This window comes from Sparus aurata, chromosome 13 (assembly GCF_900880675.1).
Source record: "Sparus aurata chromosome 13, fSpaAur1.1, whole genome shotgun sequence".
Taxonomy (NCBI): domain Eukaryota; kingdom Metazoa; phylum Chordata; class Actinopteri; order Spariformes; family Sparidae; genus Sparus; species Sparus aurata.
The window spans coordinates 33,161,136-33,233,022 of NC_044199.1; the positions used below are offsets into that span (position 1 = coordinate 33,161,136).

The 71,887-nt window shown below is 41.5% G+C and overlaps 8 protein-coding genes across 8 annotated transcripts; 7 read left to right on the forward strand and 1 right to left on the reverse strand.

Moving 5' to 3' along the window:
- The first annotated feature begins 17,174 nt into the window (after positions 1 to 17,174).
- LOC115593844 (olfactory receptor 146-like) lies at positions 17,175 to 18,110 on the forward strand. Its single transcript, XM_030437522.1, has one exon. It carries the CDS (start codon positions 17,178 to 17,180, stop codon positions 18,108 to 18,110), a length of 933 nt encoding a protein of 310 aa, XP_030293382.1. The 5' UTR covers positions 17,175 to 17,177.
- Positions 18,111 to 20,877: 2,767 nt separating this feature from the next.
- LOC115594474 (olfactory receptor 146-like) lies at positions 20,878 to 22,194 on the forward strand. Its single transcript, XM_030438563.1, has one exon. The coding sequence runs from the start codon at positions 20,902 to 20,904 to the stop codon at positions 21,829 to 21,831; it is 930 nt and encodes a 309-aa protein (XP_030294423.1). The 5' UTR covers positions 20,878 to 20,901; the 3' UTR covers positions 21,832 to 22,194.
- A 5,750-nt stretch (positions 22,195 to 27,944) lies between these two features.
- On the forward strand, positions 27,945 to 28,898 carry LOC115593845 (olfactory receptor 146-like). Its single transcript, XM_030437523.1, has one exon. It carries the CDS (start codon positions 27,948 to 27,950, stop codon positions 28,896 to 28,898), a length of 951 nt encoding a protein of 316 aa, XP_030293383.1. The 5' UTR covers positions 27,945 to 27,947.
- Positions 28,899 to 34,578: 5,680 nt separating this feature from the next.
- LOC115593846 (olfactory receptor 146-like) lies at positions 34,579 to 35,532 on the forward strand. Its single transcript, XM_030437524.1, has one exon. It carries the CDS (start codon positions 34,603 to 34,605, stop codon positions 35,530 to 35,532), a length of 930 nt encoding a protein of 309 aa, XP_030293384.1. The 5' UTR covers positions 34,579 to 34,602.
- Positions 35,533 to 37,680: 2,148 nt separating this feature from the next.
- On the forward strand, positions 37,681 to 38,610 carry LOC115594482 (putative olfactory receptor 52P1). The gene has a single exon (XM_030438583.1). It carries the CDS (start codon positions 37,681 to 37,683, stop codon positions 38,608 to 38,610), a length of 930 nt encoding a protein of 309 aa, XP_030294443.1.
- A 14,715-nt stretch (positions 38,611 to 53,325) lies between these two features.
- LOC115593847 (putative olfactory receptor 52L2) lies at positions 53,326 to 61,743 on the forward strand. Its single transcript, XM_030437525.1, has 2 exons — positions 53,326 to 53,398; positions 60,790 to 61,743. Exons 1-2 carry the CDS (start codon positions 53,378 to 53,380, stop codon positions 61,741 to 61,743), a joined length of 975 nt encoding a protein of 324 aa, XP_030293385.1. The 5' UTR covers positions 53,326 to 53,377.
- On the forward strand, positions 53,787 to 57,784 carry LOC115594074 (olfactory receptor 146-like). Its single transcript, XM_030437850.1, has 3 exons — positions 53,787 to 53,860; positions 54,044 to 55,007; positions 57,713 to 57,784. Exons 1-3 carry the CDS (start codon positions 53,832 to 53,834, stop codon positions 57,782 to 57,784), a joined length of 1,065 nt encoding a protein of 354 aa, XP_030293710.1. The 5' UTR covers positions 53,787 to 53,831.
- Positions 61,744 to 66,189: 4,446 nt separating the features above from the next.
- Positions 66,190 to 67,852, reverse strand: LOC115593848 (olfactory receptor 52D1-like). The gene is made up of 2 exons (XM_030437526.1): positions 67,798 to 67,852; positions 66,190 to 67,153 (listed from the first exon to the last, which is right to left on the reverse strand). Exon 2 carries the CDS (start codon positions 67,129 to 67,131, stop codon positions 66,190 to 66,192), a length of 942 nt encoding a protein of 313 aa, XP_030293386.1. The 5' UTR covers positions 67,132 to 67,153; positions 67,798 to 67,852.
- Positions 67,853 to 71,887: the final 4,035 nt, after the last annotated feature.

Sequence of the window (71,887 nt, forward strand, 5' to 3'; positions counted from 1 at the left end):
TCAGGTTCCAGTGCACATGTTTCCAACACCAGTGCAAACAGGCCTGACAGTGAAGGCCAGTCATGGTAGGCCTCCTGGCAGCCCTATGAGACTGGAGATTGGCTACGTGCAGTCTGTTCCGGATTGTCTGTGCAAGGAGCCCTCGGCCACATTGTCCTGCAAACCTTGACTGCAAATCTGTAGAAGACTACCTATGGTTCCTAAGCTGACAGGGTGAGGAAAGGGTCTTCTTGGAGGTACCATCTTCCTGGGATGCCCACTTCAGCTTCAGGGAAGTTTTGGCAAACTTTTCATTGGCGCAACCTACATACTCAGCTCTGCTGCTCATCCAACAAATGCATGTTCCTTACAGATGTGGCACCATTTAAAATGGAAATAAGCAGACTAAAGTACTTCAGTACATGTATGTAGTAGAGATGTGTTGCTATCACATTTAGCAAATTTCCAACTGTGCATGTATGGCTGATTATGTGACAGTAGCACTTTATTTGATGTGTGGTGTCCCCTCGTGTTTGTAAATGAACCCTGAAATGGTGGCATCAAAACTGACTACAGAGTTGAGTCGACAGCCAGTCTGAAACAGCAAACTTTCTTACTTCTGCAGTGGTGTTCACTCTGTTTAACATTATGTGGCAAGTGGAGGGTAATAAGGTGTCACCGACAACGCCACCTGGGGAGTTTCGCCCCAGGAAATAGTTAATTGTGGAAAAGAAATAATTGATTACCTTTATTACAGGTCGCACAGTCCGAAATTACCACAGGCGAGAGACGTTTTTAGAAAAATCTAAACAGTTTTATTTAACAGTTAATTAATAAGACAGACATCATTGGCTGACTCACTTGCTGCTAGGCTGTGGCCAAATGAAGGGGTGAACAGGGCTGAGGTTACCTTGGTGCCCGAAATCAAATCAAGGGAGGGAGAATTAACAAAAGCACCCGTGACACTGCACACACACACATTCGTGAAGAAAAGGGTCCACCACCAGGGATTAGGTCACCGTCAGGGGCCCACAGCACCTGTCCACAAACAAAAAGAATATAACCAAGCCTCACAGTCCTAGCACAGCCACTTTAACACACACACACACACACACAATACATTAATTGAATAACAATACATTAATTGAATAACAGGGAAATAAACAAAGACCCAAATCAAGAAAAAGGTTATTAAACCATGTTAACTAAATAAATAGAGAGGAGTCTCATTCCCAAAACACAATACAAATCTTAATTATATTAATTAATGAAGTTCCCAGGGGCAGCAATCTAAGCCCCAGTGCCAGCTCCGCTACAAGCCTCTGAGGTCAATTGACCTCCGACGCAGCTCCGAAGAGCCGAGGAGACACAAAACACAGTTGCAGTATAACCAAAACAGCAGTAGGTCCAGGAGGTGATGGCTTCCGTGTCTTTAGACCTCACCGGCACAGCGTCGTGGAGAGTCAGAATAAATATTCTAAGGCAACACACAAAATAGCAATCAGCTGGAGGCGGAACAACAGAATGGAAAGCGAGGAGCGGACAACGCCGACTTACCACGTGGAGAACACAACGACACCCAGATGGGCTTCCAGAAGGACGACCCAGCCCCACGGCACCAGCAGTCTGCCACACTGCAGCGGAGACAACTGTGTCACATTTACACAATCGACAAGTGAGTGGGGAGAAGAGGCAGCGGTGCGCTTTACCGCGCCTTACCTGTGCGCTGCAGAGATAACGTGCGTCTGCAGAGATAACGTGCATCTGCAGAGATAACGTGCATCTGTGGTAAAGATGCCAAGGACGCTCCAACGCCAGCAGAGCCACACCACCTGAGCTCCACCACGCTGACATCCACTCCGCCACCACTGAGGACGAGCAGAACGGCAAAAGGAGAGGGCGCGCCAGGTAAAACCACCTGCTATATAGAGGAGTGACCGCCCATCAATCAGTGCACCAGAGAGACACAGCGCCCCGCTGTGAGGAGGGGTGAGGGTGCTCAGGCTACAATTACATTAACCTTAAGGGACAGCTTCAAGATGTCCCAAAACAAGGCCAAGTCCAAACGAAGCTGGTAGGGTGGTGGGGGTTCTGGGAGAGGGTTAAGATCCAAATGAGCAGCAAAGGGGGAAGTCCCTTGGAGGCCGACGGAAGCGGCGTAGGCTGGAAACCCCTGGAAGCCGGCCCTCCGCCTGGGGAACACTCCTGGATGCCGGTAGGTCCACCAACAGAGGATCACCAGGGGCCGGCGGCCTGGGAGCCGATGGAGGATCACCAGGAGGCGGTGGCCTGGTAGCTGATGGAGGACAACTGGAAGGTGTCAGCCTGGGAGCTGACGGAGGGTCACTGGAATGTGTCAGCCTGGGAGCCAACAGAGGACCACTGGAAGGTGCCTGGGAGCCGTTGGTGCTTCACTGGGAGGTGTTGGCCTAGGAGCCAAAGGAGGGACACTGGCATCTGTAAGCCTGGAAGCTGATGTGGGACCACTGGAGGTGGTCGGCCTGAGAACCAACGGAGGATCACCGGAAGCAGTTGGACATGTACGGGGTTGCCACCTCCTTGGTGTACACAGCTACCAGGAGGCTAGCTGACTGGCTATTCCCAACTGAAGGTCTGGCGAGACGCTGATGGACAGGTGGTTGACAGCAATAAGGTAGTCCATGCCATGCACTTCATCCACCCATTCCTTCAGTTGGGTGGATGAATTATTACGACGTTTGGGTCTTCCCTCAGTGTGGGCCAATCAACCATTTTTTTCTCGCGTTCCAGAAGGAACTGAAGCCATACCTACAGATACATCTTGCCCTACTCAAAAGCAAGCCCTACGTCCAAAATGCTCCATAAAAAGTCTGCTGGGTCTATATTGAGGTCAGTTTGTTGTGCAACAACAAGGGGAAAGCTAAAGTGGGCTCAAATGCAGACTCATGAGAGGCAGGATAATGGGGAACAAAAGGCAAACTTTGTTTAAACCAAAGCTGAGAAATACAAAAAAAAACAGGAGAACAAACGAGAGAACCGACCTAGACGAGGACTAAACAAAGTAGCAACTAAGGCTAAGGCAAAGTATAACCAAAAGGAAAGTTTAATCAAAATCGGAAACATACCAAAACGGGAGACTGGAGACACAAGAGGAAACACAGGGAACTCGAGGGGAACATCACACAAACACCAACAACGAACTGACCAGTAGTGCATGGAGAACAAAGGCTTAAATACACAAAACACACTGATTAGGGACAAAACAAGACACAGAACCATGGCAACTATTTTCTTTACTCGACTCAAAATACTTTTTTAGACGCAGTAACTCAACGTATAATTTACTTTCTTCCTTAACTACGTTTTTGGTTTATAAGCAAGAATGGTGTCCCTTAAATTGGAATAAATCTTGACACCCATTGAAAATCAATCTGAATTTATCCACTCATGGCGTGTAGTGATTTTGCAATTCCTCAGCAACTTAACCCTTTAGGCGCCAGAGTCGCAAATTTGCGACACACCGCGGTACTGAACAAAACAGCTGTTTTCTCCCAATAGAGTGTTACATGTCGTTCATACTCCCCACCACTAGTTGGCAGACATCCTATACTTAGACCTTAGCTCATAAAAACGTCTTGCTTCAATGCAAAATGTTCGAGGAAGTCCCATGCAAACTGTGGGGTGAGAGAGCGGAGACAGTGCGCCAGGAAGCCATTTTGCTGAAGGAGTATTGCTGGATTCAGAAGTTATTGAGACGAAATAAACGACAATGGCATGCAAAAAGTTGACACTTAGGGAAGTGATTGAGCTCCTATTCGGTGATTCTGATTCTGAAGTGGAAAATCTATCTTTGGGAGATGACGGTCGGTTGATTAGTGAGCTTGCTAGTCGCGGTGCGTCTTTGCATAGCAGTGGCGCCGCCGCGCAGAGCGAGGAAAACGCACAAGCACTAACACACGATCCTTTGCCCAATAAGTGGGAATGGAAATGATACACGAACTCGTAGTATCAGTAGGGAAGCGAATGGATGTGGTAGAAGTAGCGGGGGTGATGAGAATACCGCTGGGTGTCAGCGTTAGTGTTCACTCTTTCCACCGCGACGGTCACGTAGCCTCCATCCGCGGCAGCGGTGCAGCTATGCGCCGCAGCAGTGTTCACGAAGCACAAAGCACACCCGAGTCCAGCTCTTCTCACAACACTAGAGGAGATAGCAGGGGGAGACGTGGGCAAAGTGTTCGTAGAAAGGCTGATGGGTGTCGTAGGGGCAACAGGGGAAGGCAGAACAGGGCTGGAAATGATGATGATGATAATGGTAATGGTGGCTGGGCTTACTTGAGAGATGAAGTATATGGATAAAGCCCTTTGATGAGCAAATTGGATATCGTGGTGACAGAAAGCTAAGCAATGATTCAAGGTCTATAGTTTTTTTGTCCCTCTTTCTGACTGATGATTTCTGGTATCTTATAACAATGGAGACAAATGCCCATCAGTATTTAGGCTGACATGAACTAATTCCAAGTTCACGGTTTCATGAATGGTATGATGTAAATGTAAATGTAAATAAATATATATATATATATATATATATATATATATATATATATATATATATATATATATATATATATGTATAGTTCTTATTGTCTCTATGCATATAGTTCTTATTGTCTCTATGCCTTGCAATGAGAGGCTCCACACTCTACAAATATTACAAACTTTTATCTGGATAGATGGGCACAGATAAGGCCTCTGCAGCTAAAAGACGCCTACTGTTATTATTATCATATAATAATAATAATAATAATAATAATAATAATAATAATAAAGAAGAAGAGAAGAGAAAACAAGAAAAAGGGAAGAAAAAAAAGTGTCTTCCAATGGGGGGGATGGTGGGTAAAAAAAACGCATACTGTTTACATGAGTTTTGTGGTGTACTAATAGTTCTAGTTTACGACTGTTGGCTTACAATTTACTTTTTCCCTGTTCATTTGATGTGTGGACAACATAACAAATGGATGGAGGGGATGAATCTGATGAAATAAGTTCAACTCTCTTTCAAAATACCAGGTATTTCATGGAAATTACATAATCCAATATGGCCGCCACCATATGACGTCATAATATGCAAATTAGATGGGAAAAATTACTCCCTTCATAAACTTTAGGTCATTCTCAATATTTGTCTCATTTACACTTTGTCTCTATCTCAAACTACATTCAAGCCAGAGCCTTCTGAAATTTAGATGTCAAAATCTAGTATTTTTTAAAATAAAACCCGGCGCCTAAAGGGTTAAGGTTGGAAAAGTTTTGAGATAAGTTGTGGTGGAAGGGAGTGAGCAGGGGGACACAAACACAACATGGAGTCTATATAACGCTGCAACAGAGGGGATCTTCATTGGAGGTGGTGGATGTTTCAGAGATGGTCAAAGTAGCTGTTACTGTTACTGTTTCTTCGCTAATTTTCTAAAACGATGTGAAATGTTAACCTCTAACACCTTCATTGTTCTATTTTATGATTTGTGAAATCTGCTGCGTTGAGGCGGGGTGCTTAGTTAAAGATATGTAGACAGAGTTTGTACAGTCATCACATTGTCAAGAACTGATCTCTGATGCATGGATTTACTTAGAGTTTTCATACCTCATACCTAATGTTTATAAGAGCTTGTCAAAGTCTGAATATACATATACAACATTAACTTCTTTAGCTCTCATTGTTACTACTTCCATGATGAACTTCCTGAACTCAAACTTGAACTTACTTATTTATTGTTTCTGGGTACACAGTGATATCTATAACTGGAAGAGCTGCATGTTTGTGTCGTGACTTAATGTGATTTTAGGTACACAGATTGCCATTCATTGTGACATTCACAGCGGAGAGGAGGATCTCAGAGGATTTTACATACCCTTTGTTTCTTTTTCTCTTGTTCTCCTACTTGTTCATAATTGTTGCAAATTTAAGCATTGCTGTTCTGGTTTTCATTGACGAAAACCTCCATCAGCCGATGTATGTCCTGTTTTGCAACCTCTCAGTTAATGACATACTAGGAAACTCTTTTCTGCCCCGTTTGCTTGTAAACATGTTGCTGCCTCCATTTGAGCACCTCATCAGTTATTAGAATAGAATAGAATAGAATTACTTTAATGATCCCAGACTGGGAAATTTTTTGTTACAGCAGTAGTGGGTCAGCAAATAAAACACTTAAAACACATAAATAGAATCCAACATATACATAGTGTGTATATACAGTGCACAGTGTGCTATAAACAATAAACAATAATAATATATACAACAAAACAAAATATGCAAAATATACTATAACAATAATAATATATACAACAAAACAGTAGAGAGACCAGAGTTCTCAGTCAGGCAGAGGTGAGAGAGTGATTATATAAAGTGATGGATTGTGGCAGGAAAGATTTCCTGTATCTGTTGCTTCGACAGCGAAGCTGAAGCAGCCTTCCGGAGAAGGTGCTCCGCTGTCTGACCAGTGTGAGTTGGAGAGGGTGGAGAGGATTATCCATGATGGATAACAATTTTTTCAGTGTCCTCCTCTCCACCACAGCCTCCAGAGTGTCCTGTTTGCAGCCAATCACAGAGCCAGCCCTCCTGATCAGTTTGTTGAGTCTGTTGGTGTCGCTGGCTCCGATGCTGCTCCCCCAACAAACCACAGCAAAGAAAAGTACGCTGGCCACCACAGACTGATAAAAGATCTCCAACATCTTGCTGCACACGTTGAAGGATCTCAGCTTCCTCAGGAAGTAAAGTCTGCTCATCCCCTTCTTGTAAACAGCTTCAGTGTTAGATCTCCAATCCAGTCTGTGGTTGATGGTAACACCCAGGTACTTGTAATCCTCCACCGCCTCCACATCCTTTCCCAGAATGCACAGAGGTTGGAAAGCCGTCTTCCTATTCTTCCTGAAATCTATCACCATCTCTCTGGTCTTGCTGATGTTCAGCCGCAGGTGATTCTGTCCAGTCCACTCCACAAAGTTGTCTACCAGTGCCCTGTACTCCTCCTCCTGTCCCTCACTTATACACCCAACAACAGCCAAGTCGTCAGAATACTTTTGCAGGTGACACGACCCGGTGTTGTACTGAAAGTCAGTGGTGTATAAGGTGAACAGGAAAGGAGACAGTACAGTCCCCTGTGGAGCTCCTGTATCACTAACCACCGCATCAGACAGAACACTGCCCATACGGACAAACTGTGGCCTGTCTGTCAGGTAGTCAGTAATCCAGGAGATCATTGTGTCGTCTACACCCATCACCCGCAGCTTCTCCCCCAGTAGCAGTGGCTGAATGGTGTTAAAAGCACTAGAGAAATCAAAGAATGTGATTCTCACAGTACCTCCTCCACCATCCAGGTGCGAATGGGCTCGTTGCAGCAGGTAGATGACAGCGTCATCAATTCCCAAGTGGGGCTGGTAAGCAAATTGCAGAGGGTCTAGCAGGGCTCTCACCTGCGGCCTCAGGTTGGCCAAAACCAGTCTCTCCAGCACCTTCATGACGTAAGATGTGAGGGCCACTGGTCGATAGTCATTGAGGTCTGATGGTGTCGACTTCTTTGGAACAGGAACCAGGCAGGAAGTCTTCCAAAGCACCGGTATTCTCTCCTGACCCAGGCTCAGGTTGTAGAGGTGTTGTAGGACAGGAGACAGCTGGCTGGCACATGTCTTCAGGATCCTGGGGCTGATACCGTCAGGGCCTGCAGCCTTCTGCTGGTGGAGTCTCTCCAGCTGTCTCCTAACCTGGCCTGCAGTCACAGTCATGCGGGGGAGGCTGCTGGTGTCGTCAGTGGAGGACGAGGAGGTGGAGGAGGAGGTGAAGGTGGAGGAGAAGGAGGTAGAGAAGGAGGAGGTGGAGGAGGAAGAGGTGGAGGAGGAGGAGAGGTGCTGCACAGGAGAGCTCAATGCAGGGGAGTGAGGGAGGAGGGGAGGAAGCATTTGGGGCAGTGAGGGTGTGTTGGGGTCTGGAGGTGTCATGGAGACGACAGAAGGCTGTGAGCTGAACCTATTGAAGAATCTGTTCAGCTCGTTTGCCCTCTCCAGGCTGCCCGATGACTGTCTGCCGATCACCTTACACCCAGTGATCTGCTTCATACCAGTCCACACATCCCTCACATTGTTCTGCTGGAGTTTGGCCTCCAGCTTCCTCCTGTAGGCGTCTTTACAGGCCCTCAGCATATCCCTGAGTTCATGCTGCACTCTCCTCAGTTCTTCCCTGTCTCCAGACCTGAACGCCCTCTTCTTCTTGTTAAGAAGGGCTTTCAGGTCATTGGTGATCCACGGCTTATTATTAGGGAAGCAGCGTACAGTCCGGGTTGGCATGGTGGTGTGTTCACAGAACCTGATGTATTCTGTGATGCAGTCGGTCATGCTGTCCAGATCCTCTCCATGTGGCTCAACAAGTGCATCCCAGTCTGTCGACTCAAAGCAGTCCTGTAGTGCGTCAGCAGCCTCCTGAGTCCACCTCCTCATGCTCCTAGTGTGGACAGGCTGCCGCTGAACAAGGGGAATATACTTAGGGGTCAGCAGAACCAGGTTGTGGTCAGATCTTCCAAGAGGGGGGAGGGCTGTGGGACTGTATGCATCCTTAGCATTTGCATACAACAGATCCAGTGTGTTACAGTCTCTGGTGGGGCAGTCAACATACTGGTGAAATGTTGGAAGGGTTTTATCCAGTGAGACATGATTAAAATCCCCAGTGATGACAATAAATGCGTTAGGATGCTGCGTCTGTATCTGGGCAACAGCGGAGTGGATGACGTCACAGGCCAGCGCTGCATCAGCTGAAGGAGGAACGTACACACCGATAATGATGGCGGATGTGAACTCCCGGGGCAAATAATAAGGCCTCATCCCCACAGTCAACAGTTCAATGTCCGGGGTACAGAGATGTTTCTTCACGTGAACATGTCCGGGATTACACCACCTCTCACTCACGTACAGTGCAATCCCTCCTCCTTTCTTCTTTCTGCTGCTTGTCACGTCCCTGTCTGCCCGAACAGTGCTGAAGCCAGGAATCGCCACGCTGTGGTCCGGGATGTTTGAGTGAAGCCATGTCTCCGTGAAACACAACACACTGCATTCACGATATTCCCTCTGAGCCTTTATCAGCGCGGCGAGCTCGTCCGTCTTGTCTGAACATCAGACAGAAAACAGTTGCCACCTGTTCTCATACTGCATCGGGGTAGAAGGCGCCCTAGCATTCAGTATGGTATGCTGGACGGTGTCTGAACACTCTGTCAGCAGCGGGTCGGGCCCTGCAGTGGCCAAACCCAGAGCCGCAGGCGATGAGGGTCGGGATGCCAGACCTGGCCCCCTAGCTGAGACAGGAGATCCATCCTGTCGGGGAGACGCCACGGTGAGCCATGTCCTCCCTGGCCAGAAGGGGGCTACCAATAGCAGCCTGTGTCCCTGCTGGAGGACCCTCTGCAGTATTTGAGGAATCAGAGGCATCGGTGGAAAGGCATAGAGAAGACTCTCTGGCCACTCGTGGGCGAGAGCATCCTGGCCCAGAGGGGTGGCCTCCTCTGTCAAGGAGAACCAGAGGGGACAATGGGTCGACTCTTCTGTGGCAAAGAGATCCACCTCTGCCCTGCCGAAGACGTCCCAGATATTGAGCACCACCTCTGGGTGAAGCCGCCATTCCCCCGGTGGAGGCTTGCAAAAAGATAGGAAGTCTGCGGCCTGGTTCTGTTCCCGAGGCAAATACATCGCCCTTATGCTGGCTAGGCGGGGGGCCTCCCACAACAGGAGGTCCCGGGACACCTGCAACAGCCGTGCAGACCTGGTTCCCCCTTGGTGGTTTATGTGAGATACGGTTGAGACGTTGTCCGACCATACTAGCACATGCCTCCCTATCAGGAACGGGAGAAAAAGCTGCAGTGCCATGTGCACTACCCGTAGCTCCAGCACATTGATATGGTCTGAGCGGTCCTGTGCAGGCCACAGGCCTTGAGCTGTCCAGTTCTGCCGTACAGCACCCCACCCTGAGAGGGATGCATCTGTTGGTCTCCTGACGGGATGCAATGGAGCCCATGGGCATGCCATGAGCAAGGAGGCAATGCCGTGACACCTTGAGTTTCCTGTGCCGGTGCCGCCTGGCATCCAAGTGGAAGCTGTTCAGCCAGCTCTGAGGGGGCCGTAGTGATAGCAACCCTAAGGGAACCACAGTGGCAGCAGCCGTCAGCTTGCCTAAGAGGCGCATATACTGGACATAGCGCAAGCAGCGGCCCTCCTGAAAGAGGAGAAGGAGGCGGAGGATGTCGTCCACGCACCGAGGTGATGGACAGGCCTTCATGGCAACAGTATCCAGAGTCACCCCCAGAAAGAGTGCATTCTGTGAGGGAACCAAGCAGCTCTTTTGGAAATTCACTCTGAGGCCGAGCTCGGCCACATGTGAGAGGAGAATCGCTGTGTCCTGGGTCACACTGAGACCGGGATGGCGCACAGACCAGCCAGTCGTCCAGATACGGCAAGATCTTCATGCCTCGCGACTGCAGGGGTGAGAGGGCTACCGCCACACACCTGGTGAACACCCGTGGAGAAAGGGAGAGGCCAAACGGGAGAACCCTGAACTGAAAATGGCGGCCCTGAAAGGCAAACCGCAGAAATTGTCTGTGGTGTGGTGCAATGGGGACATGAAAATACGCGTCCTTCAGGTCTACTGAGGTAAACCATTCCCCTCTGGCAACAGTACGCAGAACCTCTGCAGTACTGAGCATGTGAAACTTCAAGACTTTCAGGAACCGGTTGATTCCCTCAAGTCGAGGATAGGGCGGAGTCCGCCGTATTTCTTGTCAACAAGAAAGTAAGTCGAATAGAACCCCCCAGGTGACAGGGGGTCTACTGGCTCGATGGCACCCTTGTCCAGGAGGGCGGACAACTCCTGGTTGAGGGCATGGGCTTTTGCTGGGTAGCGTATGATAGTCTTCTTGACCCAGCTGAAGGCAGGGGGCCGGCGTCGGAACTGAAGTTTGTACCTGTGGGTTAAGGTGGAAATAACCCAAGGGTCCTTGGTGGAAGCAGCCCAGTAGCTGAGCTGCTGCAAGAAAAAAAACAGCCGACGACTGGCCCCGGACTCTCAGCGCCTGGTCCCCCGGCCTCTAGAGGCCCTGGGGGGACGACGGGCAGCGTCGAAGTTCTGAGGTTGTCTAGAGGGCAGTCGTTCGGGGGCTCGAAATCCCTGAGGACATCGTTGAGCCAGCTGTCGAACCGCTCGCTGAGACCTAGGGTAGCCACTGGGGGGAGTCTGTGGCTGAGAGCGGCGCCTGGGGGGAGCTAAAGAACCCCCAGGTCTGCTGGGAGGAGGCATGCTCCTGTGAAGCCCAGAGAGCTGCTGCCAAGTCTGCCTGGCCTGGACTGCCCGCTCGAGCGCCTCTACAGCAGCCGACCCAAAAATCTCGCTGGGTTCCACTGGTACGCTGCGGAGGGTTCTCCGGCACCCCTCGGTGAGAGGCGACTGTGCCAGCCACACCTGGCGGCAAGCCTGGACAAGTGTGGACATCAGGCGCCCCAGTTCTCTTGACATCAGAGCAAATGCCTGCAGAGATGCGTCACCGAAGCTGTGGACGGAAGCGTCCAGCGTAGCCTACTGCAGGGACGCTATGAGAGCGAGCATCAGATGCGAGAGGGAATTGCCAATGAGTCCCATGCGTACTGCTGCGTCATAGGCCTTAGAGAGCAGGTCATCCGTGGCCCGACACTGGGGGTGCGGACACCTGGAATCTGGCCTCAGAGCCTCATCGGGCAAACAATCAGAGCTGCTATAGCCGGCTCAACCGCTGGCATGTGGGCCAAGCCGAACTTGGCTGCATCCTGCATGGCTGCCAGGGTCCGGCCATCTGATGTTGCATGAGAGAGGGCTCTAGTATCTCTCCAGCATGCAGGCAACTCCCTCAGGTATTCTTCTGACGGAGGCACAGTAAAGGTGGCAGGGGCTGGGCCACACCTGAAGAAAGCACTGGCGGAGCCGGCTGAGCCTGCAGAACATCCAACTGCAGGCGGGCCAGGGCCATACGAATGATGGCACCCATGGAGTTATCCTCGGACCCGGCACTGCAACTGCGGGCTGAGGAGCGGGAGCTCGCCCCGGAGGTGTGGGAGGCAGCGTCCTGGGGGACCACGTCCACCCCGTAGTCAGCGAACTCAGTGGCTGAAGCAGCCACGGAGAGCACATCCTCCTCTGGTTCGAACATGGCGGTAGGGGGAGCAGGAGCGCCCACATCCACTGCACCAGTCCCAGACTGGATGCTAGGAAGAGGGACTTCATTTGATTTAGCTCCTCAGTCAACTGGTCCACCCTGGAGGCCAGTTTAGACTCCTTGACCCTCTTCCCAGAGGAGGCGCCCGCAGCCTCTGCAGTCCGACGTTTAGATCGGATGTGCTGGAGGCAATCGCTGGGCTGGGGTCAACTGGTCCGGCTCCGGAGCATGGCCCAGCAGGTGTTCAGCCTCAGCCAGTCTAGCAACCCGCACTGCCCAGGGCATGAAGCTACAGTTCATGCACAGGTCCTCTGAAAGCCCCTCCCTAAGGTGATCGAGGCCAAGGCACAGAGGACACATATCATGACCATCTTCAGACTGCAGAGCGGCCAGACAGGCCGAACAGGAGTGGTCACCAAGCATGGTGACAACTGGTTCAAATACAAGCAAACTGAGAAAGACAACAGATGCTGGGAGAGGGAGCGAATGCACTGCCTTCACCAGCAGGTGTCGCACAACAAACGCAGTTAGCCTTAGTGGCTAACACTTCTGCTAACTACAAGGGCAACAGCACCCGCCTATGCTGGGAGCGGGAGCGAGAGCACTGCCTTCACCAGCAAGGGTCAGCTTGCTGCGCAAAAACAAATCAATGGGCACAACCGCAGGTGCCGCAAAATACAAACTGAAGTAGGCCGGGCGAAAACGCCGGTAAAACTGCCAAAGGAAAGCAAACACAGCTCAGGATGCAGCTGTTACAGAAAATAGATGGGAGGGAGCACACACACTGCCTTCACCAACACGGGAAAACTACAACGAAAGGCGGGTACAAAGTACTCACAGATGTAACAGTTGTACAGATGTCGGGAGAGGGAGCGAGTACACTGGCTTCACCAACATATAAAACTACAACTGAAAACGGATACAACCAACGGTGTACCGATTACGCAGACAATAGGTCAAGCGGACAATGCTAGCCGATTACACAGACGCTAGGTCAAGCAGGCAATGCTAACCGCTAGCGCCCGTAACTAATAGCACAAATGTCGGGAGAGGGATCGAGTACAATGCCTTCACCAACCTTATTTACCAAAAGAAAGGAATACTCAAAGGAAACGTAACACTACCTCTGGTATACTTAGCCAGTTGTAGAGACGAACCGATGGTGATCCGAAGGAGTGTCCGCGGCAAACCGCCAACAAAGTCCTGTCTCAGCTCGTCGCAGCCCTTGGAGGGCGAGCAGCTCGCAGCTCCGAAAGGTTTTCGCAAGGCTACCAGCGACGAAGCAGCAGTAAGTATGCGTTTAGTTCAGCTAGAGCTCACTGACGTACGTCTATCTGCGAAGCGAGAAGATGAAAAGGAACAGATCCTCTGATGTCACCGGGAGATATAGGCTAGCCGGTATCATCAGGGGTCACAGATGACTTTGTTGGTATAAACACTCGACCTGCACATGCGTGAGATGGAGACATTCAGTGCTGAAGCACCGCCTCTGGTGGTCAGTAAGGATGAAATAGAACATGTCTTTGAACAGTAAAGCCTTGAAGACCTGTAGCACTCATCTGGCTGTGTATCTGATCATGTTGCTCAGTGGATTTTCTATAATTATTCTGCATTGCTTCCCTCGGTACTCAGACTACCGAAAATGTGCTTCTATTCTGTATCACATCATCCCCAGCAGCCTTAACCCCATTATTTACGGCATGCAGTCCAATATGGAGGACCAAACCTGACATAAGTATAAATAAATAAATAAATGCATAAATGCATAAATACATAAATACATAAATAAATACATAAATAAATGCTGAAATAAATAAATAAATGTATAAATAAATAAATGCTGAAATAAATAAATAAATGTATAAATAAATAAATGCTGAAATAAATAAATAAATGTATAAAAAAATAAATGCATAAATAGATAAATGCATAAATAAATGCTGAAATAAATGTATAAATAAATAAATAAAAGTATAAATAAAAGAATAAATACTTTTTATTTATTTCTACATTTCTGTTCACCTACATTTATTTATTTCTGTATTTCTGTTCACCTACATTTATTTATTTCTGTATTTCTGTATTTCTGTTCACCTACATTTATTTATTTCTGTATTTCTGTGTCCATATGTAAATGAGGACCTAACCTCAGTCAAGAGCATGATTGGTCAAATCGGAGAGCCAGACAAAAGCAAACGATTCCTGATCTCAAGCCTCGCTCTCTATAACGTTGTAAAACAGCTCCAGTTAGCTTAATGGCCTCGACCAGTGTGACAGGTTAACTGGCATTCATTTTAACTTGCGAGGGTCCCAGATGTGCTGGTGGTGTGGTTTGAGAATCCTGTCTGGAGAGCCATGTCCGCTAACCAGGAAAAACATTCTGCTCATCACTCCAAGTCACGTATATGTGTATTCGTTTTGACGTGGCTTGAACACTTCTATCCACACGGAGAAGCCGGGGCTGCGACTTGCAAACCACTGCTAGACGAGCGCTACAGAGCACAAATCGTCCAAAAGTGCATGTTGTCGGTCTCATATCTTTGTCGTGAATCTCTGTACTCTCAAACAACTCATGTGTGGAACAGTATTAAGCATTTGTTCACGCCGAGCGGCTCGAGAGCGGCGTGGACACCGCTGTTAGCAGTTAGCTGTTAGCTTTTAGCTGCTCGCTGTAGTGCTGAGAGCGTAGCGTCCAGGTTAACTGTTGACACATGTTACCACCGAGAGTGAGATACATGTCTGGGCTTTCCTATGAACCATTGTCGCTACTGGTGTTTGTATCACAGGTTGATCTGTACATCTCACGATTTGCCACAGCTAACAGACCTCATGCTGAGCTCGGGCTGGATGTCAACGTACTCTGCAGACTGTTTGACAAGCAGGCTGTATGACAGTGTACAGTTTTCACACTGACTTAGCTTCAACTTAATAACGATGTATGCTGCTCGGAACGATGGCTTTAAGTGACCATTTGAACAGTGCAGAATGAAGAATACCCGATTGTAACCGGTGTCATAAGGTAACCTGGACCCTGCGCTACAGCGAGCAGCTGACAGCTAACATAAGAGCTAAAAGGGGTCTCCACTCCACTCTCGAGCCGCTCGGCATGAACAAATGCCTCAGCCTGTTCCACCCATGAGTTATTTGAGAGTACAGACATTCACGACAAAGATATGAGACCAACAGCATGCACTTTTGGACGATTTGTGCTCTGTAGCGCTCGTCTAGAATACACATATACATGATTTGGAGCGATGTGCAAAATGTTTTTCCTGGCTAGCAGACATGGCTGAGGACCCCTCTCTCTCCAGACAGGACTCTGAAACCACACCACCAGCACACCTGGGACCCTCGCAAGTTAAAATGAACGCCAGTCAAATTCATAACTAAACCAGAGCTACATGAACAAATGTCAACAACTGCAGCTAACAGTTAGCTGAGCGGGCTTGCTGGTAGCCAGCAACATTCCTGTACAGTGTACAGGAATCAGCGCCGCTAGTAAGGCAGAAGTAGTAGACCCTCACCGAGCACACTCCTGTAACCAATCATGCTCTTGACTGAGGTTAGGACCTCCTACCTCCTCATTTACATATGGACACAGAAATACAGAAATAAATAAATGTAGGTGAACAGAAATACAGAAATAAATAAATGTAGGTGAACAGAAATGTAGATCAAATAAAAAGCATTTATTCTTTTATTTATACTTTTATTTATTTATTTATACATTTATTTCAGCATTTATTCATTTATTTATTTATGCATTTATTTATTTATACATTTATTCTTTTATTTCAGCATTTATTTATGTATTTATTTATGCATTTATGTATTTATTTATGCATCTATGCATGTATCTTTTATTAATAATTATGTCAGGTTTGGTCCTCCATAGTCCAAAGAGATACAGAGGTTTTTATCAAAGTCAAAGGAAGTTTTGCTATCCCCGTAATGACGCCTTCCAAGTGTTTTGTTTGTTTTGTTGTGGGGACCTTATTTTCCTCTGAAAACTGCTTTTTTATTTACTTAAGGAAAACAAATATATCTGAGTGTGCATTGTTACCTCATTGTTGTTGTAAATATTAAAATACTGAGGTTGAATTTCTTCTCCAAAACTACATAGTGCCCCATCAAAACAAAGTATGTACTGAACTGTATGTTACAGAAAACTCATTGAGGAGTCAACGTTTGTAACTGCACAGCTGAGAACAGGAACCCTTCTTCTGGCTCTGAATTTGGTAGAGTTAAAATATTAAAGAGGAACACTGGTTGTGTGAATTCATTGGGTTTTTGGTATATAAGTGAGAATGGTGTCCTCTAAATTGGAGTAAATCTTAATGCCCATTGAAATTGAATTTGAATTTAGCCCCTCATGGCCTGCAGTGCTTTTGCAATTCCCCAACAACTTAACCTTAAGCTTGGAAAAGTTTTGACTGCACAGGGCGACACACACACAACCTGGAGTCTATATAATGCTGCAACAGAGGAGATCTTCATTGGAGTAGGTGGATGTTACAGAGATGGTCAAACTAGCTGTTACTCTTGATGTTCTTCACTAGTTTTCTAACACGATGTGAAATGTTAACCTTTATCACCTTCATTGTTCTATTTTATGATTTGTGAAACCTGCTGCGTGGAGGCGGGGTGCTTTGTTCAAGATATGTAGAAAGGGTTTGTACAATCATTACATTGTCAGGAACTGATCTCTGATGCATGGATTTACTTAGAGTTTTCATACCTCATACCTAATGTTTATAAGAGCTTGTCAAAGTCTGAATATATGTATATGACATTTACTCCTTTAGCTCTCATAGTTACTACTTTCATGATGAACTTCCTGAACTCAAACTTGAACTTACTTACTTCTTGATTCTGGGATACACAGTGATATCTATAACTGTAAGAGCTGTGTGTTTGTGTTGTGGTTGTCTTGACTTAACGTGATTTTTGATATTAGGATTGCCGTTGGTTGTGACATTCACAGCACTCGGCTGTTCTTTCAGGTTGATGGAAAACTACACGTACAACAGCGACACACTCCAGCTGGAAGGGTTAAATGTCTCAGAGGATTTTACATATCCTTTGTTTCTTTTTCTCTTGTTCTCCTACTTGTTCATAATTGTTGCAAATTTAAGCATTGCTGTTCTGGTTTTTGTTGACAAAAACCTCCACCAGCCAATGTATATCCTGTTTTGCAACCTCTCAGTTAATGACATACTAGGAAACTCTTTTCTGCCCCGTTTGCTTGTAAGCATGTTGCTGCCTCCATCTGAGCGCCTCATCAGTTATTATGAATGTGTGGTTCAAGCTTTCACCATACACGTGTGCAACACCTGCTCTCACACTGTGCTCATGATTATGGCCTTTGACAGATATGTGGCCATCTGTAATCCTCTGCGCTATGCTGCCATAATGACCAACAAAATGCTGATAAAGCTGACAGTTTCTGCCTGGGGAGTGCCATTTGTTCTGGTCGGGATTCTTCTCGGTCTGACCATACGGCTGAACCGATGCAGGACAATAATAAGAGGTTTGTACTGTAACAATGCCTCTTTGTTTAAACTCTCCTGTGAGAATGTGTTTATTAATAATATCTATGGCCTCACTTTCACTGTCGTCCTGTTCACCTCTTCTATAGGCACCATGGTTCTCACTTACACTAGAATTACAGTCGTCTGTCTGACCAGTAAGAACAAGTCTTTGAACAGTAAAGCCTTGAAGACCTGCAGCACTCATCTGGCTGTGTATCTAATCATGTTGCTCAGTGGATTGACTATAATCATTCTGCATCGCTTCCCTCAGTACTCAGACTACAGAAAATTTGCCACTATTTTGTATCACATCATCCCCAGCAGCCTTAACCCCATTATTTATGGCATGCAGTCCAAAGAGATACGGACGTTTTTATCTAAGTCCAAGAAAGTTTTGCCATCCCTGTAAGGACGCCTTCCAAGTGTTTGTATTGTTCTTGGGACATTATTTTCCTATTCAAGAGGATTACAGGTTGTGTGAAACATACAAATTAAAAGAACTTGAGATAAATCACATTTTCCTCTGCAGTGTCCTTAATATGATCCATGGCTACTTTTTTTCTCTGTGTGTTAAAATACAAATTAATGAATGCAAAATAACCTTATTTGATGAACTATCATATCTATATATATATATATATATATATATATATATATATATATATATATATATATATATATATATATATACACATATAAATATATATACATATATATACCTATATATATGTATATATACATATAGATACCTATATCTATCTCTCTATCTATCTATCTATCTATCTATCTATCATCAAAAGAGTTGAAATGTCTACACACTGACCATATATAGGCAGCAAGTAAAAGGACATACCTAGTTCTATAAAATGATTAAGAAATATATAAGAGCTCTGCTTTTAGCATATTGTATTAATAATAAAATGTGTAATGATTGTTGTCATGATTACAATGAAGTTACAGTGAAGTTATAATGAAGTCATGAAAAATTACAAACAGTCACAAAATTGAATGATGAGATTAATCAGAAAAAAAAAATATTCAAGCTGAAGTGCGGCAAAGGCTGAGACAATGAGTTTGGGAGAAAATAGAGGAACAACAGTTGATCAGTATGTCATTGTGCTCTGTATGTCATTATCCTCTTCTCAGCAGCCATACGACTAGATAATAGGTACAGATTTGGACATGGTGGTGATTTTCCTGCGGTTTCTGAAAACATGTACCACAGTCTATGCTACCAACACAACATTCACACTCTCCTCTTGTCTCTTCTCTTGCTCCAGCGTCAAATATGCACACCATCCCCTAAATTATTAGATGCGTGGCACGGTCAGTCAGACTGGGGGCCGAAGAAGAAGAGAGGCCACTGACGTCACTCTCCTGCGCTGCTTGGGATTGCGAATTCAGATTGAATTTTGGAAAATGCAATTTGGATAATTTGTTACTCATTTTACTTATGAGTCAAATAATGCAGCTATGACCTTGAAATGAAAAAGCCTTTCTGCTAATGCATTTTAATTTTCAAATTTGACATTTCAAATTGAATTTTGGTAACTATTTGCTGGGGCATCTTTTGAAAATTAAATCTTAAATGTCCTTTTCTTTATCATTTTGATTAAGTTACAAAATGAGCAGTCTTAAAGAAGAAAATGAAAATGAAATTTTGATGATTTATTATTCATTTTATTTATGAGTAAAAGAAAATGCAGCTAAATTCTGAAAATGAAAAAGCATTTCTGTTAATCCATTTTAATTTTAATTAGGGTACAGATTTGTTTCCATAGCCATCTGCCTCCTAAGTATTTCATTCATTTTCTTTGTGTGATTCATGACCCAATTCAAACAGGATCAAAAATGATCATCGTGATAGTATTGAATCTGAAGATTAGGATATCCGACTAGTTTAATTTTAAAGATATTTTTCAAAATACAGTGACAGTGGGGCAGCTCAGTTGGAACAGCGACTGTTGGTTAAGCCCGGTCAGCCCGCTTATTAGATACTTTAATTCAGGCCCCCAAAGTTGTTCAAATACACCTGTTTGCAGCTGGATTATCAAGATTTATCATTTCAGAATCAGAGTCAGAATCAGAAATCCTTTAATGTCCCGCAGATGGGGAAATTTGTTTGTCGCAGCAGCAGAATATTAGAGAGACAAGAGCAATAGCAACATAGACAATATATAATAGAGAATATAATTAAAATGAATAGAAAACAGAATCAAATCGATGTATATACATATTTACATGATATAGTGCAAGAATGGACAGTAATTTTTATATACAGATTTTAAATATGTATAATAAATATGGGTGATGAAATGAGTTTATTGAGCTATTGCACAGTGCAGAGTACAGGGTGAGGTCTATATGGAGCAGTGCTGGTTGTATAGTCTGACAGCAGCAGTAAGGAAGGTGATATCTCTCCTTCACACACTGAGGGTGCATCAGTCTGTTGCTGAAGGAGCTGCCCAGTGCTGTGAGTTTCACCTGCAGGGGGTGGGACCCCTGCACCAGCAGCGATGACAGCTTGTCCATCATCCTGCTCTCTCCCACCACCTGCCCTGAGTCAAGAGGGCATCCCAGGATGGAGCTGACCTTCTTGATAAGTTTACCCAGTCTGTTCCTGTCTGCTGCAGAGATGCTGCTGCTCCAGCAGACTAGTCCATAGAAAATGGCTGATGCCACCACAGAGTCATAGAAAGAGGTGAGTAGTGCCCCCTGCACTATAAAGGACCTGAGCTTCCTCAATATAGAGGAGTAACAGGTTAATAAAAGTTGCAAAGGCCATCACAATAATCTCTTCATGTTGCATCACTCTATCTGAGGTAGTGACAACTGAATCCCCTGAAGATAAAATCATGACTATAAAACAATGGAGCGAGTGGAAATTCTCAGCAGTGAGAAAGAGAAGACAGACTGGAAACTGACTCTCAAACTGGGTATTACTGATCTGCTCACAATGTCCTTTTAAAGCAATTGTAAATTAATTATCTTTGTTACTGGTTAGAACAACACTGATGGTTTTCAGGCAGGAAAATGCTTTCTCAATACTGTAATACATTATTAGAGCTGAAAATTTAATGAAGATGTAAATTAAACCTAAATGAACACGAGTATACTGAGCTGGAAATTTCAGTTTAGTATTTTTTTAGATCACTTTGTTAGAAATTAAGCTGTTAACATTGTTTTCTTCTTTCAGGTCGATGGGAAACTACACCTACAACAGCTTCACACTCCAGCTGGAAGGGTTAAATTTCTCAAATAAGTCAGTCTACCCCGCCTTTCTCTTCTTTTTTTTCTCCTACCTGTTTATAATGGTTACCAATGTGGGTATTGTTGTTCTAATTTTCAATGACAAGAGCCTTCACCAGCCGATGTATCTCCTTTTTAGCAACCTGCCATTTAATGACATTATTGGGAACTCTATCATGGTGCCTCGTTTGCTTGTAGACATTTTGCTGCCTCCGTCTGAACGTCTCATCAGTTATTATGAATGTGTAGTTCAAGCTTTCACTACACATATGTTTGGTACAACATCTCACACTGTGCTCATGATTATGGCCTTTGACCGATATGTGGCCATCTGTGATCCTCTGCGCTATGCTGCCATAATGACCAACAAAATGGTGATAAAGCTGACAGTTTCTGCCTGGGGAGTGGCCTTTGTTCTGGTCGGGATTCTTCTCGGTCTGACCATACGGCTGAACCGATGCCGGACAATGATCATGAATCCTTACTGTGATAATGCTTCTTTGTTCAAACTCTCCTGTGACAGTGTGTTTATTAATAATGTCTACGGCCTCACTTTCACTGTTGTCCTCTTCACAGCATCTATAGGCACCATGGTTCTCACTTACACAAAGATTACAGTTGTCTGTCTGACCAGTAAGAACAAGTCTTTGAACAGTAAAGCCTTGAAGACCTGCAGCACTCATCTGGTTGTGTATTTGATCATGGTGTTCAATGGATTGTCTGTCATTACTCTTCATCGTTTCCCTCAATACTCAGATTACAGAAAACTCTGTACCATTTTGTTTCACATCATCCCCGGCAGCCTCAACCCCATTATATACGGCATACAGTCAAAAGAGATAAAGAAGTTTTTCTCAAATAAGATTTTGCCGAATTTCTAACTTCAGTACACATTACAAACATTACATTACATTACACACTGAGGGCATAAATGATAATCATATAAAGGTTTGTGTACTATGTGTTAAACACAACAGCATGTCAGTTAATGTCTTTCTGGAGGAGGTGAGACTATGGTGGGCACTGCAGTGGTGCATGAGTCAACATGCTGTTGGAGAAGAGAGCAAAAACACGGCTGGTACTGTGATATTGATAGTTTAAATTATTTGTATTGAAACCATTGTAAATATTCAGTATCAATATTTCAATACTTTGAAACACTAATATATACATAAAATCTGTACCCTATTCTATAATGCGTATTAGATTGAAAACATCTCCTAATAGTTTTTACATCAAATGCAGTGAATTGAGAGTTTATATCAATCAACCCAGACAGTGATTGTTGGAACAGTGAAAATAATGCTATAGAATGTAAGTGTGTTATACAACAATAAAATGATTGTTTCTGCAAATGGAGTCTGGTGTATTCATTGAGGCTGATTGTGGTTCAACAAAAAAGGATCTTAATCTCAGAAGAGGTTTGTCTCTGGAGAAATTCTTTCAATAATGTCAAAATCTTAGAACAAGTGATTAGATTGTAAGTGACAAAACAAACACTTCACGTCATATACAATATATATATAGTGTGTTTATGTATATATATATTTGTATTACAATGTAGCGATGGCATACTACCCATCATGCCTAATCCTTAACTGAGTACTCATAGTTTGTTGGTCCGCTGTTTATGTTCCAGAATGCAAATCTTACTTGTTGTTAGTGTTGTAATTTGTCTTGTTAATATGTAGTTGTTTATGTAGGTAATTGTCATTTTTTACAGCTCATATTTTTAACCAGTAGTGAGGTGGCTGTTACATTTCAAGACCAAAGCTGTATTTCGTAACTGCATTTCTCACTTTTTTTGCCCCTATACTAAATGTCATTAAACAGTCGATATCACTGAAAGCTGCTTCTGGATCCTCATTCTGTGCTTCTTGTTACAGTATATCAGCAGCTCCAAGAACTGATTAACTCTCTCTCTACTTTCTGATAACTGCAGTCGTCAATATGACCAGATTTAATGGCTTCACAATAAAGTACCACTCCAACTGTTGTTTTACAGAGGACTTCACACCTACTGAGGGGCACCGTTGGCTGCCGTTACTTTTAAAAGTAACTCATTACGTCACAAGATTACTGCCACTAAAAACTAAATTGATACATTGCTGCCTTATAGCTGGGGAAAGTGCTGGTTAGAGTGAATTAGAGTTACCAGCAATTACAGTAAAAGTTAATTGTGACTCATTGCACGTGTCAGTTATATTGTTCAGATGGTGTGTAGGCAGCTGTACTTGTACCTTTGAATGTACTGGCTCTACAGTCATTTTGTGTCCGTCTTTACGGCCCACAGTCAGTAACTGCGCAGTTGATAATAGGAATGACTGACGCAATATAACAATTACAGCTTTTTATTTTGCAAACAACCTGACAGCGGACTGGGCAGACAATTTCAGTATTAGGCACAGCTCTTTCGATGAAAACAATATAAACACAGGTCTTATAACCAGTGTATGATGTGTAAAAATTGGGGCTGTCAAAGTTAAGTTAATAATGTGTTAACGCAACATCCTCTTGACGCCGTACATTTTTTTTACGCGCGATTAACGCTCAGTATTTAAAAAAAAAGAAACACGCATTGTATGATTTACGGCCGTCGATGGCACCTGTAGTCTTGATCCAGAGGGTGGCAGAAGAATAAGAAAGGGAATCAGAAGGAGAAGAAGCAGGGTTGGCGTTTGGTAAAATCATGGTGGACTGAAAAGCGAAAGGAAATGGAGAAAGGACTTATGAACGGCAAATTCACTTTCAAAACACTGCTAGATGGTTTGGTCGATAGGACAAAAGTTATCCGCACGTACTGTTGACATGAAGTGAGTTACCATTGAAGTACGTTGAGTATAAAATATCATTTGCAAGCCAAACACATGGCAGATGCAGAGAGCCCCCCCTCCCCCACTCACCAAAAGCAGACATCACCAGCCGTTTTTAGACAGAGCACCAAGCCGCCAATTTGCCTGTCCTTTTGGCGGCTCAGTCCGCGGTTTTAGACAGAGGCCGGCAAATTGGGGGTCTGTTTTGGTCCGCCGATTTTCCGCCTCGGAGGGTACACTTATTTCCGCCTCGCCTGCTATCTTAAAACGAGGCGGCAATGTGCCGGCCTCTGCGTGAGGTGGGCGGAGGTGTCGATGACCTGCACTGTTGTGTGACCCACAGCCGGGGAATTTTAAAACCAAGAAACAGCTGATCACAGCAGTCAGTCCATCACTTCATCCGCGGACATTAAGATGAGCAACTGGACAGCCGTTGAGATCCAGGAGATGCTAGCGTCTCCTCGGTCTTTGTAGCTGTTTGGTTTTGTTAGCTTGTTGTTGTGTCCGCAAGCTAAGACCGGTCATTACTTTCAAATTAAAAGCCCCCTGCTAAGAACCCAGTTCTAAACTCCAACGGGGTGCAATGTAAAGGTCTTATTTTGAAGACAAATTAATTTTCAACTGTTCACAGCCCAACTTCGAGCTTCATGTCACGCCACATGTTTACGCCTACCTCAGAGGCGGCTTTTGGAAAAGGAGGAATATTACGCCTCCGTTTTAGAAAGACATGCCGGCACATTGCCGTCCTTACCTAGGAGCAAATGTGTCGCCTTTTCTATCTAAAAAGGGCTACCATGTTTTGATCCCATTTAGGGTAAGGTGATATTTTTTGGGCCTTTTATTTTCCTGCATGATTTGAAGTGTTGAATAAACATTTTCATAAAGCAAGCATATTTGCCCTTTCATATGTTGTTAAAAGTATTAAGAACATGAAAAAAATACATTAAGGTACATTTAGAACAGAAAAAAATGTGCCAAAAATATTGATTGCTATTAATTTGCGTTTAATCGCAAGTTAACTATGGACAAAATGCGATTAATCGTGATTAAAAAAATTAATCATTTGACAGTCCAAGTAAAAATGCAACTAATGAACCCGTAACGTATGAGTGCTTACATAGAAATGATAAAAGCACAGATACAATGGATGTGAAGGTCATTTTTTCCCTGAAACACATTCCTACATCATTCCTACATACAAATGAATTAACTTGCATTTCACTTTGATGTTGTTTTTGTCCTTTTCACCCAAAAATTCAAAATAATGGGAGTATTTCCACAAAGTTAATGCTTTAAACTAAAGTTAATGCGTTGGAACTACTGAGAATTAACTTTATTGAACTTTATATTTTTAACTGTGAATAATATTTAATTGTGTGACTTTCTTAATGTTTGCTGTGCGGTATGGGAGCGATGGACAATGATTTTACCGTTTGCTGGGTCACAGTGGGGATGTGTTTACCTGTCTTTTATGAACTGTCAAAACAAGGACACATGTGGCTAATTGACGCACCAGCTGAACCCTATTACATCAGCAATCTCATTCACCAGTGGCTGATCCCACTCCAATTAGGGAAGACTCCAGATTCCGGCTACGCGGAGTTCCCAGCACTGGACTTCTGAGATTGGACTGTAATGTGGCAGCTCCATCCTACTGAGAGCCCCACTGGAGCAGGCTCCCTCTACTGGCACCTGGGCACAAAGGAAAACCTGGCATTATCTTAAGACTCAACTGGATCGGACTATTTGGTATTTTAAAGTTTATTTTCCCACGGTGTGAATTGCCTTTTCATGTACTGTTGGAGGTTGATTTTGTTCTCTCTTGTAATAGAGAAATTGTATGTATTTTAAAGAGTTTTAGTAACAAAAATAAACTGTTTTTTGTATATATATTTGAGTCCTTCTCGCTGTGTCTATGTGGATTGGAATCTGAACCTAAAAATAAATTAAGGTGAACAGCCTAAGTCTGTTACATTAGGACATTACTGTTTTAATTGTCACAGACAAGAACCTTCACCAGTCGATGACAATGTTGGAGTCGAGATTCTGAATCGAATTGAAGTACCGTGATAGAATCGAATCTGGACATTAGCATATCATACCAGGCCTTATTTTAAACATGTGTGTTGTTACATACTCCCCCCCGCTGGATGGGATATATATAACCTGAGATTCTATCGACCTTTTCTTTGTGCTTTCTCCCAGGTGGCCCTAATTTGATGATTGAGGGGAGGACCTACAAAGAGGACGGAATGTGGCTTGTACCTCTCTTGCTTCGCCTTTGTCCAGCCTGAGCAGCAGCAGTTTAGTTCTTGTGTTTGTTCTGTTATGTTTCAGCTTTGCCTTTGTTATTTCTTGGTTTGGTTGGTGAGTCCGGTAGTCCTGTTTTGGTGGCTTTATTTCCGAGGTTTAGTCTTATGTGGATTTAGGTTAGAGGGGAGAGACCAAATCCTACGGCCCATTGTGGGTTGGTCTGGGTGTCTCCTCTTCTTTTTGTTTCTTTTGGCCGACTCACCAGTTTTTTTTGGTAAATATTGTTGTTTCTGTTAATAAATTGATTAATTATTGTGACATCCTGACTGGTTAATTATGTTAGGCCTTCTGTGGGCGAGCTGCTTTTAGAGGGCTGTAACAGCGTATAAACTACAGTAGCCCCATTCACACTGCCGTTTTGCATGCAGGGATCCTGCGCCAATTCTCCGCACTTTCTTTCTGTGTGAAAGTTTCAGATGCGGAGAGGGGGGAAATTTCACTCCGGTGCTGATCCGCCTCTGGAGGGAGTATCAGGGCCGCATTATTGGTGAGGCGTCCCAGTGTGAACGGATAATCCGGAGGCGCGGAGCGAGGGCGTGTCGGTTGTGCAGTCTGATAACTACACTGGTCCTTAACTCACCTTAATAAAGAGAGATGTCCCACAAAGCAACGTTACAGAACCGAATAAGAGGTAACATAGTAACTGTAACTGTCGTTGGCAACTTATGAGGAAAAAAAATACCGCAGCTGTACGTGGAGAAGTGTCCGTCCTCCTGTCTGTCCTACCAACTCTTCCTCACATTTCTGCCTGAAAAACAGCGTTTGTCAGCGGCAAAAACTTTAACTCACCGAGTGTTTGTGATGAAAATAAATCGCCGCGACCATCAGCCCTCCTTACCGAGACTTTAGGGAACTTTCTCGCAGAAAACAGCCTCCGTCCCCGCGAGTGAGGGAGTCAGACAGCGTCCAGTTTACTAATAGTGATTAGGTAATTATGTAATTTAGCGCGAAAAACGTAACTTTGTAATTTTCCAGGATATTTGGTGGGTCAGGATCTCAATCACTACACATTATAACAGCATCCATATGATTATAAACTGTCCGCGGGTTTAGATTAACAGGGGGAACACCTGGGAAACACCAACGTCATCAACATGACGTGTACCGTCACGCCTCTTTAGGAGCCGCAGCGCCGGCTTTCTGTGTGAATTACAGGCGGAACAGCGGAGGTGCTTTGCTCTATGTGAATCACCATCGGTGGAGAATTGGCGAACGACCCCTCCGGAGATAATGCGGAGACGCTGTGTAAAAAGGGCTACTGACAGTGCGGCAGCACAGTTGGAACAGCGACCTCTGTTGGTTAAGCCCAGTCAGCCCCCGCAAAAGATCCAAAATGAGCCTCCAAAGTTGTCAAAATACAACTGTAAGATATTTCAAATTAAGTTTGTAATTAGATTATCAAGACTTATCATTTAGAGGAGTCACATGTTAATAAAATTTCCGTGGCCATCACAATAACCTCTTAATGTTGCATCACTCTATCTGACGTAGTGATAACTCGATACCTTGAAGATAAAATCATGACTATAAAACATTGGAGCGAGTGGAAATTCTCAGCAGTGAGAGAGACGAGACAGACTGGAAACTGACACGCAAACTGGGTAATACTGATCTGCTCACAACATTTGATCAAACATCTGAACAATAAATTAATGATCTTTGTTACAGGTTAGAACAATACAGATGGTATTCAGGCAGAGAAATGCTTTTTGAAATGTGTAACACTTATGTAAAGACATTATTAGAGCTAAACATTTGATGATTATGTAAATTAAACCTAAATGAATACAAGTATACTGAGCTGGAAATTTCACATTAGTGTCTTTTTGGATCACTTTGTCAGACACTTAGCTCTTAACAACATCAAAACAATGTTTTCTTCTTTCAGGTCGATGGGAAACTACACCTACAACAGCTTCACACTCCAGCTGGAAGGGTTAAATGTCTCAAATGAGTTGGTCTACCCCGTCTTTCTCTTCTTCTTTTTCTCCTACCTGTTTATAATGGTTACCAATGTGGGTATTGCTGTTCTAATTTTCAATGACAAGAGCCTTCACCAGCCGATGTATCTCCTTTTTAGCAACCTGCCATTTAATGACATTATTGGGAACTCTATCATGGTGCCTCGTTTGCTCTCAGACATTTTGCTGCCTCCGTCTGAACGTCTCATCAATTATTATGAGTGTGTAGTTCAAGCTTTCACTTCACATATGTTTGGTACAACTTCTCACACTGTGCTCATGATTATGGCCTTTGACCGATATGTGGCCATCTGTAATCCTCTACGCTATGCTGCCATAATGACCAACAAAATGGTGATAAAGCTGACAGTTTCTGCCTGGGGAGTGGCCTTTGTTCTGGTCGGGATTCTTCTCGGTCTGACCATACGGCTGAACCGATGCAGGACGATGATCATGAATCCTTACTGTGATAATGCTTCTTTGTTCAAACTCTCCTGTGACAGTGTGTTTATTAATAATATCTACGGCCTCACTTTCACTGTTGTCCTCTTCACAGCATCTATAGGCACCATGGTTCTCACTTACACAAAGATTACAGTCATCTGTCTGACCAGTAAGAACAAGTCTTTGAACAGTAAAGCCTTGAAGACCTGCAGCACTCATCTGGTTGTGTATTTGATCATGCTGATTAGTGGATTTTCTATCATTACTCTTCATCGTTTCCCTCAATACTCAGATTACAGAAAACTTTGTTCTATTTTGTTTCACATCATCCCCGGCAGCCTCAACCCCATTATATACGGCATACAGTCAAAAGAGATAAAGAAGTTTTTCTCAGAGAAGATTTTGAAGAATTTTTAACTTCAATACACTGCCTGGAAAAATATCAATATTTGATACCAGAGGGAGAAATTACACACTGAGGGCATAAATGATGATCATAAAAAGGCTTGTGTACTATGTGTTAAACACATCAGCATGTCAGTAAATTTCGGTCTGGAGGGGGTGAGACCATGTGGGCACTGCAGTGGTGCTTGAGTCAACATGCTGTCGGAGAGGAGAGCAAAAACATGGCTGGTACTGTGATATTGGTAATTTAAAAAAAATGTATTGAAAACCATTTTAAATAATTATTATCAATGTTTCAATACTTTGAAAATGCAGTGAATTAAGGTTTTATATCAATCAGTGATTGTTGGAACAGTGAAAATAAAAGAAGGTTTGTCTGGGTTGAATGAAGTGTGTTACACAATAACAAAATTATTGTTTCTGCAAATCGAGTCCGGTGCATTCATGGAGGTTGACTGTGGTTCAACAAAAAAGGATCTTAATCTCAGAAGAGGTTTGTCTCTGGAGGGATTCTTTCAATAATGTTGTCAAAATCTTAGAAGAACTTATGAGATTGTAAGTGATAAAACAAACATTTAGTATGATCATACACAATGTACATATAGTGTGTGTGTGTGTGTGTGTGTGTCTGTGTGTGTACATATATATATATATATATATTACAATGTGGCAATGCCATATTACCCATCATGCTTAGTCCTTGACTGAGTACTTATAGTTTGTTGGTCCGCTGTTTATGTTCCAGAATGCAAATCTTACTTCTTGTTAGTGTTTTAATTTGTCTGGTTAGGACATAGTTGTTTACGTAGGTAATCGTCATTTTTTACAACACATAGTTTCAACCAGTAGTGAGGTGGCTGTTCAGGGACGTGCACATGATTATAGAGGGGCAGGGGCTCAAAGTCAGAAAAGCATGTGCAAACTAGAAATACATGCTACACATCTAAAAATGTGACAAAACCAAGTGATGACTACTGTGACTGTTAGTAGGAACAGTATGTTTACAACAGAAAAATAGCAGTAAATTCAATATCTGAAAGAAGTTTAAGATTTGTTGCAAGATAAACAGCCGACACAGACAGCTGTCATATTATTCTTAACTCTCATTAACCATCAGTTAGCTTAACATACACAAATGGGCGCTTATCTGAAATATGACTCATATTTAACAACGATGAATAAGTGGACGGCAACTTGTTAGCCCCCACAAGGAAGTTATGTTCATGGATTTATAACTCACAACGGTTCAAGTCGCTCCACTGTCACGTCTCATCTGCGTGCATTGTAGAGTTCTAGATGAGGCAGCGGCTTCTCTCTCTCTCTCCTCTGTTAGCGACAGAGCAGAGCAGTGGACAGAGAAGCAGCTTTAGGCTCAACACACTCACAACACCATATTACGTACGAAATGCGTACGGTAGTCAACCTTGGCATTTTTAAACCGCTGTTTTTTCACATCCCTATGCACAACAGGAATTTATTTATTCATTAAAAAACACACAAAAAGGGCACTTTTTAATACAAGGCAAAAAGGGGAGAGGCTCAAGTCCCTGGTAAAACATTTCGTCAGCTATCCTCAGGAGGGCATTGGCAATAATTGTACCAAGTTTCGTGTTAATCCGACCTATCGATGTGGAGATATAAAATACTTCAATCTAAAGAGCACCACCTAGTGGTAATTGGCCAAAATGTTGCACAGAGCCTCAGGGGCTCATGGGGAAGTAGTAACTTGAGTTTCATGTCATTCGGACACACCAATGTGGAGATATGCAACACTTCCTGTTTGGAAAGAAATCTGCAGGAAGTTGATATTTAACAACTTGAATATTATTTAAAATATCACAATTCTTTTGATAACTTTAGTCAGGAGGGTCATGCAAAGTTTTGTGCAATTCAGTGAAATTGCCTGGGAGGAATTTGAAAGTAGTTTTGCGACATTTCGCCAATTTGCAAAAAAAAAAAAAATAGTATGCGGAAATGGGCGTGGCCTATAACTCAAGGTTCAGCAAAATTCTGGGAACCAGAGGATATAAGGTTTTTGAATGTGCGACAGAGTATATGGCAGTTATACGCCAAAATGCACTTTCCTTGATTATAGCGCCACCTAGTGGTGGAAATTCACAATGACAATAGATTTTAAAACATTTTGTATATTCCAGGTTTGGTGAGTTTGGGGGTATGTTCAGGCAGTAAAAAATGCGACCATTTGAAACAAAAAAAAATCATCATTCGAAAAACAAAGGGACCTTGCAGGTTTCCCTGCTCGGGCCCTAATAATATGAACACAGGCTCTTATAACCAATGTATGATGTTTAAAAATGCAACTGATGAACCCTAAAATATGAATGCTTACATAGAAACAATAAAAGCACAAATATGGTGGGTGTGAAGGGCAGAGCCGGCCCAAGGCATAAGCCAACTAAGCAGCTGCTTAGGGCCCCGTGACCACAAGAGGGCCCCCAAGAGCTTAAAAAAGAAAAAAGTATTTTATTTTTATTTTTTTTCCCTGAATGAGCAATGATGATTCATATATTATCAAATGTACATACTTGTACAAAAAAACAAACAAAAAAAAAAAAACAACACCAAAGAGTGTAGTTTCCTCTGCTCCAAATGTCAGAGCTCCGCTAGTGACGTTTGCAGTGCAGCCAACCTGCAGTGCGCAGTCTGCACACTGAGCATCCAGGAGCTTGGAGCAGGTAAATGATGTCGCAAAAAAGGACTTACCCTTCAGGGGCAGAAAAAAGAAAAAGGAAGAAAGATAAAAACGACAAGATAAAGGTATGTCTTAGTAATGTAACATTTGTTGATATTTTGTTCCAAATACGTTAGCCTATAATAGCAAATTTGCTAGCTATCATCAATTCAAAACGTCTGACTTGGTTAGATAGCTTACTATTCAAGCTAACGTTTTTGTGTTTGTGTAATACTTTGAATAAGTTGATTTTCAGTGTATATACATTATTCTGGGTCGCTCTTTGGCATCAAAACGTTTTTGATAACAGTGTTTGATAGCAAATGTTTATTAACTAACGTTAATTACAAACGCGGTGACATTTGCAAGCAATATGGTTTTGCATTAATTAGTTAATTTAGTTAACTAAGTAGTTTGAGGTATGTTGTTTGCAGTTGTTTGTTACAGAGCACAGTAAATTATGTGAGTAAATAAACAGATTCCTTTTACATCATCTCCCTAATATGCTCGTACGTTATATGAAACTTCCCCAGGAGCACTGTTAAAATATTTTGGAGGCACTGACACAGCCCGGGGGCAATCCACCTCCTCAGGAGCAGCCAAGGCTGATAAATGAGGTGATCAAAAACTGTCACCATATATATTTAATTTCTAGTCAAATTATCTCATTAAGATATACTAATATAAGATATAATCATATGACAAGGGATATGTTTTTTTTTATCTCAGGTCCATCTCTAAAACAGCCTTTAATTGCTCAGTGCACTGCAGAACATACTGAGAATAATATTTTTTTAATATAAGATATAATCATATGACAAGGGACATGATTTTACACAAATCCATATTATTTCAAAACTTCTCAAACAATTTTCAGTTGTTCCACAGTTTGTCTTCTTATTACAAGCTATAGCTGTACTTTTTTATTTAGAAAATAAGCTGCACCATTTTCAAGTGTAATATGACTATAACATGGCTAGCTTGTTTTATATCTTAGGTCCATCTCTATCCTCTGTGCCCACTGTCCCTTTTGTGTCTTCTGCAACCTCAGCTGTACCTGGTAAGTTAACAATAAAACAGCCTTTATAATTGCTCAGTGTACTGCAGAATATTCTGAGATGAATAACTTTGTCAAAAAATATTATTGTAATTTCCCTATAGGTCCTTCATCTTTGGTCATCGAGATTGATTTATCCTCATCAGCATCCAGTTTGGAGCAGGGATCAGCAGCTCTGCCAGTTGACCCAGCTGAGTATCCCTCTTTCCTGTCAGACTCAGAAAGTACTGAACAGGTATTAAGAGGGCCACTGCCTATAGAGGACACGTTCATATTCCCAAAAAGACATGATGGCCAAAGCAACCCCCCCCCCCCCCCCCCCCCCCCCCATTTTACCAAAGATTTTGCACATTTTTACATAGTTTTCAGACCTAATTCATCTTAATATTTCATTTATAAACCATTTGTGTTACCTTGTACCTAGCATTTGTCTGATTTTAATCAGTTATTTTATTTAATACTGTCTGTTTTCGTACATTTGGTGCTGCAGTTTATTTAAAGAAATAAAAATAAAGCAGATTGTGTTTGCAGTAAACAATTAGTTTATTTTGTTACTTTTAACTGGCCTAGATGACATTCAGTATCCCACTTAGTACTATATCACTTTGAATATTAAGTGTTAATCAACCCCAGGCTGCTCTTGTAGCTGAATTTGCTACCATTTCAGATTAAAAACCATAGAAGGGTAAGACATTTCGGGCTGCTCTTTAAGGTTTTATGTATTGACTACTAATGTGTCGCCAGTAGGGGGAGTTGCTGACTTTGCCAAATATTAATTGAAAGATTTTTCTGTAAATTTGCAAATCTGGTGTCTCCATGGCATTAATCGCTGTGGATTACAATCTAACTACAACAAGAAGTTCTCACATTTAGTTTTACAAGTGTATTCGTAATTATAATAATGACAATAATCATTATTATTGGCAGTAATAGAGGGCCCCAAAATCTAATTTTGCCTAGGGCCCCATGGAGGCTTTGGCCGGCTCTGGTGAAGGGCTTTTTTTCCCCAAAACACATTCCTACATTCAAACGGTTAAACATGCATTTCATTGTGATGATGTTCTTGTCCTTTTTGCGCAAACAAATTCATAATAATGGGAATATTTCAACAAAGTTAATGCTTTAAACTAAAGTTAATGCGTTGGTACTATTGAGAATTAGGACATTACTGCTCTAATTCTCAAAGACAAGAACTTTCACCAATGACAAAGTTGGGAGTCGAGATTCTGAATCGAATCATGTATCATGATAGTATTGAAACCAGACATTAGCATATCAAACCAGGCCTTATTTTAAACGTGTGTATAAACTTCAGTGACAGTGGGGCAGCTCAGTTAGAACAGCGACCTCTGTTGGTTAAGCCCAGTCAGCCCCCTCTGAAGATACTTTAATTCAGGCCTCCAAAGTTGTCAAAATACAACTGTAAAATATCTTAAATTAAGTTTGTAGTTGGATTATCAAGACTTATCATTTAGAGGAGTCACATGGTGATATAAGTTCTGTGGCCATCACAATAACCTCTTAATGTTGCATCACTCTATCTGACGTAGTGACAACTCGATACCTTGAAGATAAAATCATGACTATAAAACATTGGAGCGAGTGGAAATTCTCAGCAGTGAGAAAGACAAGACAGACTGGAAACTGACGCTCAAACTGGGTAATACTGATCTGCTGACAATGTTTGATCAAACATCTGAGCAAGAATTTCTAAGATATTTTAAATAAATGATATTTGGAACCGGATAGAATGGCACTGATGATTTTCAGGGAAGAGAATGCTTTTTAAAAGCTGTTACACTTGTGTAAAGACATTATCAGAGCTGAAAATTGGATGAATGCGTAAATTAAACCTAAACTTACATTAAAGAAAGTATCTTGAGCTGACACTTTCAGTTTAGTTTATTTTTTAAATCACTTTGTCTAAAAAAAAAAAGCTCTTAACATTGTTTTCTTCTTTCAGGTCGATGGGAAACTACACCTACAACAGCTTCACACTCCAGCTGGAAGGGTTAAATGTCTCAAATGAGTTGGTCTACCCCGTCTTTCTCTTCTTCTTTTTCTCCTACCTGTTTATAATGGTTACCAATGTGGGTATTGTTGTTCTAATTTTCAATGACAAGAGCCTTCACCAGCCGATGTATCTCCTTTTTAGCAACCTGCCATTTAATGACATTATTGGGAACTCTATCATGGTGCCTCGTTTGCTCTCAGACATTTTGCTGCCTCCGTCTGAACGTCTCATCAATTATTATGAGTGTGTAGTTCAAGCTTTCACTTCACATATGTTTGGTACAACTTCTCACACTGTGCTCATGATTATGGCCTTTGACAGATATGTGGCCATCTGTAATCCTCTACGCTATGCTGCCATAATGACCAACAAAATGGTGATAAAACTGACAGTTTCTGCCTGGGGAGTGGCCTTTGTTCTGGTCGGGATTCTTCTCGGTCTGACCATACGGCTGAACCGATGCAGGACGATGATCATGAATCCTTACTGTGATAATGCTTCTTTGTTCAAACTCTCCTGTGACAGTGTGTTTATTAATAATGCCTATGGCCTCACTTTCACTGTTGTCCTCTTCACAGCATCTATAGGCACCATGGTTCTCACTTACACAAAGATTACAGTTGTCTGTCTGACCAGTAAGAACAAGTCTTTGAACAGTAAAGCCTTGAAGACCTGCAGCACTCATCTGATTGTGTATTTGATCATGGTGTTCAATGGATTTTCTATCATTACTCTTCATCGTTTCCCTCAATACTCAGATTACAGAAAACTTTGTTCAATTTTGTTTCACATCATCCCCGGCAGCCTCAACCCCATTATATACGGCATACAGTCAAAAGAGATAAAGAAGTTTTTCTCAGAGAAGATTTTGAAGAATTTCTAACTTCAATACACTGCCTGGAAAAATATCAATATTCGATACCAGAGGGAGAAATTACACACTGAGGGCATAAATGATAATCATAAAAAGGCTTGTGTACTATGTGTTAAACACATCAGCATGTCAGTTAATTTTGGTCTGGAGGAGGTGAGACCATGTGGGCACTGCAGTGGTGCATGAGTCAACATGCTGTCGGAGAGGAGAGCAAAAACACAGCTGGTACTGTGATATTGGTCATTTAAAACATTTGTATTCAAACCATTTGAAGTATTCCGTATTGATATTAAAATACTTTTTAAAAACACCTATACAAATACTTTAAATCTGTATGCTATACTACAATGCGTATGAGAATTAAGTCTCAAGAAACTATCAGTAACTTAACATCAGCTACCAAAACATCATGTGGATTCCATTTTTTGGACCATTCTAAACATTTACTCTTTTGTAAGGGTATACCACCAAAAGTTTAACCTATAATTTTTTTTTCCTTTCTGTGCAACAGCTGAAAAATGCTGATCAAAAGTACATAGCCTGGGCCTGATAACAGCTCAAAACATACTTAACTGAAAACCTCCTCACACACTTTGACACACAAAATGGCTGACCACATTTGTTGGCTCTTTCTGGTTAGAGTACATATAATACGGTGAAGGAGCTCCTGAAATCAGGGTGCTGTTTGTCTTCTGTCTCTGTTAGATGTCAGTATGATGATTCAAACTTTAAAGTTATCGAGAACTATGGATAGGGGATGGGGGATCATAGGTCATTATCTATATACATGTGCTATATATATACTGGATGTATTTTCCTTGTGCTCATAATAATGAATAATAAACATTTAATCATGAACAATATCCTGCATATTCTTTATCATAATGAGCTGACACTGCTTAACAAATAATGTAATTCACCACAGTTAAAAAAGGAAATGGCTCATCAATTATTATTTCCACTCTATTAAATTGACGAATTGTTCAGACATCAAAAGAGTAAAGTGACGACAGCATTGGGATCACAAGGATATTTGCTCCAGTAGTAAGTTAAAGTGGATAATTTCAGTACTAACTTTGGGCATCACAACTATATCAAAAATATACAATTGTCAATAACATTAGTGTAGTCAGCATGTCACGTGTGTGTCAGTGCAGCTCGAGTTGACTGCCTGAACTAGCTCGCAGGCATCGCTTCATTGTCTAACTATGGCCAGAAAAAAAACTTTGTGAAGCAACAGATCAGCTTGTAACACACTGTAATGGTAAACCCTCTTTTTCAACAAATATTATATTGTGTCAAGAACATAAAGCTGAATTATTAAATGGCATTTACATAGCTGCTAATGTTGGCCATCACAAGGCCACTCTATACACTAGAGGGATATAGAGATGACTTCATTTTGTAGGCTAACTGAATTTAGGATTACCCAAGTTACATTCTGGATTATTGCAGATAATAAACTCTATGTCAAACACAAGTTTATGACACTTCCTCCGAATGGCTCCAGGTATGACAGTGAAACGAGTCATTTCGCAGAGGTTGTGATGCTCAAAAAAATGTATCCACCGTTTGACAGACCATTCTTTCACAACGTTGGCTGATGGAAACAAGTATTTTTTGGGCGCAGTCCATCACATGACAATGTATTTACAAGTGATACAAATGACTCCTTTTACTGTCATAACTAGAGCCATTTGGTCCAATAACTTTTGTAAAGTCTAGTAGAGCCACACGATTGAGTTACTTAATCCCTATTCAAGTTGATCAAGCTGATAGTGACCCACTAATTTCAATGAGGTGTGTTGCAACAAGGAAAAATCTAAACATGCAGGGCAGGGCTCCCTTTGGACCAAGATTGAAGAACACAGATTAGAGTCCGCTGATGATACAAGTTTGATCACATAAAACTGCAACCATGGAGGAAGTTTTCTCTGCTGGCTGTTAACTGCCAACAAAGACTGAGTGGTAGTGACCTGGAGGACTCAAGGCAGGTATTAATGAAAAACACAATCTGAATCAAACTCAAAACAAATGTTCTTATCTGTTGTAGTCTTTAATTTTATTGCATTAATCATTAAGTTTTTGTTTTTGATTTTTCATGCTCACATCATTATTGAACATATCAGTGATCTCTATCTTTGCTATTGCAGGCTGATGGAAAACTACACATTCAACAGCTTCACACTGCAGCTAGAGGGGCTGATTATCTCCAAGGACTCTGTTTACCCCGTCTTTATCATCATCTTTTTCTCCTACATTTTTATCATGGTTGCAAATGGAGGCATTGCATTTCTGGTCTTTATTGACAAGAGCCTTCACCAGTCGATATATCTCCTGTTTTGCAACCTGATATTCAACGACATCCTTGGAAATTCAATCATGGTGCCTCGTTTGCTCTCAGATCTCTTGCTGCCTCCGTCTGAGCGTCTCATCAGTTATTTTGAGTGTGTGGTTCAAGCTTTCACTACACATATGTTCAATACCACCAGCCTCACTGTGCTCATGATTATGGCCTTTGACAGATATGTGGCCATCTGTAATCCTCTGCGCTATGCTGCCATAATGACCAACAAAATGGTGATCAAGCTGACAATTTCTGCTTGGGGAGTGGCCCTTGTTCTGGTCGGGATTCTTCTCGGTCTGACCATTCGGCTGAACCGATGCAGGACGATGATCATGAATCCTTACTGTGACAATGCTTCTTTGTTCAAACTCTCCTGTGACAGTGTGTTTATTAATAATATGTATGGCCTCACTTTCACTGCCTTCTTGCTCAGCTCTTCTGTAAGCACCACGGTTCTCACTTACACTAAGATTGCAGTTGTCTGTCTGACCAGTAATAACAAGTCTTTGAACAGTAAAGCCTTGAAGACCTGCAGCACTCATCTGGTTGTGTATTTGATTATGGTTACTAGTGGCATGCTTGTCATTTCTCTGCATCGACTCCCTCAATACACCCACATCAGGAAATTTGCCTCTATTCTGTTTCATATCATCCCCGGCAGCCTCAACCCCGTTATTTACGGAGTGCAGTCTGCAGAAATCTGCAAATCTGTGTCGAGATTATTCAGATCCAAACACTGACAAAATCATTCTGAGTGTAGAAACTTTGAGACAAATGTGAACTGTCATCCTTGCCTGTTGTGTATTTCACATTATGAAATTAATTTATCTGATTCTGTAAATTGCAACAACTGGATTGTTGTTTAATTTCACTCTGAGGATGAATTATGGCATTTTAATGCACATTTCAAATAAGAAATCATATTTTCTCATTCAAATAAAATTCTTAAAGTTTTATTAGTTTTCTCTTATGGTAAATATTTATCACTTTATAGTGCGGAAGGCATTTTAGCTCTGTTAAATTTCCCAGTAGATCGCAGTTACCATAAAACACTGTCATGGAGCCCTGGATGGAAACCTTATGTGTTTCTCTGTGTGACGCATCCTCAACAACACTGTAAAATGTTACCAGAATGTAACAATATTTTACTGTAATATTTCACAATAATTTACTGTATTATCACAGGCTTACAGGCTTTAACTGTAATAATCACAATATAATACTGTAATTTTGAATTTTCTGTGAAATCAAGTAAATTACTGTGAAAAAAACTGATACCAGGATTTAACAACATTTTACTGTGGTTACACAACAAATTATAGGATACAGTTCTCTAAATACATCCATGGTGGATAATGTTACGACCCGACACATACGATAGAAGAGCTCAAAGGTAAGGTTAACATCATTACATATTAGACAGCTTGTTACAACTAATATTAGTTGTGTGAGTCAATGTTAGTAAATGAACGATCTTTGGATCAAGGTAACGTCACTTTATGCTCCACTTTTTTGGCTGTTAAGTAATTTCAAATCCGTTTTTCCCCGCAAAGCTTTGCCTCACAGAGAAGTAAGTTGAAATCATGTATTTTCATCTATTCTTTTCCACATGTCGTTAGGAGGCATAGTGTGTGAGTTATTTGGACGAGAATACGCTGTGTTTTCGCCGCGAATTAGCGAAAGTTAAAGCTAAGGTAAGCTAACGTTAGCCTCCAGCTGCAGCAATTAAGTCATTACAAAGCCGTTTTTCTCCAGGAAGCTTCGCCTCAGTAATTTATATCTTTGGAAAGCTCAAATCATGTGCTTTCATTTGTTGGTCATATTGATGGGAGGGATATGCATGAGTATTTGACCAACTACTAATCTCTTCCAGTTTAAAGTATATAATCTGTAACTAATTGCTCTCCATTCTTTTTCAGAGACAGTTTAACCAAGGACAGTGATCCCTGGAGCAAGCTGTTGAGGTAAAAATAGCACATAAAACTGTGTAAATAATCTGAGAAAATCAAGTGGTTTTCTTTTTGATATTGTACTTTGATCCACCACTGAATGTCTCATCAAACTAACAAATGACATTTGGATCAAATTAAGCTCATAGTCAGTAATTTAATCGCATGCATTCACATGTTGACACATAACATTTGCTCTGATTAACCTCTAAATCATTGGAACCAGTGAAACGTCTCTTATGCACCATGTTGAATACGCTACCATGCTATGTTATTTCTTATTTTACAGCCGTGTGCCACAGCCGCTGATGTGCAGAGGACAGTGACGTTACCAAGCACCCCCTGCTTGATTGTGGTACTGTTGATATCTGGATTTTATATTGATATTTCGAGCTGTATGTGGTTATTTTAAAAATGAACAAAAAAGTCACTACATGATCATTACACATAACTTGTTTATTGGTCTCTTGACATGTTTTTTTCCCGCAATATTGTTTTTTTTCCTGAATCTGAGCTTAAGCAGTAGTGCACCAGTAGTGGTGTACAGTAAATGATTTTAGAGATTTCAGATTGCTTTTTCCAGCGTTCCAGGGTAGTGCCTTGACTAAAATTTGGATTGGAACTGTATCACTTAGGAAGCCCCAATAGATCAGCCATCAATCAAAATCGTCCGATCTTCAGTATACAGTAAATATGAGATTAGCGAATTCTATTTGTTTTATAGTTGCCGATTACAAAATAATTGACACGTGAGTAATTTCTTAGCAGAGCATGCTGCAAACCACTGTTTCCACCCAGCTGACTTTAGCAAACGGACTGTCAACATAACATACATACACACTAACTTGCACATTGACGCTCACATCGATCGAAAGCTGCTTTGTTGAATATGTGTATCCAGACATGTCCAGTGTCATATTTTCAGCAAGGTGTAAATTTAAGTTCACAATCTGGACTGTTTGCTAACATCAGCTGAGCTACTTGTTAACTGCTTATGTAAATTTGCAACGGGCAGCATTTCGAGTTTTTTAAAGGCTGAAGCTATACAAAAACTGTCAGTAAAAAGATTGGATCAACTGATATGGCTCATTAATGATGGAGATCAGTGATAGATGATAAAAAAAAAACATGATCAGGACATCCCTAGTTAAAACCAAATCTTAGAGACTTAAAAATTGCACGAGCAAGGGCTTAATGTTCTCTGGTGTCAGGTTTGCAAGAGAGAGTTAATTAGACCACTAACAATGGTCAGTGAGTGGGCCACAGTTTTCAAAAGCATTCAATGTTGCTGAACATTTAAATGAATGAAATATAAGCATTGCTCTCTTGTGCAGCATTCCACTTCTTTAAAATAGTGCAAGATAGGTATGTCTGCTCATTTCAGGCGACATGATGAAGCCTAGCGCTTGGATGCTGTCCACTGAAGGACAGGTGGTGATGGGACCACATGAGCATGCTCTAATTTGTCCTCTATATTTGGTCAATCTGAATCAAATTCAGCAGCCCAGCACTCCTCAACTTTCTCCTTTTGATAGCATGGCAACGAGAGCACACAACCTGTGAGCTGTGGACATGTTTGGTAAACTTCATCAACTTTAGCGCATTATTGTCTCAGGAATTTTCATTACTATTTTCATTACAAGTGTTTGTTTTTCAATGTTTTCAAACGACTGATTTGCTTGCTTGTATAAGTCTTGCTTGGCTTTCAATACTAATTTCTTTGGTGTAGGTCGGATTTAGTTAAAGAGGAAGGGGCACCACTGCATGTGCCTTGGATAAACAATGCAATATTAAATCTGTAAAACTGAAAGTTGTCTTTGCTTTGTTGTTTACAGGTGCTTCTTGGGCACTAACCCTGAGATGGGCTCAAATTCAAAGAAGAAGCGTGGAGGCATCAATCAACACGTGAGCACGCTCCAAAGGAAACTTGTTGACTTTGAATGGTCAATGTAAATATGAAATTGTTACGTAGTTGACGTAAGTATGTTCATATTGTATATGTTCATAAGTTGTGAATTGTTTATACTGTATTGTTTATACTGTATATGTTTAAAAGTTGTAAATTGATGTGTGGGTTGAGTATGGTAACCAATTTCCTGCTATTGATTAATCACAATTTGATATTGATTCGATTTAATATTGATTGATTGATTCATAGATTCAGTTAGTGATACCAAAGTATGATTTTGAGCTGTAACCTGATTACATAACTACCCCAGCCATGTAACACATCAATACTGGTATCAATATTGACATTAGACAGGGAATGAATATATCAGCACTTAATAGCTGAATCTGCTCTTTAAAAATGAAAGTTCATGTTTATGTTCATAGACAGCTCTAGTAAATTGTTGCATTTGATAGTTTTATAATTATTAAAAAATTATTGTCTTTGTTTTCTTTGTTCTTGTTTTGACTTTTAATTTAGCAAATCCAAAGCATGTTTGTGTGGTAAAATCACAGGTAACAAGTCAAATTTGCAATATGTTACAGTATTATTTAAGTTAGTAAAGTTAGTAAGTTTACAGTAAATTACTGGCTACTGGTTGCATTACTTTTACAATAAAAATTTCTAAATACAGGCAATTACTGTAATTTACATACAGCAAGATACTGTAATTCCACAGCTACATACTGCTATATCACAGTAATTCCATGGGCATGGCAACTATGAAGTTACAGTATACAGCTGTAGATGCATTGTATTTTACTGTGAAATATTTACAGTACATTATTGTGAAACATGTACAGTACATTACTGTGAAATAGTCACAATAAATTACTGTAAAATTACTGTGAAAGTTATAAAGTGATAAAGTTGAAGATTTTCATTTGAAGGTCTACTCTGTAAGAAAGTTGATTTTGAGTCTCATTCCCATTTTGGCAAATAATCCCAAAGAGATAGGATTTGACAAATTGGGACTGAGACTAAAAAGTCTATATATATATATATATATATATATATATATATATATATATATATATACATATACATATATATATATATATATATATATATATATATATATATATATATATATATATATATATATATGTGTGTGTATATATATATATATATATATATATGTATATATATATATATATATATATATATATATACACACACTCCAGTCAGAGACAAGTTGTCTCACTCTGTAGCTAAAACAGAGCATTCAAGACACAGTGTGAAAAGGGTTTCTGCAGATATGCACCATATGAGCAAAATAATGTGTTTTTAATTTTACAGTGAAGAATCACTTTTTATTTTCAGAGAAAAGTTATAAAGTGATAAAGTTGAAGATTTTCATTTGAAGGTCTACTCTGTAAGAAAGTTGATTTTGAGTCTCATTCCCATTTTGGCAAATAATCCCAAAGAGATAGGATTTGACAAATTGGGACTGAGACTAAAAGTCTATATATATATATTTATATATATATATATATATATATATATATATATATATATATATATATATATATATATAAATATATATATATATATATATATATACACTCCAGTCAGAGACAAGTTGTCTCACTCTGTAGCTAAAACAGAGCATTCAAGACACAGTGTGAAAAGGGTTTCTGCAGATATGCACCATATGAGCAAAATAATGTGTTGTATAAAAATTTAAGTAAGTATGTAAACCTATTCTACTAGGACCCCAAATACAAAGTAAGAACAAATTAGCATAATATGACCTCTTTCAATAGAGGTTTCATATGTTTAAATAATCATATGTGTGACCTATATGCTAAAATATGTAACTGCAAATTCAAACATTTCGGTGGCAAAACACAAGTTGACTTTTACCATGGTTGTTCTTTTAAGCATTTGTTGACAGCAGACCACTTCAGAATATTACGGGGCATAATGAAACAAGAGGGAGTAGCTACAATGAGCTGTTAGACAACTTTTCATAGGTTGTGTTTCCAAGTGGTAATGTTTAAGCTTTCCGCAGAGTGACAAATAACAACACAATCACACAAAATGTGAGTTTATTCAATCATATCATCTATAATAGGAGTCGATCGCAAGCTAATCTGAGAGCCATGTATCTATAAAAAGTCAGATTTCATGGAGTTCCAAAATAAACAAGACAGACAGCTCACCATTTTGGCTGCACACCCCTTGGCCCATTTATTCACACATTTCCAGCATCCCTGCCGTTTAACCCCAACAACGTGCTGCCATTACCGGGGACAGCCTGACATTCCGACACACCTCCATTGCGAAATCCCACCATTCCGAAACACCCCCACTCCGAAACACCACTGTTCCGACCCTCCCCTCAAAACACCGCTGTTCCGAAATTAAACACCGCTGTTCCGAAATTGATTTTCAAGTTTACATTACTTCCTACATCAAACACTGCCGTCCGCTCACCGGCCGCACTCACACAACTCATTGCTTTTTATTGCTAAAAGGCCTATGTCACTATCTTCATTTATTATGTAGTATATTTTCGCTTGCAGCAAAGACATTTAAATGTTTGTCTAATCTTTTTACACGCGCTATCCGTGGTGCTGAAATCCCCACTTCCAGCTACACTCACACAATTCTGAAATAAACTGTGGCCCATGGGTGCGATCTGCCGGGGAATGACCCCTCTGGTCGTTTGTTTTAACATAACATATCTTTGCGGAAGGTTCAATTCAACATAGCCATTTGTCCAGCTGAAGAATAATGAGCGTTATGTCATTAATATGAAGTAGGCTTGTTTTGCAGTTAATCAGCCACCTGATCCGTTTGAACCTACAAAGGAAAAAAGGATAAATGTGCAGCCTCCGTTTCCTTTCTGATTGTGTCCGTTCGGAGTGGGGGGGTTTTGGAATGGAGGGGTTTCCCCAATAGCCTTTTCGGAATAGCGGGGTCTTTGAAAAAAAGGGAAACCCCGCCATTACGATGAATTGAAGTCTATGTTCGGAACAGCGGGGTTTCGGAAAGGCGGGATGTAACCGCCATTACCACAGTCACACTACAAGCGCTTTAAGAGACGTGCCAGTACTTACTATGATTGGTCAAAGAATAGTATAAAATGTAAGTCCCATAATTAGTCCAGAATAAAGGGTCTATGTGTCAGGGCCCGGATCACATGACATAACATTGCGGGAGGGTCCTGATAGGGGGCCAATTTAGCTAGTCCAACAGATGATTTCTAATCCAAGTGGCCAGGCTTTAGGTGGTCCACTTATTCCTGCTCTGGTTTAATGACTTTTTGCTGAAATGGGCCTTGTAGAGAGGTTGAGGAGGTCATGGATGAGTAGCCTACTTGGCGGATGAACACATACGCTGCTGACTGAAGGCTATCTGGGACATTGAACTGGAGGACACAAGGGGCAATGCTTTTGGGAATCAAATCACCACAATGCACAATATTAGCTTAGGTTGTGCTGAATCATGGAGGTGTTACACTCCCGTAATTTGTAAGACAAAAGCAAAGGTACCCAAAGCCAAAAAAGGGTCCAAGAGGGTTAAAAGTGTTTGACTTGCATTGCCAAATCTTGGATGTAATTTGTAATTATATATCAAAGTAAGTGAATTGTTTATTTGATATGTCACTGCATGAAAAGTGGGACTTTCGGCCACGGAAACACCCGGAAATCTCCCTAATTTTCGGCAGTTAACGACAATTTACAGGCTGTGAACATGGCGTTTGTCTGTGCCGAAAATTGTCGGAAACGAACCATGACGTCAGCGAAGCTCCCGGAGTTGCGAACGCCTCTAATTTGCATATGAATAGCAGCAAAACCACGCCTGGCCAGAGAATGTGTGGGCTGGCTTGAATATCCTCAGTCAGTATTGGATGAAACCACTACTCATAAACAAGCAAAATCACTCGTGATTGGTCACCCTGGGTCATTATAAATGTAAACCCCGGTGGATATATATATATATATATACACACATATATATATATATATATATATATATATATATATATATATATATATATATATATATATATATATATATATTTATTCATTCATTTCTATTTATGATATCATCAGTGACATGAATGAATTTACTGAGGAAAGGAACATTTGCCAGGAAGGAGTTGTTTATTCAAATAAAGAGTTTTATTAGCACAAACACAAACACACAGCACGTACAAAGCAAAATATGCCCACACAACAAACGGGAAGCTCACAAGAGGCCCAAAATCCTACAGCACCGAAGTGTCTGTTTTTGCAGACGTCTGTGGTGCGCTGCCCTGTACTTCAGAATCGCCTCGCATGTCATGTGACTGCAGTGTGGCACAGAGCTCGGTGAGCTCCCGGCTGCGAAAGGACGGAGGTCGCACAATTCATCTTGACACCCGCCATCTTGTGCCGTCTTCCTCCTCAGACATCAGGTCCATGGCGGCGCACTTCCAAAGGTCCACCTCATCCTCAGCTAGCACTCTGTCTCGCTTCCAGCAGCTGTAAAAACAATCAATAAAGACGATCAGTACTGCGCGATGCACTGCGTATGGACACAACACATCTATTATTTAATAGAATAATAGTCACATTGACCAAAAACGGATCTAATCTAATAAATCTTACCCTCTTTGTCCTCGATCGACTCTGAGCTGAACTCCTCACAGCGTCTGCCTGCGATGCAAGATCTGGTTGTTTGTTGTCCTGCGTACTGTCTCGTAATGTCTTACAGGCAGCTGGAAAACAATTAAAAAGACTGGTATGAATAAATAAACGTAAGTCACAGTAAAATTAAGCGAGGGAGAAAACAGTAACAGTTACTTACACAAAATGGCGTCATTATCGGCATCGTGTAAATCTGGACTTGCAGACGTGGCTCCGAGCTAACAGGAGGTCGCGGCCTTGTTATGAGGCGAGGTTAGTCTGTGAAAACAAAATGCTCGCAGCGATAAACCTCCGTGTCCCTCTGCGGCAGCGAAGCTCCGTCCATCCGCGACATTCTTCGTGGCGACCCGGCAAAGCTTCTCTCGTCGGGCCGCTAGCCTAGCTCCTGCTGGCTAGCTTAGCTCCTGCTAGCTAGCTTAGCCGGACTTGCTTTGTGTCCATTAATACACAAACACTTCCTCTGTGATGGAGAGTCCAACTCACACACTCACAGCACCTCGTCCGACAACAGTTCACAGTCTGGTAGTGATAAAACACGACACTGACGACACACACAGTCCACTGTCAGCGGATCGATGCCATTAACTCTCCGCTCCTTCTTCCTCGTCACTCACGCTCCGGTCTACCTGGAAGTGTAAAAACTCTTACAGGTCATGAACTCTCACACGCAATAAGAATTACTTTTCAACTGCTTTTAAAACATTCAGAACCCATGAAATTATAGAAATACTTTTTTTTTTAACATTTTAATATCTTGGTTATCTCAAAATATTTCATGCAAATTTTAACTTCTTAACAACTGCCGTTTTATCTTTAACTTGTTCCCAGGAGAGAGAGAGAGAGAGAGAGAGAGAGAGAGAGAGAGAGAGAGAGAAGAATAAATAATCTTTTTTACATAACATTGGCCATTGCTAATGACATACACAGTAATTAATCTAGCATACTTTCATTAAATAAATCCATTCAAGCTCAAATATAAGGGTCTGTAATTAGGCTATACTGAGCCTGATCTATTTATACCAGAGATTTTCTTAAAATGAAGTTAACACCTTTTAGAAAAAGGTCACCCGGGGTAAAACTCCCCCTGCAACCCTGATTTGCATTTGTATAGCTCACAGCATTTTCATTTACATGTTAAAGCCTCCCCTAGAATCAGGGGGAGGGGGGTCATGGGGGGACAACTGCCAAGCAAGGCCCACATCAATTTACGACAATTTACGTCAGTTTTCAGTGTTGCCTGCAAATTGACGCGTGCAGCCGCAAACCTGAAATTCCACATCAATCTACAGTGCCGCATACTGACGAAAATCACACTTTTCATGCAGTGTGTGCCACTGTAACAAAACACAACAACCTGTTTATGATGTAGAAGAAACCCAACTTTCCACTTAAACCAACAGCTGGACAGATTATTAAATCAATTTAAGTGACATAACCAAGTGTTGTAGTAAAGTAGTGCAGAAGTGGGCCTAGTTCAAGGACATTGAAAACATGCTGATCAGAACAGATTATCAGGTAATGTGAGGGGTTTACTGATCCAGTCTTTTATTAATGTTGATTAATGTTCCTGCATTGAATCTATGTTGTACTTACAGCAAAGCCTCTGTGTAGGTGCATGTCCTACACCCTAGCTTAATGTGCCTCTCCCCAGGAATACAACTGCAACTGTGATTGGTCCACCAAGTAGAATTGCATTTTCCAGCTTCTCCGGGGCATAGCTGTAACACTGTGGCTAATACAGGGGTGTGACTTCCCCCAGTAAACATACTGCCCTCTTCGACTGTTGAAGTCTCACCTGACAAGCCTGATGCTTACTGTCTTGGATTATGCTTCTCCTCTGCAATGTTTCTGGGTTAGAGAGAGCTGACTTGCTGGATGTCCAAAAAGTGGGCCATCCAGTGGCAAATGCCTGCCAATGCTGCGTAGCCCAGAGACACAGCTGTGAGCCAAATGAGTCAGTGTAGTTAGTTGGAAAAGTACACCTGGCAATCCGCTCACACTAGTAATTCAGACACACCAATGCACATGTATTAATGCTTACTACAGCATAGACCACTTGCGTAGGATATGGTGTGCAGCAATAAATCAAGCAATAAATTAAACCTCCTGAACTGCTCATAGACTTATTGGGGCTGCTCTGATAATATCAAATATGTTTACAATTTAAAATCTGGATCATTAAATCAATGCTTTCTGAGCTGGACCACAACAACCAATTCACTAACAAGACCAAAGTTGGACATTAAGGTAGTTTATTCAAATTGGTTGAAGATTTGGGAAGGATGGGAAAGGGGGATTGGGGTTGTTGGATGAAGAAAAGGGGGTTCAAGGTTGGTGGATAAAGGAAGGGGGTTCACTTGAGTTGAGTTGTAGAGTAGCTGGACCATCTAGGAACCGAGGAGGTTGAGACTCAGACCCACTCAGAGTAGGGACATGTCTCAATGGGGGCATGTCCTGGTCGGAGTGGCTTCATCATCTCCCAAAGGTATTACTGGGCTATGCGGAAATGGGCTCAGTGAGTATCGCTGAGGTGGCTGTGGACATAGCTGTTGTAGGATTGGGAAGACCATTGGCCAAGGACTTTGATAAGACCTGGCGGAGATGGTAATTGAACCAGAAGTGTGTGGCAACTCGGCGGTGAAGAGTGGGTCTTGTGGGGATGCATGGAATGCTTGCATCTGGTGTATGTATGATGGTATGAGTTTGATCGGAAGAGGAAAATGGGATGAGAGATGCCAAACTGGTCAGTCTTGCTTTGTTTGAGATTGAATTGGAGGGTATCTTGCGACTGGATGGCGATGTCTGAGAGGGTTGTATGTCGAGAGGGGTCATGATTTGATGTGGTAGAAGTGAATTCCAAACATCATATGAAGCGGAAGAATGCTAGGAGGAACTTTGATTCCAGAGTCGAGTCAATGAACGGGAATAGCTATCATGAGCAGAGTGTTTGGACACAGCAGGTGAGGAGATCTGTAGTTAAGGGTAATCATTTTAGTGCAAGCTGGGGTTCTACTTCACATAGGCCTTGGATCAGCATGGTGACATGGGGATGAGAAACAGATGGGGCTCGAGATCCGGAGAGCAGTTTTGAGAAGAAGTTGATGCCGCTGAGATACACTTGGATGGTGGATGTTCCTAAATTGAGAACCGTATGGGTGTATGTGATGAAGCTGGTTGTTGTTATGTCGATAGAGGTGAAAGGGAAGTTGTTGAGGGTATGGAATGACTTGAAACTGCACCATCCAGAATAGTATGATGAAAGGGTTTTTAGCTTCTCAGTTGGGAGGGAGGCTTGGAAGGTGAGTGAATCAAGGATGATGCCAAGGAATTCAAGACACTCTTGTTTTATCTATTTGAATAATCCAGAGGAAATTAATCAAATTCGACTGGACAAGATTAGTTTAAAACAGTTCTAATCAATTTCAAATTAACATATTTAATCTCATATCTGAGTAGAGTGATTTCTTTTCACAGTTTCCATCGGTTCTCCACATTAAAATTTAACCTGAACAGACAACAACATACGATTATATATGTTTATTTACTAAATAATTCAGGGTAAATAAATGAAATGGCAATTTAAACAAATAACGAAAGATAACAGAAAATGTAACGAATGAGCAGATAGTGAAATTATGGGTCGGGTGGAAGCCTTTTGTGAGAAGGTGAGCACCCCACCCTTCTCACCGTCTCCTCGGGGGAAATGTCGATGTGTGGCGTGGCCCACGAGGGAGCGAAGAGAGACTTTTCTCGGACCTTTGTACACACATACACGCACACTTCTACACCCGCACACACTCCTGCATATGATGCTAAGGGCTCTATGAGAATGTTATGTTGATGTGTACGGTTATGAAATGTGTGTATTGTGCCGTGCGGGGTTATCGTATGTGGCGTGAGCCGGGACCGGCATCGGGAACGCAGTGCGCCGCGGCTCGCATTCACCACACCCACAACTCACCTGTGACAGTTTTCACTCCTCTCTATCATCCTGGCGTGTAGTGAGGTACCCACTACTCGTCCCGCTCTTCATCTGTTCACTGGTAAAGACTCTGGTCCTGCAGACATTCACGTACACTCATCATATTCACCTCCACTCCCGGTCTGGATCCACTGCTCCTCAGCGGAAGCGCGCGCCGCTGCAGGGGCGGTCTTTATCGAGCGAGGGGCAAGGGGGGCATGGCCCATGTCACCCAGGGGTGTTTGTTTTGTTATTATATATTGGTTTGTGTGATCCTTATGCAGAGAGGTTGGTTTGTCAGGTTAAATATTGTCTGTGTCACAAGGGGATTTTGTATTGTTTGTTCTGGGATATATTTATGTATATAATGTCAGGGGTGGACCACTATGATTCTGGTGTTCCCCCTCATTAATGGTTTGCCCCAATTGGGCTTAGCAGGCTGCCTTATTTAAAGGATCTTCATTCAGCTCTCTGGAGCTCTGAGTGGAAGTAGCCTGGTGTGAGGCTATGTTCCTGCCATTTTTGTTTGCCTGACTTTGTCCTCAGAGTTTGTGTGTATTTTTATTGGGTTTTTGTTGTAAAATAAAAAGCCTGTTCTTTTGGCACCTGACGCTTTGCTGGCTCTGTTTTCCACCTCCACCATCTGAGTCTGGCTTGCCCTGATCCCCTTTTCGTGGGGAGACCACTCTGGTCCCTCACACCTTTAAATATTACAAGAGTAATTTAATACTAACCAGACCATAACGGAATTTCTCTTGATCTCAAAAGAGAGAAATCAGAACCTAACACACCAACTCGTGTTTACCGTGTGTGAATCCAGCTGTAGATGAGATGTTCAGCCTATTTTGTCTGGGGAAGTCAGCGGATTTGGTTTCCTCAGGTGTTCTGGGCTCGACTGCAGGCTCGCCGTGTCAGTCCAATAGCCAGAGGGAAGCCCGGTACTCTGTTGATGAACACTTGGTCCAAAGCCCAGCGGGAAGTTCGCTTGAGAGTGCTGGGGTAAGTGCCAGTCTCAGCTTGGAACAAAAATCTCTCTTTCCTTGGAAACCATTTGCACAGCTTCTGAAGCAGCCAATTACTGCAACGTCTTCATCAATGATGATGGTCTTAATAAAGCTTTTCTTCTTCATTGCATCGAGTGGTGGTTCTTAAGCTCTGACGGGTGAATTAATTCAACTTCTTGACTAAAATAACTGAGGATGAAACGCTGGCCTGCGGGATCTTCCATTGTTACTCAATACAAGATGAATTCAATTAAATTAACCACTTTACATCGGACTGCTTCAGTAACAAGTGTCAGTACAAAGCTGGCTTGCCTCGACACTGACCCTCGTAAAAGGATCAGTCCCAACCATACCGGACCCAGCAACTGCACCCGAGCCACCGATAAGTGTCGCCGCGGTTTGATAGTATTTACAGTTGCCGACGAGAATGGTGAAGTCAAAAATGAAAGTACTTAAAGGAAGTACTTCAATACTGCAAATTATAAATTGAGAAAAATCAACAAGTAATTGATTTCTGCAATCGCTGTGTTAGAGCTTGTCGCAAAATTAAAAGTAAAGTAAAAGATGAACATATTTTTAAAAAAGAACTTGAAAAATAAAAGGAAGAGTGTGATTTAAACAGAAGAGGAGAGAATAGTTCAAGGAAGATAAGAAAAGAGAGAAAGCATGTCTCTCTGTTTTATTATCAGCCATCATGGCAGACAAAAAGTGTTGATCCCTGAGTCCGACCTAACAGGAAGGCTTGAGGAGTGGTACACCATTACTCTCCTGCCTGTTAGGTCGCACTCAGGGATCGACACTTTTAAACTGCCTTGACAGCGGAGCACTGGAGATGCTACTGCTAATTTGAGTTGTCCAAAAACCTTCTTTTTAGTAAACTCTGTTTTAAAAAATAGCGATATTGAAGCTAGCGTACCAGTGCCCCCGCACTCCATTGAAAATTAGCTTGCACGAAAACTAAACCATGGTAAATCTTAAAAGTGCCTCTTTCGTCATAATTATGCTTTTACACAAAGGTTTGACTCATATTCAATCACAAATAAAGCCTTGGTGGTTTTTTGGTGAGAGTTTCACTTTAACGCATGGGTGGAAGCCGAAAGTGAAACCATGGATGAGGATGTGGACAGTGGCATGTTGGCAGGTGGGGGGAGGGGCTGGCTTGGGGGGGGATCGGGGAACTTGTGCTGCGGAACTACAGAGCGAGGCCTGGTGGCTGTCTGGCTGCCACCAGGCCTGTGGAGATTATCACGGATGGAGGAGATTTGACGGATGATCATTGTTTGAAGGGTTAGGAATCAGCTTGTGATCCAAGTTTTTATACATGATTTTATAAATGTCTAAGTTCAAACAAATGTTAGAACATGAGACAAACTTGAAAGAAATTATTAGGCTTGCCTATATAGGGTTGCGCGGGTGATTGAATCAGGGCGACACAGGTGGTTGAGTTAATGAACACAGGTGGTTGGGTTGATGAGACAAAGATGGTTCAATTAGACAGGTCCAGATGGCAAATCAGCAAGGTAAAGTGGCATGGTCCAGTTACTGAACTTTAGGTATAATAACTTCATTGAGAGAGGTTTCCCCGAGCTCACATCGCTGCCAAGCAACAGTAAACATGCTACTGTTGACAGAAACTTAAAATTTCATCTCCAGTTCTCGCTGTTCAATTAAAAAAAACTGTGCTGACCACGTCTCCCCACTCATGGAATCTCATTTAACCTTCTGTTTTTGCTCATTGTCACTGCAACACTACGGCAGTCCCATCACACTAATCTCCATTTTGTTTAAATCTATTTCTCCATGAGATCACATGAGTGATCTCATGGAGAATGTCTGCAGGGCCATAAAAAAAAAAAAATGTCTGCAGGGCCATGAAGCCAAAGCATTTTAAGCAAAGTTAGCTTTTTACTCAAAATGTATTGATATTGACAGTGTACAAATGACACTAAATTCTACAATGCCAGTTGACGATTTTGAAGAAGATCAATTGAACAGTTCATGAGACATGCAAATAACAAACGGACAGGTAGACACTTTTTGCTAAACTATGAACCAACTTTGGATTAAGTTTCAAAATATCTTGCTGTGTTGGATAAACCCAACTTAGTAACAATAGTTACTCAGCAGCCCAGCTGACAACTACCCAGAATTGGTGGCTAAACCAATTTATTTGTGTGTGTGTGTGTGTGTGTGTGTGTGTGTGTGTGTGTGATGTGAAAAAATTCATGCTGCCTCATTATTTCTTTTAATTGTATCACATCATCACAACAAGCTGTTGCATACTGCACCCTGCCAACAGAATGATAACCCTTACCACAAAACATCATGACATCAGCCATCATGAGGTCTGTCTCAAGTTAGTCCCCTGACAAAAAACTGACTATATAAAACTGCGACAAAGAGAAGTTTCCTTTGCTGGCTGTTAACTGCCAACAAAGACACAAGAGAGAAAAGACTGAATGCTGCTGAACCGGAGGACTCAAAAAAGGTATTAATGAAAAACAGACTTTTGACTATTTTGAATCGAACTCAAAAACATTTGTAATAATCTCTTTGTAGTTTTTTGCTGGTTCTTTTTAACTACATTATTTTGTAAAAAATTGTACACTGTCTATATTGTTTATGGTTTGTTATTGAACATATCAGTGATCCCTGATCTTTGTTATTGCAGGTTGATGGAAAACTACACATTCAACAGCTTCACACTGAAGCTGGAGGGACTGAACATCTCCAAGGACTTTGTCTTCCCCACCTTTCTCTTATTCTTTGTCTCTTATATTTTTATCATGCTTGCGAATGCAGGCATTGCATTTCTAGTTTTAATTGACAAGAGCCTTCACCAGCCGATGTATCTCCTGTTTTGCAACCTGCCATTTAATGACATTATTGGAAATTCAATCATGGTGCCTCGTTTGCTCTCAGATATTTTGCTGCTTCCCTCTGAGCTCATAATCAGTTATCACGAATGTGTTCTTCAAGCTTTTTCCACACACATCTTTGGTACTGCTTCTCACACAGTGCTCATGATTATGGCCTTTGACAGATATGTGGCCATCTGTAATCCTCTGCGCTATGCTGCCATAATGACCAACAAAATGGTGATCAAGCTGACAGTTTCTGCCTGGGGAGTGGCCTTTGTTTTGGTCGGCATTCTTCTCGGCCTGACCATACGGCTGAACCGATGCAGGACGATGATCATGAATCCGTACTGTGACAATGCTTCTTTGTTCAAACTCTCCTGTGACAATGTGTTCATTAATAATATCTATGGCCTCACTTTCACTATTGCCTTGCTCACCTCTTCTATAGGCACAATGGTTCTCACTTACACAAAGATTACAGTCGTCTGTCTGACCAGTAAGAACAAATCTTTGAACAGTAAAGCCTTGAAGACCTGCAGCACTCATCTGGTTGTGTATCTTATAATGTTGATCAGTGGATTTATTGTCATTATTCTGCATCGCTTCCCTCAGTACTCAGACTACAGAAAATTTGCTGCCATTCTGTTTCATATCATCCCTGGCAGCCTCAACCCCATTATTTATGGAGTCCAGTCTGCAGAAATCTGCAAATCCTTGTCGAGATTATTCAGATCCAAACCAGTGATGCCATCATTACAAGCTGAAAAGGCTAAAGTTAGTGTGTAAACTTAAAATTTAAACTAAATTGCCTTACTGTATATCGCATTATAATGCTGAATACTGCACTGTTTTTTTTTTTATTTTTCTCTCTGAAGTTTGATGTTCAGAGTAGAAATCATGATTAGTCTCTTTCAAAGGTTTACTCTGCGTTCTGCCTCCTGATGCTGCCTTACATTTCCCATTATAACCAAGTTACTGTAAATCAGTTGCATGGAGCCCTGGATGTAAACAATATTCAGTTTTCTGTGTGATTCCAAACACTTTCTATTTTAGGAGAAAAGTCAGACTTTAAAGGTGCTGTATGAAGTTTTTGAGAAGAATTGAAAACTTAGAATTTGATTTTTTTAATATAAATGAGGTAATATTTCATATTTAATAAGGTCTCAGAACACAGTTTGAAGCTAGAAAGGTGGCAGGGTCTTCCACATATAAACAAGATAAAACAGTATAAATTGCGTTGTTCTTCAAGGTCAGTTGGTTTATTCAGTTTATTCAGTCATGAAAACAAAGAGTTTGTTTATTTAGTTGGCTTAGACAGTAACGAAATATTTACTTTCTCTTCTCATTAACACTTCTTACCAAAAACTACAAAGTGCGCCTTTAAAATATAATAATGAATTTATAATTTTTTTCACTGATTATGTACTGACTAAGAGCAATACTGAAATGTAAATGAAAGAGTGATACAACTACATAACTATTAGAAATTGGAACAATTTCATCTATAGACAGATATGTCCAGCCTATATAGATCTGAATGTTTATTATGGAAATGTCATATAAATATCCATACATCATACATATAACACATGTATTTGTACAAATGTATGGGTATTATCATATATGTTATATATTATCATATTAATTATGTATTTTACCTGAAGGGTTACCTATATGGCAGTGTCTCTCTTGATAGAGAGGCATATATGTCATATTTCTTTCTAAATGGTAATAAAAGTATGTTTGTCAGTGTTTAATATATACGTGATTTTTATTTTTATTTTTTTTCAGTTCACAAGTTTTTCATACCTGTTTGTCCAAGTAGTCCGGTCCCCTCTAAAGAAGAAATCACCACTCAGTGTATTTACAGATTTACAGAAGGTCCTTTTATGTTTCAGTAGTTTTAGATTGTGGCAGATTGTGTTTAGTTGTTTACTTACATAATCTAAAATGTGACAATGCGGCACTGATACTACCTCCAGTAGCAATCTGAGGTGAAACAAAACTGTCCCCCCTCTCTGCCTCTGTCACTTTAACACAAGGAGGTAGTATTAGAGCTGCAGCAGAGACGAGCCAGTGTTTGTGTGAATGGAACAGCTGCAGGCGTAGATCAGGAGTGTGTTGATTTGACGGTGTTCATAGCCTGACAGCTAAACTGATCCTTCACAGGTCCCACACTTTAACCCACAAAGCAATGTGGCTTAGGGTTAAAGCCAGTGTCTTGTTATTGGGAGGCCGCTAGTTTGATTCACCTGGTCTGCATGTCGAAGTGTCCTTAGGCAAAATACTGAACCCCAAACTGCTCCCAATGTGCTGTTGGCACCTTGCATGGCAACCACCGCCATCAGTGTGTGTATGTATGTATGTATGTATGTATGTATGTATGAATGAATTACTGTAAAAGCGTCTGCTACATGCCCTAAATGTATATGTAACATTACATGACCAAACAACAGTAACGTAGTAACTGGTAGTGTTTTTGGCAACTTACGAGGAAAAAATACCACAGTAATACGTTGAAAAGTGTCTGTCTGTCCTACCAACTCTTCATCACATTTCTGCCCATTAAACAGCATCTGTCCCCAGCAGCAGAGCCAGGCTGCTCCCACAGTTGAAAGCGACAATTACGTCACACGATTCAGAGCAAAAAAACTTTAACCCGCTGCGACTTTGTCTCCTTCCACTATTGTGTTGTTGTAGTCTCTGGCAACTTGCATTGAAAAAAATCATGGCGATGATTAGCCCTCCCAACCATCCCTCACTGGGATATGAAAAAGCCAGACAGGGTCTGCTGTTTACAGATGGTGACTATGTATATATATAATTTAGAGTGAAAAACTTAACTTTGTCACTTTCCAGGATGTATGGTGCGTCAGAGTCTCAGTCACAACACATTATAACTATCTATGTGATTGTGAACAGTTGACGGATAACAGCTGGACACCAGGGAAAACATATTGAAACAAAGCACACAGATATCAACGTCATGATGCGTACCATCATGTCTCTTTTGGATCTGCAGCACCGGAGTGCTGTATGATTAGACACACACTGGTGCAGCTTTACAACAGAGCCACGCAGGACGCTCATGGACATAGGCTTCAGCTGAGAGATGTGGAATAAAGGATGGATCCGGGGGAAGCAAGTCCCAGGAGGAGGGCTACACCTTCTGTCTAGGCTGGTACTGGGGAGCAGGGGAACCACATAGGTCCACCAGGCATTGGATGCACCAAGAGGAGCGAGTCAGGGTGGCATGTGTGGTTTGCCAGACCTCCTTACAACAGGTTAAGTAGACTTGAATAGAGGAGAAAGCAGCTTCAGCTTCTTGAGATTGAAACAGACGGGGTTGAAAACCTGAAGTTGCCATGAAGGGAGTCGTGCCGATGGCTGCCAAGTGAGGGATTTGGTGAATACTCAATCCAAAACCAGAATCTGGAGAGACCTGCTGAGCCTCCCTCACCAGTGTCTCTATCTCCCAGGTGTCTGCCCCAACAATCCGGAAAGAGGGCATGAAGGGTTCAGGGCCTGAGGGTGATGGATCCAGGGAGTAGAGCCTGGATAGGGCATTAGGCTTGCCATTTCGGAAGTCATGGTGGTAGGACAGGGTATTGAGAGTGAGGAGTTGTCGTCATGGTACAGAGCCCCTCCCTCGATATCGCGGGATCTTCCCCCTCTCCGCCATGATGGCAGGATGCCGGCGGCAAAACACGATTGTTTACGTGTGTTCTTAACTCGGTAGTAGAGGAGGTTTTTACAATTCCGCATTGTGTTACCATGCCTGGAAGTCACTGCTGCGTTAAAAACTGCTCCAGTACCTCACACGATACATATGGAAAACAAAAATGTCTTTTTGCCAGTACAACACTGTTTTCACCACCTGGAGGCTTGTAGATGGCCAAGTCCTGCACCCAGCCACAGCAGAAAGTCTCGTTACTTTCCAAAGACTTGTGGCTTTTAAACTCCTGCATTGTGTAGTAACTTACACCAAAAACAAGGTAACTGACGATGTCCATGTATGTGCATGGAGGTAAATGGTCCAGGTCTCTGTGCCATTCCGCTGCAGGGAGCTGGTATGGGTCGATATTTTGGATGTCCGAGAGCTTCTCCAAATACCGCTGTTATGCGCTTGGTGAGAGCTTTTTCCTGTAAGGTCCCTTTTCTTTCGCTTTATCTTTTTGCATTGCTTTACTTTCTTCCTTTTCTTTCTCGTATTCGTAGATCCGTCTCTGTCTCGCCGAAATAATAAATGCGCAAAAATTAAAGAGCTCTGGACTGTTTAGTCGCGCCACCGTGAAGTTCTGCAGGTGTTGCCCCTGACAACCGATAGCGTCTCCTACCGTCATGGCCGACCGGCTCAGACCCCGCCCAAATCAACCCAAATCAGCACGTGACTCCTCACTCTCAATAGTTGAATCGGCTCAAGTAAATGGACCAGTGGGCCTGCACGGAGTTCAGTCGTCTCGGGAGGCATTGATAGAAGCAGGACTGGTGGTCGATCTACATGACAAAGGGTTGTTAGGAACCCTCCAGTCAGTGACGCAACTCTTGGAGGGCCAGAATCACCGCTAACGCTAATTACCGACGTCGTTATATTCTTCTCTGCTGGAGAGAGGTGCCGTGAGAAGAACAGGAGTGGAGTCCTTTGGAAGTGATGCCATGTTAGGTGAGGACCACTTCTACCCCAGAATCAAAGGCATCAACCTCAACCAAGAACTGTTCAGGATTTTGGTGCTTGAGAACTGGGCCATTTGTGAACTGCCTCTTGATACTAAGAAAGCCTGACTCATTCTCAGAGGACAAAGTGAAGGAGATACAGGTAGAAGTAAGCTGGTTGAGGGGGCGGCCACTCTACTGTAGTAAAGAATCTCTATCTCCTATGGAAACTGGCAAAACCCAGGAAACGTGGTAGCTGTCGATGGGAAGTTGGTGTGAGCCATTCCTTCACTGCTTTTGTTTTGGCAGGATCCAGTTAGAGCTGCCCCATGCCGCACCATAGCCCAGGAAGTTCACCGTTTGGGATGAAACTTGCACTTCTCTGGCTTGAAAAACAGTTTATTCTCTAACAATCCCTGTAAGACCAAACCAACCTGCTGGGTGAGTTCTTCAATTGAGTGCGAGAAGATGAGAAGCTTTTCACGTTCAAGTTCACAGGGACTGTCTCGTCTCTAAAACATGTTGTTGTTGTGGATAACATCGATACCGTTTCCATAAAGCCCACAATCATTAGGTAATGTTTTATGAGGTCATTATGAAAGTTTCCTCAGAGAAAACAGCGCTCATAAAACAAGCTCACATGAGCAGCATGTTAAGAGAAGACCTGATGTGAGTCAAGGTTATCACTGTTGGTTACAACTGAGCTCAGCTGATTTCTTTATGTGACTCGGTACAGCTGGTATCATAACAGACAGACTGCAACAGCACTGTCACTTTATATTAAGGCACTGTCACTTTTCTCTTAGTAAGTGTTTAGACTTTGTGTTTGTGAGGAAACGTCAACATGTGAATGACTTAATGTTTGAAGGGTTCTCGTTTAACGGTTTGAGTCTCGTTAAATCTACAAACATGATTTCTGTCTTTTCCTTTCATCATTACTTCCTCTTCTTTTCCGCTTGTTAAACTTCACTACTGCTACTAATTACATTTACTAATACCTTCCTATATGTAATGGTGCATTTGGGTCTGTGTTTTGATTGTAAATAATGACTTCTTTGTTGGCCTCCTGTTCTGACTGAAAGGTTAAAATCACCTTCATATTTTTGGTCTAAATAGCTTCTTATTTGTCCTTTTTAGAAATGTGTATTGTTTATTTGCGTACGTGTGTAATTCATGATGTCTTTCCCTTTCTCTCTCTCTTCTATTTCTGGATGGACTGATGGAAAACTAGACATTCAACAGGCTCCCTCTTCAGTATTGAATATGTTTGCTTTTTTAATCTTTAAAAGTAACAAATTTCAGTTCAAACATCGCAAGGCGGGAAAAAACAACAGTTTTTGCATGTTTTTCCAACTGATGACTTGTTGACAGTTTCCTTTTACCTAAAGGACATTACATTTCAAAAGTAACATAACAGCAAAATTATTTTCTTTGCTTGTCAATAAAGACATAAATATATACTTATAAAATAACAATGAGATAAAATAATTCATCAAGATCATAGTCTCCCTAAAACACAGACTTATACTTCATGTATTTTGATCACATGTAAGATTAGATGATACTCAAGAGTATAAAGATTACTTATTACTTATTTATAATACTTGGAGAATTACGTTAACTTTATTTAAGTAGACTAAGTTATTTAATTGTTATACTTATGTTATACATTCAGATGGGAATGATTGAAATACAATTTTTAAGGGATTTTCTGTTGTTGTTTGTTTCAAGCTTTAGACTTACATGTAAAAAGACAATAAAATAGTACTTTACTCTTGATACTTGAGTATTTTTATTTTTGTAAGAAGCTAAAAAGTATTGACATTATTCATGAGTAGCATCTTAAAGGCTGTTACTGTTTCATGACGGTTTTATTGATGAATTGTTCCCATCATCTTTTCAGAACGAAACTGAGATGGAAAACTTGACGTACAACAGCCTCACGCTCCAACTCGAGGGGTTAAGAGTCACCAGAACCAACAAGTATCCGATGTTCATCTTCCTGCTTGTGACCTACGTGTTCATCCTAACTGCCAATGTGGGCATTCTGGTGTTGATCTGGAAGGAGAGAAACCTCCACCAGCCCATGTATCTCCTCTTCTGTAACCTGTCAATCAATGACGTGATGGGAAACTCTCTGCTGGTTCCTCGGGTGCTCGCTGACATCCTGGTGCCGCCCTCTGAGCGCCTCATTCACTACTATGAGTGCCTGATGCAAGCTTTCACCACACATATGTTCAGCACCAACGCACACACTGTGCTCATGATTATGGCCTTCGACAGATACGTGGCCATCTGTGATCCTCTGCGATATTCAACCATCATGACGGACAGAATGGTGATCAAGCTGACAGTTTCTGCCTGGGGAGTGGCCTTTGTTCTGGTCGGGATTCTTCTCGGTCTGACCATGCGGCTGAACCGATGCAGGACGATGATCATGAATCCTTACTGTGACAATGCCTCCTTGTTTAAACTCTCCTGTGAGAATGTGTTCATCAATAACGTGTATGGCCTCGTGTTCACCGTCGTCCTGCTCTCGTCCTCTATCGGCAGCATCATCCTCACCTACTCTAAAATCACAGTGGCCTGTGTGATGAGTAAGAACAAGTCTTTAAACAGTAAAGCTTTAAAGACCTGCGGCACTCACCTGTGCCTGTATCTGATCATGTTGGTCAGTGGGATGATCCTCATCGCCCTCCATCGTTTCCCTCAGTATACAGAATACAGGAAGATTTCAGCCATTCTCTTCAATGTTGTTCCCGGCAGCCTGAACCCCATCATCTACGGGCTGCAGTCTAAAGAAATACAGACCTGTTTGTCAAATTTTTTCCATCTCAGATGGATTTTAAGTTTATAATTTTTTTCTCATCAAACATGAAAAGTGTCTGTTTTTTGTCCCTGTTTTTTTCCAGAGTTGTACTTTGCTCCTCTTGGTTGATACTTTGTTTTAGATTTTGTCCATTTCTGGGATGAACGCCTCTTGGTTGTTTTTGGATTACTCAGCTTTTTGTGAAATAAAGCTCACCTTCTGTTCTTAATCCTGCCTGCCTCCTTGGTGTTTTGCTTTTGGGTACTCTTTCTCCTTGTTGCTAAAATTATGAATTGCTTTCCGGAGAGACACACTGACTTATACAATCGAAGCGAGGGGCCACAAACTGGGCAACAGAATCGAAACATTAAACAGAGTTGAACATGTTCACTTATTTTCTGTTTTACAGATGAAACTAACTTTTGAGAATTAATTATAATGAATATTTATGAATGACAACCTGTTTATTAGCCTCATGGGAACAGCTGAGACGTTATGTTTGGTGTTGAACAGACGACAGGCTTTTATCAGTCAGTCGTCAGTCAGTCAGTTGACAACCACAATTGTGACTTGTCGTCTATTGTCCAATCACAATATAGACGGTGCCCTCCGTTGGAATCAAGATGAATAGGAATGCAGACTCACTGTAGTCGTTCCCCTCGAGATTCATTAACCTCTTATTGTTTTTTTTGGAGATGTTTTATTTTTGTGAGGACATCATGGATCTCATTCCTGACTTCAGTCGACTCCCACTGTTTGACATCGTCCCCAGCTGTCTGAATAACAGACAGAAACAGAGCTGACAGTCAGTCATTGCACTTTCCCATGAAGAGTGGGATATTTTATTTTCTGGTTCATGTTTGCTCGGTTGTAACTCAAGGTACAAAGTCATTTACTCATCATTACATAACACAGGGCTGCTTAATGAAATTAAAGTTTGTAAACTTCATGCTACATAAATTACGGAACATACGGTGTACAGTTATTAATGTAAATAAACATGTAGTGTCACAGATCCCTCAGCGTTTCTCTGCTCAACCTGCAGTCTCACCTGCGTCACCTCTCCTTGCCAGGGGCGGTTCTAGGGGGGGCCAAGAGGGGCCAGTGCCCCTGTAACTCTGAGTCTAGACCCCCCTGTGGCCCCCCTGACAGGGAGTCTGCATCAATAATACAATGACAGATTTCTTGCAATGATTTTGTTTTGAAGGGAAAGTCAGAAATGAAGTGTCTCAGCAGTTTACTACCCAATCAAAATTGCTGAAATTGTAAACACTGTTTTGTCTGAATGAGGGATTTATCTTTTTTTCCGGGTTGTATGTGCCCCCTAACAAAAAAGCCGGCCCCAACCTGGCCCCCCTATTAAAACTGGTCTAGAACCGCCACTGCTCCTCGCTGCCATCGTTCCTCACCATCCAGCCGGCCTGACCTCCTTGATCCCTGCTGCATAGTATTTTCTAAAATGAAAATGTTTGGACTTCACTTCTGTCTCCAATCTCTGCATTGGGGTCCAACCAAAAGCCAATCTAGAACACATAGTGCATCTTCTGAATCTGCATGGTGGTGACAATGTGGTCGGCATCTTCATATCAAAAGTTTGACATTTACCATCTGAAGTGTGAGCATATGTTGATTGCAAGTGACTTTTTGTTATTCTGTTTTGTTTTGTTTTTTTACAGTGTGGACACTTTTTTCTGAGCAGCTTTAATAAACCACACCTCTTTCTTTTTAAAATCTGACGGGTCATACGAGGAGTGGCGTGACTTCAGCTCTCTATGCAGAGTGTTGAGCTGACACAACTCTCTACATGTTGACCTATTTATAGTTCAAATTATTGTTTATTTATGTTTAATAAATTAACACCTTATTAAAACATTAAAGCAGTAGAGTGTGACAATTTTTTTGTTATATTTGCTAAAAATGTCATAATGATCTGACAGTAGAATCAGATACAGGTCAGTTGTCTGTGGCTCCACCCAGCGGCCCTAATTTGATTTGCAAGAATCTACCGCTCCTGGATAACTGCGATTAGCGTATAAGCATGCTAGCGCGAGGATTAGCATGTTAGCGAGCTAATCGTAATTAGCATGCCTATGACATAAGTATAGCTTTCAGTGTGGTAGCAGACTGTATTGGCAGTGTAATTGGTGTTATAAGCCAACATCTGAAGCTAAAACTTCTTCAGCTTGATGAAGTTTGACATTGGGTTGGATTGCCTTTCGTTTGTTGATTAAGGAAGCATTTTTGTGGGTGTAAAAAGTCCACACAGAGAGAGTTAGTCTCTCGCACTGAAAACACTGTGAAAAGGGATGCCTCAGCAATTCACCATATGAGAAATACTGTGCGTTTTTTTGAAAAAACCTACCGTAGTGACCCGAATATAGGACGACCCTGATTATAAGACGACCCCTCTTTTCAAGACTAATCTTCAGAAAAAGACTCTGATAACCTGTTACGGCCCCCAGCCGATATTCTTTGTTATTTAGGCCCGAGTGAGCGCTCCTGTTTTCCACCATACCATCTTTGCTTAATCTACAGGTCCTGCCTCCTGCCGCCAGCCATTGGTCATCAGCAGCTGCAGCCAATGAGCCTGACGAACTGTCAAGGAGCGGTCCGTTTGAAATAGCAGTGCTCTTCAGACCACATTCGAGGGCTGTCACTGTGTGGTGTGACTTTCCTCCTTGTGTGAGCTGTGTATCTGAGTGGTTTTTCGAATTGTCTAGTTTTTGTGTTATCCTGTGTGTGAGTGTGTTAGTACTGAATGGTGCTAACTATTTTTGCTGTGTTTCAACACTAGTCTTAAATACTCACTTTGTATATAGCACTTTTTGTATATAATATATATTTTTGTTAGGAAGCAGTAAGGGTTCAACTGCCATTTATTTTGATCCCTTTTTCTCCTGTTTTTTTGTTAGTTAGAGAGTTAGGTTTAGCCCTTGTACTTTTATTTGTTCTTTCGTTTTTCCCTCACAGGGCAAGTTAGTCTGGTCGAGAAGACAGTCTATTTTGTTTATTATTTTGGCCTTGGTTCACCCCGAAGAAACGCTTCACCTTGTTTTCTGGTTATTTTGTTTTTACTGTGTCCACCATTCTGGTACAGCGCCCTTTGTGTCATATGAGCTGTGAACAATAAATTATAACTTTTCTGGTTGCAAAACACCATTCTCTGCTTCATTTATATTGTGCCCCTCTTCCCCTAGCGTAGGGCATAACATAACCAAAATTTGTTTCTCAGTAACACACTCACATACCCTCCTGTCAGTCTCTTGGAAGCGGCCGCTTAGAGGACCACGATAAGCTTTTCTCTTACTGTTAGCGTTTTCAGACCGTCTTTTTGGACCGACCATCTTCGGACGTTACACTCCATAGCTCCATATTTCTTGGCTGGCTGACAGTTGTTTGGCGCCTCTGCTGCATTGACCACCATTATCTTAAAATTAGCATCATAGCTCCGCCTCAGATGTCTGTTAACTTGCCCCACTTTTGATCCACTTTGCTCCGTAAAAAAATCACAGCGTCTCTCCATTTTTCATCTCCTGTCACTTCTTCTCCGCTGTGATTGACAGATAACCCCAGCCACAGTGTCAGTGACGTCTCTACAATAAGCTGGCACCCTCTGCCATTAGCAACCCAGACAACTATCAGCATGTGTCAACGGTTAGACCCCGATTATAAGACGACCCCACTTTTACACATAATTTTCATCGAAAAAAACCTTGTCCTGTATTCGGGTCAATACGGTATTCTACTAGGACTCCCAGAACTGTTATGAACTGTTTAGACCTGGTTTAGTTAGCAGCTGTTTCTTCTTCATTATTTAAACCGCTCAGCTTTTTGTTGTGTTATTTATTTGTGCCTGGAATCTTTCTCTACTTATCCAGGTAAGTAGCAACTGGTCTGATGTTTATTAACCCAATTTTTAGCCAAGTTGTGGAGCTAACAGCACGGGGTGAGCAGCAGACACAAAGCAAATCAAGTGCCAGCTATGTTCACATAGTTGGCTAACAACATCCAATTAACGAAGAAACAGCACTGGCTGGTTGAGGATCTGCAGATGGTAAATATGTGTTTATGGTTTTAATACTGTTCATAATAAGCAAGCTGTGGCGCTAATTATGATTAGAGCATTAACATTCCAGCACGCACATTAGCACGCTAATGACATCAGTATAGACTTCAGTGTGGTAGCAGACTGTATTGGCAGTGTAATTTATGTTGTAGACCAACACCTGAAGCTAAAACTACCTCAGCATGAGGGAGTTTGAGGTTTTGGTAGAGTTATTAAGGAGACTACATTTGTGTTTGCTAGTGGTACTAGCAGATGAAGCAGCCATTTTGGGCTATTAGTTTCCAAGCCAGGACTCAGGCCTGCATTGTTTCAGTTTTGGATAAATGCATGACATCTAAAAGTGAGAGAGAGTATTTTTTTAATTGCATGACTGACCATTTCAGTGGCACTATTTAATTACAGTTATTTACACTTAATTCAGCATTGACTCATTTCACAGTCATTGTATTCTCTGTAAACATGATGAAAATCTTTTGTCTGACTGCTTTGATTTGCAGTCCATAAATAACTGCATTAAGAGCCGGAGGGACCACATGGAACAAGATGGACGCCAGCTTCCTGTGATCTGAAATGTTCTCGAAGCGATGGAGGATGATGATGATGATCCCCGACACAAACATGATGATGTACACAGCCAGGTGGGTTGCACAGGTCTGCAGCGCTTTGCTGTTCAGAGTCTTGTTTTTACTGAACACACACACTGCAGCGATCTTCAGGTAGGTAAGAGTGACACTGGTGATGGAGGAGCCCAGCAGAACCACCGTGTAGCCAAGGCCGTAGATGTTATTGATGAGGACGCTCTCACAGGACAGCTTGAACAAGGAGGCGTTGTCGCAGAATGGGTTGAATATGACCCACCTGCAGCGTGACAGGCGGACGCTGAGGCCCACGAGGATCAACACCATCACTAACGACACCATCCAGGCTGACAGCGACAGCGTCAACATCATCTTCTTGGTCATGATGGTGGCGTATCGCAGGGGATTGCAGATGGCCACATATCGATCAAAAGTCATGATCATGAGTACTGTGTGAGAGGCACTCGCATGAAAGTGAGCACAAAAAGCCTGAATGACACAATCGCTGTAATGAATGTAGCGGTCTGCGCTTGGGATGAAAATGTCACTCAGCAGGCGAGGGATGATGGTCGAGGCACCAAAAATATCATTAATACTCATGTTGCAGAAGAGCAGATACATGGGCTGGTGGAGGCTCCTCTCCATGGCGATCAGGACAACCAGGCCGATGTTGGTCACCATGATGAAGATGTAAATGAGGAGGAGGAGGATGAAGGCAGGAGTGGAGGACTGGGGGGTGACTTTTAACCCCTCCAGGAGAAGAATATCCGATCTCAAAGTCTGGTTTTCCATCGTGCAGAGGGTTAATCTCAGCCTAGTCAGGATGAGAGAGAGAGAAACATTGAATAAATATCAATAATTAATTAATTCTATTACTATATTGAAATAATTAATGTTTTGAAAGAACATAATAACTGGATTGATACTGTCTTTTAAAGGTACTTGATTAAAAGTAAAGCAACCCAGTCGCCGATAAAAATGTTATCATTTAGCGTCTCTGCCAACCATATCGACATTTCTACAAAACACGTGTCAGATCACGTTCACTTTACATGTTTATTAACTGACTTTTATATCGGGAGTTGAAGTAGACAGTTGTGGATTTACAGGTGAGCAGGCTGCCAAGCCAGTGAACACAGTTCGAGTCTGCGGTGCTACAATTTGTAAGCATGAAACTACTAGATATTTTACCCTGGGAAACTATCCAGCCAGGTATTTCAAGCCAAAACATTGTGTTTTTTGCCTAAACCTAACCAGAGCAAGCGCACAGTGTTGACAAGAGAGAAACTGTCAGTTGTCAGTTAAATGTAAAGTTTAATTTGTCTGTGGTTTTGCAAAGAAGGAACACATCACACCTGTTTTAGCCTTTTTACTTTGGTTCCCTGTTTCAGAATTGATTTTAAGATCTTATTCATCACTAAAGCTGCAAAAGGCCCAGCTCCAGACCACAATTCTGACCTTTTAATCCCTTATGAACCTGTGTACACTTTCAGCTCCTCGAGCTTCTGTCTCTTCTGGAGTCCAGGCTGAAAACAAAAGGGTAAAGAGATTTTGTTGTCAGGGCCCCGAGACTTGAAATGACAAGCCTGAAGAAATTAGAATATTACTTTACTTTTCCGAAATTAAGTGGAAGCAGGCACGTGCACACATAAGGCCCAAGGGTTGCCTGAGCCTCTGCCCCTTTTTTACCTCGTATTAAAAAGTGCCCTTTTTGTGTGTTTTTTTAATGAATAAATAAATTCCTTTTGTGCATAGGGATGTGAAAAAACATGGCAGTATAAAAATGCCAGGGTTATAATATGGTGTTGTCAATGTGTTGAGTCTAAAGCCACTTCTCTGTCCGCTGCTCTGCTCTGTCTCTCACAGAGGAGAGAGAGAGAGGCTGTCTGAACCCAGATAATAATACCTGGAATGGGACAAATGAGGAAATCCGATTGACAAGTCAAAATGACACCACAAAAATAATTCCATACTCACAAATACAACAAATCGACACAGATAATAAACAAAAATATTGCCAACAATGGAAAACAGAAACTCAAACAATCAATAAATTAGAATGTTATAATTTACGGGACAGAGAATTCCAATTGGCCCAATATTTAACCCACATAAAAAAAAATGAAAAAAAAAACACAAACCCTTACAAAATATAGACTCAGTGACCATAAACTTGCCATTGAAACTGGTCGACATAAAAGAGAATGGCTAGAAAGATCAAAAAGAACCTGTATGCACTGTGACACTGGAGAAGTAGAGACAGAAACTCCCTTTCTCACAAATTGTCCCAAATAAAAGAAATTAGAGAAGAATTATTTCCCAAATTTAAAGAAAAAATCCCCGACTTCCTCACTCTCCAACGAGACAAATTAATCCCAATCCTTCTGGGAGAAGACAGGTCTGCTGTAGAACTAGCAGGAGAATATGTCACTGCATGTCACACATTAAGAAATGTTTCAATGTAAGACTGTAATGACTCATTTATTTCTGTTTATTGATACTATCATTATTCTCACTATCACTTATTATTTTATTATTGTTTATTATTTTATACACACACACACACACACACACACACACACACAGAAACATGCACACGAACACACACACACACACAATTATTTTCTTATTTTATTTTTCTTAAATTTTACTTTATTTATATATGTATATATTAACTTATGAAGTGTATTTTTGTCCTGTTTAATTGACTCTTTATGCTTTAGCAACATAGTCTCTGTGACATTCATGCAAATATAGCGAATTGAATTGAATTGAGAGAGAGACCTTTTTATATGCTTAACACAATTATTGTAAATACAATGACTCTGCATTTTCAAAACGGAAATAAAATATTAATGCAATAACATAAAATAAAAAAGAATGAATAAATAAACAACAACAAATACAAAACATGATTTAACTCAAAACGAATCCAAATATCAACTCATTCTCTACAACAGAACATAAAACATTGTTAAGGCTCCATATGTTGGAAAACTCTTCCACATTATTTGTGGTTCTGTAAAAACTGACATTAACATGTATTCTGGCCTTCACCATTCTAATAAATAAGGTAGGTGCATCGACATTCAGAGAGTTTTCTAACTAATTGACTTAGGTAGATCGCCTTAGCTTGGCCCAAAATAGATAGATAGAGAGAGAGAGAGAGAGAGAGAGAGAGAGAGAGAGGGAGAGGGAGAGGGAGAGGGAGAGAGAGAGAGAGGGAGAGAGGGAGAGAGGGAGAGAGGGAGAAGCCTCATCAGAACTCCACCATGCACGTAGATGAGACGTGACTGTGGAGCGACTTGAACCTTTGTGAGTTATAAATCCATGAACATAACTTCCTGGTTAACTGCTGGTTAATGAGAGTTAAAAATAATCTGACAGCTGTCTGTGTCGGCTGTTTATCTTGTCACAAATCTTAAACTTCTTTCAGATATTAAGTTTACTGCAACTTTTCTGTTGTAAACATTGCTGTTCCTGCTAACAGTCACAGTAGTCATTTCTTGGTTTTGTCACATTTTTAGATGTGTAGCCTGTATTTCTAGTTTGCCCTCCAATAAATAGCCTAATAATAAACCAGTGTTTTATTGCTTTTTAAGAATTGCAGCTGAATTGCATGTCTTCTAAACCTCGGTATTATGATAATGTGAATAAAATCATGTTGACACAAAATAAATAGCAATTGCATATCACTCACAGCTACACAGGATACACAGCTAAGTAGTTAGCTTTCTATAAGTACTTTGTTTATTAATTTGACATTAATTAATCTACATGTTGTGTTATTAAGGCCTGAAAAAATTAAGATAATTTAAGATAAATTAAAGATAATGCTTTTCTGACTTTGAGCCCCTGCCCCTCTATAATCAGTGTCCATAAAGGGATGCTATAATTTTGGCATTAAACTCTGTGGACACAATCATGTAATCTATCCATACCACTGCTGTGTAGCTTAAATTCATGAGGTTGATCAGGCAGCTCAGCAAACAGTTCACTGCTTCATTCAAATCCTTTTCATTACTTTAAAACACATTCTTGAAATAGAGGATTTGACTAAAAGCTGTATTCCTGGTTTCATTCATTTGTATTTTTGTTTAATTATTCATTTCAGGTGTTAAACTAAAAAATATAACTCAGCATACTGAATAATGTGCATAGCTGTGATAACATATCAGTGATGTCTGATTTACAGATATTTTCACATAAGGCAGCATATCAAAACCACAAGTTATAACATTTTATATAGACACTTATCAAACTGAGAAGTTTCACTTAACAAAAGCGTGAAATAGTTAAAGCCAATTTCCTGTAATATCATGGTTAAAGAAAAGATTTAAATCAGCGTAAGATATTAGAATCCTGTACAGCTGCTACAACAGTTGTGATGTGAGTATAAAGTATTAAGACTGTTGCAATAATCAAGGCTGCAGAAGAATAAATTATGTAAAATGATCCAGAGAGTATTTTTTGCAATATTAAAAAAAAAATGTAAATCATTTGTTGTTGATTGGTATTCAGCAAACAAACAGCAACATCATTATCATCATCATTCATCATCATCTCTAGACGTGTCAACCTGAGTGTCTAATGCTCATACCTCTGTTAATGTGAGCCCCGTACGCTTGGATCCGACGTGGGATGACGCCTCTTATAAGCTGAACGATTGGTCCCTTCAGGTATTTGCATCACTGAAACCCGAACAGTTTGTCACCAGCCAACCGCTGTCAATCTCGGCCTTTGGCGGGAGCAACACTATGCATCCTATTGGTGAGCTGTTAGACTAAATGTTTAGATAGTAGATATCAACATTGAAGATTGACTGCATCCAAATGACAACAAAAAACATTTACTATTCCCCACCAGTATTATCAAGCTGTTTAAATACATTTTCTTTTTTATGGGCAAGCCAGTTGGTAGTGATGGAAATCACCTCCAGAATTGAAATGAAATGCGACAACCCTTTAAGAAACTCATATGTTGTCAGTAATCGTCGATGGCATTTATATAGAAAGACGTGAAGGGACAACTCCGATATGTCCTCTACAGCTGTGGGTCTTATAAGGAAGCAGAGACATTGCTTCATTATAGAGAAATGGTGCACACTGCAGCAACTTAACTGCTGGATTTCAACACTGAAGTCATAATGTTGGACTGTCATGCACAAGTAACCAAAAACTATGTCGCCTTAGCTAGCTAGTTATCTACAGCAACATCAGCAAATTAGTAGTTGAATTCTTGTTACAACAAAAAGGGCCAAAATTCATTGAAATGACAAAGTTCTTATAACCCTCAGTTTGAGGTTGGCTGAAAAACCTATACACCCTACACCTATGTGTAAACGTGCAAAACAGAGACGTTTTTATTATAACCTGAGCAGAGAACCTTCAAGGTCCCTATTGTTTTTCAAATGATTATATATTATTTGTTATTCACTGAATTGTGCTAAATCACGTGATATAGGCCATGCCCATTTCCGTCTAAAAACTCCTCCCAGGCAATTTCACCAATTTGCACCAAACTTTGCACACAGCATCTGTGGATCCTC

Coding starts and splice junctions, on each gene's coding strand:
- LOC115593846 (XM_030437524.1), top strand. CDS start 34,603: ATGGGAAACTACACCTACAACAGCTTCACACTCCAGCTGGAAGGGTTA.
- LOC115593845 (XM_030437523.1), top strand. CDS start 27,948: ATGTTTTCTTCTTTCAGGTCGATGGGAAACTACACCTACAACAGCTTC.
- LOC115594074 (XM_030437850.1), top strand. CDS start 53,832: ATGCTGCTGAACCGGAGGACTCAAAAAAG. Junction 53,861..54,043: donor AACCGGAGGACTCAAAAAAG/GTATTAATGAAA, acceptor TTGTTATTGCAG/GTTGATGGAAAACTACACAT. Junction 55,008..57,712: donor TACAAGCTGAAAAGGCTAAA/GTTAGTGTGTAA, acceptor TCTATCTCCCAG/GTGTCTGCCCCAACAATCCG.
- LOC115594482 (XM_030438583.1), top strand. CDS start 37,681: ATGGAAAACTACACATTCAACAGCTTCACACTGCAGCTAGAGGGGCTG.
- LOC115594474 (XM_030438563.1), top strand. CDS start 20,902: ATGGGAAACTACACCTACAACAGCTTCACACTCCAGCTGGAAGGGTTA.
- LOC115593847 (XM_030437525.1), top strand. CDS start 53,378: ATGCAAATAACAAACGGACAG. Junction 53,399..60,789: donor TGCAAATAACAAACGGACAG/GTAGACACTTTT, acceptor TCATCTTTTCAG/AACGAAACTGAGATGGAAAA.
- LOC115593848 (XM_030437526.1), bottom strand. CDS start 67,131: ATGGAAAACCAGACTTTGAGATCGGATATTCTTCTCCTGGAGGGGTTA.
- LOC115593844 (XM_030437522.1), top strand. CDS start 17,178: ATGGAAAACTACACGTACAACAGCGACACACTCCAGCTGGAAGGGTTA.